We start from the raw sequence: 55268 nt of genomic DNA, 5'->3' as shown, positions 1-55268 counted from the left end.
GCATTTTGAGTTACACCCCTGATAAACTGAAGAAAGTGAGCGCAACACAGAGCACCAAAATGAAGGAAATTCACTGAACCTTTGTGCCCATTCGTTTCATATACAACACACACCATTCACTGACCATGTCAAACATATGGAAAGTTTCCATATGGAAATGTTAAGCCCATAATTCTTAAGCAGTCCGAGAACGCTGCCCTGAAGTGTAGAGAAACTAGACACGAGGCTGTTCCATTTTGCAAGTAAAGGTGTGGTCCAGATGAGGGTGATGTGCAACGGCTGACCAACATGCAAAGTGATGGTGCACGCCAGCGTCTGGGATTGGCTGGAGGGAGGGCCCCACCTTTGCACTACTTCCTAATAGCCCAGGAGGTTCACCTGAGGCTTGTGGAAGGACACCTGCTGAGCTCTCACAGGTGTGGTTCTGCAGGGGAACGAGAGGGGAACGTCTGTTTCAGCCATGCAGGAGGGACAAGACACACCTCTGGTGAGTATCTAAACTGTAGCTCGTTTCTTTTTTCTTCTTCCTTTTGTTGTCTTTTTTGTCTGAAAAGCATCATCTCACACACCTTAAGACATGTAATGATGACCACTGGATCACCATTGTGTGTCTGTGTGTGTGTGTGTTGAGCTACATTAATATACACTGGTTAATAATAAAGTAGATAATTAAGGTTTTCAAGTCAAACAATAGATCAGAGAACAAAAGGGTGAAATAGCTCAAATTTGAATCTTCACATTTTACATTTTAGTTTTTTTTTAAACAGAATATATTTATTAGCCATTCACCAAATCACTAAACTTGGTGAAATGGCAAAGTGTGAGGAAAAAAAGTTGCTCAAAATATTGCTTTTGGAACATCATTGTTATTTTAAATGACAAAAAATGCATTTAAAAGAGGCCCCACATATGAGCCCTAACAAAGTTCATATAAATGCTAGACTTCAAGCTAGAAGTGCATGTGTGTGCGTGTGCATGGAAGAGTGTGCGTGTCCTTGAGATACGCACTCCAGCACATACACACACAGCTGCTTGTCCTTTCCTCTACCTTTGCATGTAAATCGTCCTGTTTGCATGCCCAGTAGTCTTTTCCCTCCCAGACCCAGACCTGTAGTCAAATAAAAGCCTCCACAACAAGCTGCTCTCTCCCATTAAAACAGATGGCTGAACACAAATTGACTCTCCGCCTGTATATTAACCATTGCACCACAGTTGCGTTAAAATGCGTGTTCTTTACTCAGAGTAAGCGGGGAGGCTACTGCTGTCGGTCACAGGAATTTGCACTACTATTATTTTTTTTGTTTGTTTTAATCGTCTTTCACAAAGCTGCTCAAGTGCCCATGCAAATAAGGCTGGCTGATAAAAGTGTCTGTTTACTGAGGCAAATGGGTAATCTTATCAATATTAAATGAGCCTTCTTTCTGAGCTCAGTGTATTTTGGTTCCTATGAAAAGACTCATCCCGAGATAAACTGAACTGTAAAACAATAGCTCCGTATAAAGAAGGTCACGATGTCAAAAGCAGATCCCCTCCCCATTTTTCTCAAGGTTCTTTCCAGGTTAGGTTGTTCCAGGCGCCTTAGAGAATTTGCCACATTTTTTTCTGCTGATTTATGCTGTCTTAGTTGCATCTTCCTCTTCATATAATCCCAGACTGACTCCATGATGCTCAGATCAGGGCTCTGTGTCTGCCATGCCATCTGTCGCAAGACTCCTTGTTCTTCTAGTTGCTCAAAACAGTCTGTTATGAGGCTTTAAGTATGTTTGGTGCTGTTGTAATGCTGCACAATAAATGCTGGTCTGATCTGATGCATTGACTGTTGTACACAGGCCTAAATATCTAAAGCGCCTAAAATTTTGCACAGGGCTAGCAAATGTTCTCATTTCACAACTTATAAGGGAGGCTTACGTTTAGAGGTTCAGATGCATGCCTGTTTCCCTGCTTCGTGTATACCAGCAAAAAAGAGGGTTTTGTGCATTTGTAGTTCAAACATGGGGCAGGAAGCACTTTGCATATGAAGCGAGAATGAAAATTCTGCCAGCTTTGCATTGACCACATGTACTTCTAAGAAGCTTTCCGTCTGTAGAGCCAGCGGTGAGTGAGTCATAATGGATTTAGCGTTAAAGCGACCTAATATCTGGGTATTCATTTGTTTACAGGGGACACTGCAACCACAGACGCGATGCCTGCAATGTGGGGACACGCTGGAGTGGTCAGAGGAACATGGGTGTGTGTGTGTGTTTGTGTGTGCAGCACTCTGAAACAAGAGAAACTTTTTTTTTCTTCTACAGTAGAATTATCAGCTCTGACAGAAGCTTTTATTTCAAACGAGTAGTGTTCAGAAGCATTCATGACGAGGACGTCATCATCAGAGCAGCTGAAAAGGCCAACGCTTAGGAGGCCTCACAGGAAAGAGTGCCACAGGATGAAACCATTTGCACTGGACTAACAAACATTAACTAAATCCAAGTACAGTTTTCTATTTAAATTATTCATGAGAGCCGGTCCATTCCTGGCTGTGGAGAAATGAATGCTTTCTCCAATATTAAATAAGAAGAAAAGCACAGAGCTACATTTTTCATTTAGCTAATACTGGACGAAGCAGATAAACCATAAAGCATTTAAATCATCTAAATGAGTTCATTTAATGAAATAACCTCCGTATTTTTTATTCCATCTATATATCTTGATCAAATTAAAAAAAAAAAATGGTACTGCAGGAAGCTTCAACCCTGTCTGGAAATATTAGGCTTTTACTCAAGTGAAAATGAAAGTGAGAGTTGATGGAATAGCATTAATTACTGATTTCAGTTCACTTTAATAAAAGAAAAATGATATGGGAAAGAAAACAAAAAGAGTGTATGTTAGGGATATTTAAAATATCGATAATAATCAATTCAATGTACAAAAAAATAGAAATGAGTGTGGCAGAATTTCCATAATATAATATTATGTCTGATCAGAACTGGAATCATCTTTATTTGGCAAAGTTTGTGCACACAAACAAGGAATGCATACAAAAAGAAATAAATAAATAGGCAATATATAAATACGCACATATACACAAGAAAAACATAAGTTGCAGAAAGTCTTTAGAAAGTATACAAACTGCAACAAACTACAAATGGGCAGCAATGATACATATAAATAGGCTGAACACAGTGCAGCCTGGATGAATCTTAGATATAAATTTTAATCGTGTTTTAATGTAGACATTGAGGTGTTTTCGTTGAACTTTGACAAGCTTTTTTATATAAAAAAATACATAAACACACATGATAATAAGAAGCAAACCAAATCAAATCAGCAAACAGAACAGTGCAACAGCCTTGGCGGGCGAAATTAACTGTCCTTTTGTAATTGCGACAGCACAGAAAAGTGTTGCTGCATGTTTATGAGGAGCTTTGTGGGCAGGATAAAAATTGAATCTGATTCTTTTTCATACCTTTTCTGTGCTGCAGAAGACTGATGCATATAACAATTTCACGCTTTTTTGCTGTCAGTGTCCTGCTGGGCTGTTCCTGCTGCTCTACAGTAGATGAGACTCTGGAGAATGTAGCCAGGGGACTTGCCAGCAGAATGAAGAAAGAGAAGAGCCACTGGGCAGCTGGCAGAGTTGGTGACATTGACTTTCTTGGTCCAACTAAAACGAGAGGAAAGGTGAGACTGGATGTCATAACGAGTGAGGAAGGTAACATAACAAGAGTGTGCAGTTCAAGCGGTATACTGACACATCACTTTTCCCCTTGCCTTCAATCAGTTTGTGAGGGTGCGCAGCAACACAGACCCAGTGCTGATCTACCAGATGCTGACAGAAGAGTGGGGTCTTGCTCCTCCACACCTGGTGGTTGCAGTAGTGGGAGGAGATGAGCTGGCTCAGATGAGACCCTGGCTTAGGGACACACTGAGAAAGGGACTTGTGAAGGCTGCACAAAGCACAGGTTATAATCAAGGGTGCAAACTGGCCCTGGCCCTGGCTTTTGAAATCAAAGAAATGGAATCTTGTTAGGCTGCTATACTGGCAAGAGAGTGCCTTTTATTTGATATATAAAGTGTTGTTTTTTCCTGTGATATTATGTGTTTCTCATTAATAAATTATATGATTAATTTCAGAATAACTAGCTTTATGATTATATTGGCAGCTACATCAGTTTAATATGCAATCTTGGATCCAACTTTCCAGTTTGATACTCATCAGAATTACAACTTTGCAGACAGATCATGTAAAATTAGACATCAAATGTTCAAAACCTCTTATGTACATATACAACTGCATTGCTGTTCTCTAGGGGCATGGATTTTGACTAATGGCCTTCGCTTTGGCATCACCAAGCACTTAGGCCAGGCGGTACGAGATCACTCCTTGGCCAGCACCTCTTCTAAAGTTCGTGTTGTGGCCATTGGCATTGCTCCCTGGAACATGATCCACAACCGAGAGGCACTACTCACAGCCAAGGTTCCTGTTCACACAAAGGCAGCACAAGGCCAATATTAGTATCCTCCATGAACTAATATTTACATCTCTCGTGTTAATGTGTTGTCGCTGTCCTCTTTCCTGCTGAGTATCCCTTCATATTTTCTTAAGGTTGATGAACCCACAGTGTACAAGCCTCAAGACTTGCCCCATGGATCAGTGTATTCCCTGGACAGTCACCACTCTCACTTTGTTCTGGTTGAGGAAGATCCCAACAGACCCGGAGCCACCAGTGAAATGAGGGTGAAGCTGCTCAAGCATATCTCTCTTCAGCGCACAGGTTACGGAGGTAAAAATCTTTTAGGTCATTGCTGGGAACCAATCTTCGACTTAAGCAGTATGCCGTATGTTAAAGTTGCTTCATTAAAAGTTTATATCATTCCTTTACATGTACCTATGTAAAACTGAGTAAAAATGACACTGAAATGTACTTACGAGAATTCATTGTGACAAATGGTAGCTTTTATGGATTTCAATTATGGATGCATTTTGGCATTGTTTCATTGTGGTGTTGCACATAGTACATGTGGCTGTTTCATATATAAATAGCTTCTTTTTTTTAAAAGAAAAAAAGCATATTCATATTTTATGATGTTTATGAATTCTCGAATTACTTCACAAGCACAATAGCAGTGAATCTAGTTGAATCTATTTTTACCATTTTAATTGTAAATTAAAATTTTCATTGTAATTGTAAATTGTAAAGCATTTTGTGACTTTTGTTCTTGAAGAGAACTATATAAATAAGCCTTACTTAATTGCTCACTTACTACTTTTACTGCATATTCAAATGTAGCCTGTTTCCATAAATAGTATTTCAGTCAGTTGCAGGTCATTTTCCTTTTCGGGTTTCCAGAGCTGTTCAAATTTAATATCAGAGCAAAAACAAAAACAACATTTGGTTCAACTCTCCACAACTTAGAGACAAAGGGAACATATCACAGAGATATTTTTACACATAGAGCATTCACAACCAATGTAGGTAAAATCAGACACTTTAGCTAATGCTCAGCTCATAAGAACACATCCTATTAGTGAACCTCTTATATTTAACTTGCTTTAGCCTGCCCAGAGCTCCTAATGCTATCCCTGTAAGCTTCTTTGCAACCCACCAACACCCCAGTTTCTCCTTTTTATGCATTTCATTCTGTGAATATACTTCTAGGTGCAGGAAGTTTTGAGATCCCTGTTCTGTGTCTCTTGGTCCACGGGGAACCCAGGATCCTAAAAGTAAGCTTTTTTTTGTGCTACATTAGCTTCTCAAGAACTTTAAAGGGGAAACCACGAAGAGACCCTCTGAAAAGCAGATTTGTTTTGTCATTCAAATGTGCACATTCTCAGTTTGAACGCTGGCTAAGGCTTGAAAATTAGGCTCTGAGTCAAATTTTGGTGGTGCCATCTCCTGAGGCAGCAGGCCAAAGCCAGACTGAGAAACAAATTCTTTCTGTTTTCACAAAACTAATCTCTTCAACCAAAAAGCCCATCAAAGTCACCAATGCATTTGCATAAATAGAGCCATTACTGAGGAGATTATAGACTACAGCTTACACCCAGAAATATAATTCTTGTTGATGTTTAGTTGGGAAGTTATCATCTTTAAAAAAAATACAAACATATCAACTGAAAATTCATCAGAACACTGTGTCCCTTCTTGCAGAGAATGTATAAAGGCATTGCCAATTCGACACCATGGCTGATCCTGGCAGGCTCTGGAGGTGTGGCTGACATCCTTGTCACACTGATGAATAGGGGCTGCTGGGATACGGACAGTGTTCATGAGCTGCTGCTGGACACCTTTCCAAATGCCCACCACAGCACAGACATCAGTAACTGGGTCAAGCTGGTAAGAGCGATGTGCACAGCGTGGAGGCAGGCACATATACAGATATGCACATCACAAGACTTGAACATTGGCAGAAAAATAGGGCACACTGGGGAAGATTGTGAGGGAAGCTAATGTAGGATTTTCATCATTATCGTCAAAATTTGTATGTGATGACCTAATTAAGAACACAAGGAGGGAAGGCAAGACAACAATTTCGTAACATATTTTTTCCAAGCTGATACACATAGTAAAGGTACTGTGTATACAACACACTAAATACTCTGTAATAAATTGCGTCACTCAAATGATATTTCCATAATTACTGACTGTCGCCCTGACAATCAGATTCAGAAGATACTTGATCACGAGCATCTCCTCACTGTCCATGACCCGGAACAAGAGAGCTCTGAGCTGGATACAGTCATTCTCAAAGCTCTAGTCAAAGGTAAAATATTTCCTGTGAGAGATATGTTTAAGAAACTTGCAATTTCCAAAGGCTGCACAATTACAGGTTTCCTGACATGACAGTTGCAATAAGAAAGAGCCTTGACATTTTGAGCGCTTGATAGATTGTAAATCTGTTGACATTTTGTGTGTGTGTGTGTTTATCAGCTTGCAAGAGCCAAAGTCAAGAAGCCCAAGACTTTCTGGATGAGCTGAAGCTGGCAGTGGCCTGGAACAGAGTGGACATTGCAAAGAGTGACATTTTTAATGGAGATGTGGAGTGGAAGGTGAGACAAAAGGATCTGATTGAGGTTTGACAAATTCTGGTAATTAAACCTGGCGTGCCTTCTAAAGCAACATTAAAAGGGAGTAGGAACTTTTTCGAGTACAATCAGTGAGAGTATAGCCTGTATATAAAAGATGGATGCAGCTAGCATGACATTGCCCCCTGATTTGTGGACTTCGGTTTTGAAGACTGAAGCCTGACATTTTGGCAGTTGCCATGTTTTGCTGACATGAGATGTCATGACTGAAAAGTGGAGACTGAGTGAGAAGCCAATGATAACTGCACATAGACAGGCAAAGGTATTTTTGTCTAAATAAAAGCAAAATGTACAAACTGAGCACCATTCTCTGCTAGATATGATTTAAAAGTAGTGAATGATAACATGAAATCATCATTAAAATGTTCACTGAGATCATAAATAAAGTGGAAAGTGGGGTTGTTTTCTTTTATACATTTTTATACAATCTGACCTCTTTTGCAACCAGCCCTCACCCTCTATTCGCCATTAAGAAGAAGGAAAGATTTGAAAGAATTTAAGAACAAAAGAAAAAAGTTTTGACACACTTCTATGCTGGAATTCAAACCTAGAGGCTATGTCCACCTTTTTTGTAGAGGCTGTTATCAGTTTGATATATTAGCCTGCTAACATTGCCTAATTAATAGATGTTAGCAATTAACACCAACCTCAAAGCACCAGCTGTGCCAGTAGGATTCACCTTCAGAGGATCATGGATGTGTGTGCAAAATTACACAGCAGACCACCTAATAACTACTCTCTTAGACCTCTACAAAGCATGTTTTTAAAGCTGTTTAGCATGTGCAATTTGCAATATTCACATTTGCATTAAATCTGCAAGAAAGGGATTTATTGAATAGTATTATAGTAATAACAATAAGAGTACCAATCAAGACCGGTAAGGCTCTTCATAATAACAGAAAAGAATATTTTTACAGCTGTGAAGAAGAGAGGTCATGAGTGAGTCATTGTAATAAGTCTACTGATCTTTGCAGGCTTGCGATCTTGAAGAGGTGATGATGGATGCACTGATCAATGACAAGCCAGACTTTGTGCGCCTTTTCGTGGACAATGGCGTGAACCTGGGAGAGTTCCTTACCTATGGCCGTCTTCAGGAGCTTTACTGGTCTGTCTCAGAGAAAAGCCTCCTTCACAACCTGCTCCTCAAAAAGTACGAGGAGAAGCAGCTTCTGCTCGGAGCTGCGAGGACACATGGTCCACCCGGGCACCATCCTTCCGAGCAAGGAGACCGAAAACCCCGCTTCACCCTCTATGAGGTCGCCAAAGTGCTGAAAGACTTTCTCCATGACTCTTGTAAAGGCTTTTACCAGAAGACTCCCACGGTAGGTGATGTACTCTTCTTTGAAAGTTCCAAACAAACAATATGTTGTCTGTGTTAGGTTTCTCATCCCTTTTGGTCTGCCAACTTAAAATGAAGCAGTGTGTCTGTGAAACCACATAAAGGTTTGCATTTATCTATGAGTTGTGAGCAGCGAGTGAGAGAGTTTACCTCTAACCCCCTCAGACAGCTATATTCGCAACATTTAAGCGCCTGAAAGATGCAATGAACCAGAAAATATATAGACTTTGTGGTAAACTGACTTCCCGGAAGACAGTGAATCTTTAATGGCGACTTTAATGGCAACTCATCCTACACTAATAGCAGAAAAAAACATAAAATCTATCCAATAAAGCCAAAGCGCTCTTTTCAGGGCAGCCAGTCCTTTTGTTACTCCTATCACATCATCAGTTTTTTTCCCTCTAACTGCAGCAAAAAAGAGATGGATCATCGTGGAAAATCACACCTGCTGTTGCACTCTAAAAATCCCTATATTTTCTCTAATTATGCTGTCAGGTTTTGTGCCACTCACTGTTGTAAGGCTGGTGGTCTCAAAGAAAACACAGCCACAGTCAAATGTTTTCTTGGCTGAAGGTCTCCTTGGCTAAATTCATTACATATTCCAGTTGACAACCAAGCAGCTATGACTTCTTTACAGCGGAGCGAGGGAAATTGGTTTTGCGGTAAACGGACTGTCGTAGATTGACTTATGTAAGCACTGCCTGTTCTGTAAACTGTGTGCGGCTACCTCATCTACTATACATATTAAATACATTAAGCGTGCTCTCTGTGTGCTCCAGGAGAAGCCAGCAAAGGGTCGACTGTTCCACACCCAGAAGAATCTGGCTGAGTTAGAGGAGCGCTGCGAGCATCCTTGGCGAGATCTCTTCCTCTGGGCGGCCCTTCAGAACCGGCAGCAGATGGCTAACTACTTTTGGGCCATGGTCAGTCTTGTCAGCTTCTTTAGTCGGTTGAGCTACAGCTCGTACTATCTCAGCACTGTGCGGCTCAATAAATAACTAAATGTGCCTGGCTTTGGAAAATTCTACTCAAAGCAAAGTGAAGTGAGCAGAATTATGCTGTGATAGTTTGCGTTCTGCTTTGGGTGGGATGAGCGATGCGGGCCAGCTCAGTGCAGGTGTAGGTCAGTCCTGCCATATGAAAATGTCACTCGAGATAAAAAAAAAAAAAAAAAGAGCCCGGCAAACGGCGTATTTATCAAGAACTGAGGTGAACTAAAAAGCTATCTTATCTCCAAGAACATTATTCAAATGAAGGTCAGGCTGCTTGCTGAGGCAGCCAACCAGCGGTGAGCCAGCGCATGCGTGTCTAACGTCCTGATGAAGGTAATGAGAAATATAGGCCGACATGGGATTGATGTCCCACGAATAGTTTAAATGACACTCATCAATGATAATTGCTCTTTGTTTTCAACATCTTTTCAAAGCACCTTTCATTTCTTTATTGCCATTCCCTGAACTGAGGCAACCAATTATTGTAATCTCACAAGCGGTCACCATTATGTGCTCTTTTCCAGCGTCTTATATTTCAAACATTATCTGAAATTATGGTAATTGCGTTCAGTGTGTGCCCATCCCCCACCGCTAGCGCCTCAGCACTCAGACTCTTGCCTGGATATCGGCATTCGTAATTTGATTGTTTGAAGTATTTCCCACGTTGAAGGCCGGGTGACAATTATCCTTGCAGGCTAGCAAAATCTCACATATTTATCATGTGCATATACAGTATGTCGACCCAGGAGTGCGAAAAAAAATGCAGCGTAATCAACACAAATCATTGATCCTTTAAACAAAAAAGGGAAGAGCCCTCTGCTGGAGTATGCTGCTCTTCCTCACAGTCCAGCACATTACTGGTGACTTTAAACTGACCATAGATCTGCTTGTAAGTATGAATATCTCATAAATATGTCTTTTCATTAACCCTGGACTGATGTTCCATCCAGCATCTACCCAGCCTTCCACTCGTTGTCAGCCTATTATACTCCAAGCTATCAGAGCCCTAGCTGGATAAGTGGTTAAGAAAAGAGTGAGTTTGGCTGCTATCTATACGTAATACTTGCTTTCCTTGTCTTCCCAAGACCTGTAAGAAGTTAGAAAATGTCAATTTTTATATGTACAACAGGCAGGTTTATAATGTCAGCTATATAAATATGATGTAAAGAATCTTTCAGTTCATGAAACGTTCAGGGGAACTATCTAGCCACACTGTGAAAACAGTCATTCTTTATTTATACTTTACACAATCCATGCAGTTCATATACAACCTAAAGCAAGCAGCTTCCTTCTGGGTTATTCAATAGATCAAACCATAGAGACTGAAAATAAAACAACCATTCAAATATGCCTTACATTCAAGGTCAGATGGTTAAAGCCCTTCAAGAGACTGCTATCATACCCAAACTGGCTGACTAGTTATTTTGGCCGATAACAACGGTGTCGCGCGACATGTAAGGAAGTGCTTGTGAATACAGGCTTTAGAAACCACAGGGGGAAAAAAACCTACAGGCTGAAATGTATCTGTAGTAGCCCCATGCACACAGTAGAACCATTTAGATGCAAAAGATGCAGCTCTCAAAAATTCAAATCCCCCTTTCAGACCCATTTCTTGGATACAGCTCTCTTTTAATCCTTCAGGGCCCCGAGGCGGTTGCGGCAGCCCTGGCGGGTTGTAAGATTCTGAAAGAGATGGCACGACTGGAATCTGAGGCTGAGTCCGCACGTAGCATGAAGGAGGCCAAGTATGAGCAGTTTGCCCTTGGTGAGTACATAAACTGTTTGATGACAGGAGCTGATAATGCAATGGTCAAACATAGCAAGAGGTAAAACCTCTAACCTCAAGCCAGCAGTGTTTTGCTTTGCTTTTTTTTGTTATTCACAAGCACAAGCAGATTCCATTTGAGGGACTAAAATATGAATCTGGATGTAATCTAACCAAGCAGTTGACACTGTGTAACTACTGTTTTTATTGTGGCAGATGTCTTTGGAGAGTGTTACTCCAACAGTGAAGACAGGGCTTATGCTTTGTTAGTGAGGAGAACACACTGCTGGAGCAAATCTACAGTCCTTAACTTGGCAACTGAGGCAGATGCCAAATCCTTCTTTGCCCACGACGGAGTTCAGGTGACAAGAAGACACATGCGGTGCTCCGTTTTAAAATTTATAAGTTTCATCCTACAGATTAAGTATTGGGAAGCCGACAGATAAGTCTGGTTCTTTGCCGCCATCTCTGCTGATGTACTGGGTTTCCACGGCAGTTATTAAACATTTCCCTCTGCACTGTATGCCATTAGATACTTAGAAGCCACTCAGTGCACAGTTTTGTCTAAATATGCCTCCAACAGACGCCCTTGTCATTAGAAAGTCATCAGTGAGAGTTAATTGGTATTCAGTGTCAGTAGGGAAGGTTAGCACATGGGAATGATATATTTTATTCATAGCACACAGTTGGAATTACCTTTTTAATGGGATGCCGTTAATTATGATCCAGTACATGTGTAATGTTTCAAGAGAAAGTGGGTTTCCCTGGTCTCAGGCAAAGTAGTTGCTGGTTAATGAAATGGTTTGACTGGGGGAGAAACATTTTGATTTTGATTTTTTTTTCTGTCTGTCTATCTGAGATAACTCCACATATGTTTCTTCTGTGAATATGGGCTCCAGGCTGCAAAGCAGAAATTTTGTAAGGCCTCTGGTGCCCCCTTGTGGTAACCTGAATTTACACACTCTGCTAGTTTGCCAATGTTGTATGAGAAACTGATTTTGTGCTGCAGGCTCTGCTCACAAAGATTTGGTGGGGGTCTATGACAACAGACACAGCCATCTCCAAACTCGTGGTGTCTTTCTTCTGTCCACCGCTCATATGGACCAACCTCATAAAGTTCAGGTGATCAGTCTGTTGATGAACTCCACCTTTTGTCTTTGCCATGCTGATGAGCTCTGTGTCACTCAGTTGTGTGCATTATCTGGGTTTTCTGCGGGGGTTTTCAGTGATGAAGAACTTGACAATCGTAATGCTGGCAAGCAGTTTGTGGAGCTGGACAGTCTGGACACAGAAAAGGCTTTACTTCTAAGCGATGATGATGATGACCCTCTGTGAGTTTGCTCTCTTGTTTAATTTAGAGTTCATAGACTTCAGCATGAGTGCACACTGATCTGCTTTTTGCCAAAATGATTAAGCTAAAAATATAATTTCATTTGTTGTTTATATTTTCTATTCAGCAAGACTGTTTTTTGTGACAACAAATTAGTTACTTAATGTTTTCTTTCCATTTTTGATTATTTGCTTTTAATTCGATTTACTTTGAGTTAGTTTCCAGAGTGGATTTTCTTGTTTCAGTTTGTTTTTACTGTTTTAAAAATCTTTATTTCTTCAAGCGTTAGGTCTACACTTTTTAATTATTACTATATGAAGGGTAATTTGTCAGAGGCAAAATTTAAGGAAAGTCAGTACAGGTATTGCATTAAAAGCAGTTAACTATTTGAATGCTGTTGACTTACAGACTTGTAAACATCCAGAGTGTCAATACACAGATCCATCAATGCTTCACAATGTTTGGTTTTTTTCACATCTAATTGTGGTTTAGTTTTTAGTTTAGTTTTAGTTATCTATAATAACCTTGGTGCTAAAACCCTATAAACACAAATGAGCTGCAGTGTGAATAATAATGCGAATAAAAGACTTCCTGATGCCCGTCATACCATCTCAGACTTATAACATCAGTAAACATGTTTGAATTTTAGAATCCTGGCTGTTAATCTCCGTTTACATGATTATATCTATAGTTAGATATAGATTTGTCTTTACATATTAATGTGGTGTCTTTTTTTTTCCTAGGGACTCTTCACCTGGAGGTCAAGCAGATCAGAGCTGCGCCTCTGTTTGGTGGCGTTTCTTACTGCGCCGCTGGCGTCGCTTTTGGAGCGCTCCTGTAACGGTGTTCCTCGGCAATGTCATCATGTATTTTGCTTTCCTCTGCCTCTTCACTTACGTGCTCCTGCTAGACTTCCGCCCACCGCCGCCTCTTGGCCCTGGAGCGCCAGAGATAATGCTGTACTTCTGGGTCTTCACCTTGGTGCTGGAGGAACTTCGACAGGTGATCATCTAATCATGCTGGCACCTTTATAATGCCAAGAATCAGCATCTTTCTCTCTAGGCAGCGTGACACCTTTTTCGAAGCAGTGGCATTTCTATTAGACGTGTTCAGCTCTGACACATCTGAGTAGGAGGTGATGTGAATCGCTACAGTGAGCTCATTGTCTCAGGGGTTTTAAGCCTTTTGCCTCTTTTTTGACTCCCTCCTAGTGAGCCAGGTCAGACAAGCATGATCCCTTATTGCGCCGATCCCACTGAGCTCTCTTCCCTTGGGCACAAAAAGGCCCAGATAACAAAGTCCTTCACCACTCTATTTTTCAATGTGTATTTCAGACAGTGCCAGAGCTGACAGAATTATGGTAGAGATTTCCAAAATAAGAACCACACTGCTGCAGGCAACTCTGGCATGCTACCATGCCCAGCAGGGCCCCTGTGCATTCAAAAGGATGGCTCTGAGGTGCATGCCTTTTCCTAAATGACGATAATGCCACAAGGGCCTTGTTATCATACTTTTTTACAAAAAAAAACTTCAACAGCCTAGTTCTACCAGCTTTTTAATAAACGAGTAGACCCAATCTGCTCGCTCTCATAGAGTTATGCCAGTAGTGCATTTTGCTCACTTTACCATCTTTTACTGCAGATTTATTAAAATGATTAATTGCTGAGTGTAAGCCAGGTTTACCTTAAGTGTTTAAATCTACAGCTTGTACCTGGGGACAGTTGAAAGTATTTGGATGTCATGTAGACATCTGTCGAATGGCACTCAAAGCTTTCGCACAGCAGAGTGTGACTTGGTGAAAGCACACATGCTGCCCTCAGCTTATTGACAAACCAACTGCGCCATCAAGGGACCAAGCAGCGGCTCTTAAGGCACCTTCGGGTAACCTGTTCAAGTCACAGGAGAAAAGTCAACCTCACACTCTAAGTGTAAAACACATTTGACAGGACTCACCATTTGGTTGCACTGAAGGTCCCCTCTAAAGCAGCAGGGCTGTGGGGACTGCTGTGCAATACCACACATTTAGGCATCAAGCTGGTAAAAGACCACTATTAATGATACCAATACCAATGCTTTTAAACTACAAAGGCAGCCTGTGTAGGGGAGAGCAGTGTATCATGATTTATGACATGAATCATCATCAATTTGAAAATTCTGAACACATTTTAATGAGCACTAAATCACTGTGATTAGTATCTTCCACAATAATTAGCTAACACAACAAAACGCACCTTTCAGCTTTTCAGAGTGAAGTTCTGATCGTATTCAATTCAATTCAATTTTATTTATATAGCGCCAAATCACAACAAAAGTCGCCTCAAGGCGCTTCATAGGTACAGAGAAAAACCCAACAATCATATGACCCCCTATGAGCAAGCACTTTGGCGACAGTGGGAAGGAAAAACTCCCTTTTAACAGGAAGAAACCTCCGGCAGAACCAGGGTCAGGGAGGGGCGGCCATCTGCTGCGACCGGTTGGGGTGAGAGAAGGAAAACAGGATGAAAGACATGCTGTGGAAGAGAGACAGAGGTTAATAACAGATATGATATATATATATATATCGTATCATGCTAGTATCGATCTGATACCAATACCTGCGTTGGTATCAGTACTATCGATTTTTGGATCGACCTCTAGCTGTGGGCCCTGGAGGTGTGTTTGAATGTCGTTCTAGTATTTGATCTGAAAGAAGTCAAGACAGCTCAGATTTTCTGATGAACATTTTTACAAAAATATTCAGCTACAAAATATTCACATGTAAAAAAAAAAGATATATCTCTTTATTAATCTTTATGACAACAGAGCTTCTTCACTGATGAAGAGATGAGCATCTTAAAGAAGTTTAAACTCTACGTGGAGGACAACTGGAACAAGTGTGACATGGTTGCCATCTCACTCTTTGTTGTTGGGGTCTCGTGCAGGTAAATCTAAATCTAATGGAAGCACTTATGTGTCGTGGTGATGATTGTGGCTAAAGCATCAAAATAAGTAAGCAAGTGGTTAAATGAATGAATGGCTGAATGCAAAAAAAAGTGTTGCTACAGGGTGTGATTTTTTTTGTTTTTTTCTCTCAGGATGGTGAACGACACCTACGAGGCGGGAAGGACAGTTCTAGCCATTGATTTCATGGTGTTTACTCTGCGTCTCATCCATATCTTTGCCATTCATAAGCAGCTGGGACCCAAGATCATCATTGTGGAAAGAATGGTGACCAAAACAAAATCATGACTTACGTATAAATTTAAGTTGTGCTCTTGCTAATAGAAGAAGACCCCTAAAAAGAAGATTAACGCAGAGATCTTTTGCTCTCTCTTTTTTTTTTTAAACAGATGAAGGATGTCTTCTTCTTCCTGTTTTTCTTGAGTGTCTGGCTCATTGCATACGGAGTTGCCACCCAGGCTCTTCTCCACCCCAACGACCAAAGGATTGACTGGGTGTTTCGCAGAGCGCTGTACCGTCCCTACCTGCACATTTTTGGCCAGATCCCTTTGGAGGAGATAGACAGTAGGATACATCCTTTAACTGTTTATCTGTTTGTGACAAATCCAAAATACTTTGCCAAGATGTGTAATTAATGTTTTGCTTATGTGTGCCATTAGGGTTGTAATCTGTTTGCCCTAGATTTTTTTGTTCCCCCCCTTCTAATCTTATCGTATCTTGTTCTTACATTTAATGGAGCACAGCTGCTCGCATGCCTGAAATGAACTGCACCGATGACTCAGATGAGATTATCGAGGGCCTGCGGCCACCATGTCCCAACATCTATGCCAACTGGCTGGTCATCCTGCTGCTGGTTATCTACCTCCTCGTCACCAATGTCCTGCTGATGAACCTCCTCATTGCCATGTTCAGGTCAGGGGATGAGAATCCAGGAAAACGTGCATACATTTGCCCTTCTGATCACATGAGATGAGCCAGTGGCTTATTGAAATTATAAAATTAAAAAGAAAAACACAAACACACACAAACTGGTGTACTTGCTTCTTCCCCCATTTGCAGCTACACATTCCAGGTAGTGCAAGGCAACACAGACATCTTCTGGAAGTTCCAAAGATATAACCTGATCGTGGAATACCACAGCCGTCCAGCACTGGCCCCACCCTTCATCATCATCAGCCACCTCTCTCAGCTCTTCCTCAGCCTGATTAAGCAGCCTGAGTCAAAGCAGGAACGTCTTGGTATGAAGGCTCTATATGCACATTTCCATTAGGGGCTAGTAAGCCATTATTTGAAACAGACATTGAAAGAGTCCTCTGTGGCCTAGGTGGCTAAACAAAAACCAAATCAAACACAGGCAAACACACGGCGGGCTTATCTTTGTCTCTCACCCACCGCTTGGAATTTCTTTAGGTTAATTGGTTACTCGCTTCCTCGCTTTTGTGTGTTGCCAGAGAGGGAATTGCCGGCGGGGCTGGACCAGAGGCTGATAACATGGGAGACGGTGCAGAAAGAGAATTACCTGGCCAAAGTAGAGCGTCAGCACTGGGAAAGCAGCGAGGAGAGACTCAAGAGCACCTCCTCAAAGTAACGGTCACTTTATAATTCTTTTGCAAAACTTTGCACACTATTCTCAAAGCAATTAAGTTAGAAGCTCGTGTACTACCTGCACAGCACCAGCCTGCGTCTCTTAAGGTTAAAATGTTCTAAATGACTTTGTTTGGGATCAAGGGTTCAAAGCTTGCTGAAGATTGTCGGTGGATTTAAGGACCAAGAGAGACGACTGGCATCCATGGAAAGTCAGGTAAACGGTATACTGAGCTCAATAGCACCATCCAGGGATGCATTTTCCCAAATCTATTTCAAGTTTAAAGTCTAGTGCAGAAGTAGTTTGAGTAGTTAAAAACAGTGACCTCTGACTTTTTTTTTTCTCCAGGTCAGATATTGCGGAGAGGTGCTGTCTTGGATGGCTGAGTGCTTTGCTCAGAGCACACTCAAATGTGGGAAGGACGCGCCGAGAGTTCCGAGTGAGTCAAAAATCAGCAAGAGGAATGACAGTAATTATGCAAAAAGATTCAAACACAGTGCTTTGTGCCTTTTCGATGTAGTCCAAGCAATAATATGTCATTCTCCAGCGTCTCTCGCAGGCGACAAGACAGATGGCGCCGCTGCAGATGCATCTCAAAGTCAAACAGCTAAAGAAGCGAAGCAAGAAGAAGAAACAAGACCGGGTCATCCAGGATACGGGGCCAACAAAAAATTTCCTTACATTGATGAATGAAAGTGATAATGGTAATTGGCTGCATACAGACAGCTGAAGACTATTTTTTAAATCCAATAAGGGGAAAATGGACTTTAAATGAGTGAAATGGTGTTTTATTTATAAAAATATTGGGTCCTTTAGAAGAAAACATTAAATGTTCCACTGTGGTAACTGTGTTTAGGAGGACAGCTTTCATTAGGAATGAATCATTAGCTAAAACCATTAACCCAATCAATTATTAGCATTTCATGGAGTGTGGCAATGTTGCATTCACATTTACACTTCAATTATTTAAGGTTACATTAGTTAGGAGCTTGAGTAAAAGGCACTTTGAATAATTCGTCCATCATTTTTGCTGTTTGTGCCACAGTGATGCCTCAAAAATCAGTACGGGTAGAAGCAGTGACGCTTGAAATGCAGCATTTGGAATGGACAATACGTTTTTGCTCATTCTGTTCCACACGATGACCTTTCTCACAAGATACCCCCGTGGAGCTTTTGTGTTACTGCTGTGTTTCTCATCAAAATTCTCTGTGTGAGATCCTGACGTGCCACAAATGTGGCAAATACATCACTTTCTTCGTAAAACATCAGAAAGGGAATTTTGAATGTTACCACCCCCAAGTGCCCTTTGTCCTACAGTGGAACAGAGAGATTGTTCCTGATTAAAAAGAAAAATGGCCAGGGTTAGTTCACTGCTTGGAATTCTGTTTCACCTTTTCAGGTTTACTTGTTCATTTGCATCTATTCTAAGATAAATAGCACCTCCAGTGTTTCCAATATATGCTGTTTACCGAGAATATACAAGGAAGGAGGAAGGGGGGGCTCAAGGCTTCCATTGGTTTGGCCTGCCAGGGTGAGTCAGTAGACTAAGCACACATAAGGGGAATGAAAATAACTTTTACAAAGATTGTGTCTATACTATTAATTATAAGTGTTTGACTTTCCATTGTTACCCAGTGACCCTTTTTGTTTTGGTTCATGACTCAATAATAGATAATATATGATCAACTGTGGGTACAACAAATTCCCACAACTGATTCTAGGGATTTAAGTCTGTCCACTTAGGTTTTTATACAATGCTCAATTGTCATTTTCATCCTCTGCTGTCAAGAATATGCAATACATTATCCACACACCCTGTACACACTTGTAGATGACAAGGGAAAAAACCCCCAAATAAAAACCAAAAAAAAAACCCCAAAGTCATCTGCTCTTTAAACAATGATTGAAAAATGACACTAGAGTAAAAAAAAAAACAAAAAAACCCAAAAGTCCTCATGCTGTGTTCTACAACAATAGCAAGAGAGCCTGTGGTGCTGAGCTGATTAGATACAGTTCACATGGTCTTAACAGCATGGTTTAAAGTATATATCTCTCATAATGATCTCAATGAATTCTGCTGTACATCTATTACAACAAACACTGAGATCTTGGAAAAAAAAAATAAATACTAGCTATTTTAAAAAGTTGTTAATGTCAATTTTTCTTCCACTTGACCACATCAATTAAAAATGAACTTTATTGAATTACTAAAGCACTGGTAGAGGTACCATAAATGTCAGCTTGTGGAAGATCCCACACAAAGGAGTGCGGCTTTAGTCTCTTGAAGCAAATGCCTCAGGTCCTCTTGGCTGTACAGCTGGTCCCTCACGATGAAGGATATTGTCAAAACGTGGCGTCACCTCGCAGCGGATGAGCAGAGTGTCATCTTTAACATAAGCTCTCTGACTCAGCTGAGACAGGTGCATGAAGGTGACATAGCCAAATCCTTTGGGATTGCGCTGAATTGTCGGCTTCTGGAAGGCCTGTAGATCTGGTTTAGTCTCCATTGCCTCCATGTGATGCTGACCCTCAGGGCCCTGGTCTAGGATGGCGAGCCGGATGGTTCCTTGAAATGGCCAGGTAAGCTGCCCATCAAAAGCTCCTTGCATGGTGTGCACAAATAGGGAGATGTAGCTGGAGCAGCGAGGGGCACTGGGGGTCTGCAGGTGTAAGCGCAGGCATAGCTTGTAGCCTGGGCGGCCTGTGTAAAAGCCGGGGCTGTGCTCAACCACTGGCTGGCCCGCTTCTTGGTTCCGCAGGTGGACTGAAAAACCTTTGAGGCGCCAGATGAAGATACCATTGCAATGTTGGGCCTCCAGCTCTTTCACTGTATCCTCCAGCATGGACACTCTACGCCTGAGCTCTGCCAGCTGGCCTGCCTGTGAAAATGAAATGGGAAAATATTTGAGAAAAAAAAAGAAAAGAGGATTTTGGACTAATTTCAAAGTTCTATCCAGAACAAAAACAAAACAAAAAAAACAAAAAAAAAACAAAACAAAACAAACCAAAACCCCAAAAAACACTTGGACATCACTTACTTGTGTGTCTTTTAAGATGATGAGTTCACGCAGCTGGTGATCCTGCTTCACCAATCGTCCATCCATCTCACGGAGCCTCTGCTGCATCTCTTCACTAGACGGACCTGGAGCACAACTGCTATTGCAGCTCAGAGCTGCAGCCCCTCTGGACCCACTACAGGCCGGTACTGATGCTGCAGCTCCTTGATCCTCAGAGGAAAGTGAAGGTCCTAAAGTCCTCAGGGGTTTGGGTGTGGTACCGTTGAGGCTAAGGCCACGCAGAAATTCAGCCATGTAGCGCATATGCATCTGTGTGAACTCCTGCATGTGCTGAGCCAGGTTGTGGCGCTGCATCTGCAGAATCAACCCAGCTTTAAAACATCTGCTTGTGTTGCAAACTACAAAACCTATTAACAATATGCTGTATGAGAGTTGAAAGAATTGAAATGTAGAAAGTGATCACCTACCCTTTCCTTACATCCAAAGATGCTAAAGTTACAGGCAATAGGTGCTTTTGGGCAATCTGTGTCACAGTGAGACTCCATCTGGGGAAATTAGTCATCAGTAAATTAGCTTCAGTCATATTCAGATTGTTGGTTTTTTTTAAGCATTTCAGAGAGATCGCTTATTGCTGAAATTGACAAAGGTAACAAGGCAACAGGAATAACAGACAACAATTAAAACAGAAGTGGTTCCACTTTCTACTGCAGAAATGGTGACTGCCTTTCTGCACTGTAACATGTGACGTGACTGAGTTTGGAATGGTTCCCCATTGCTTAAACAACAGAGTAGTTCCTGTTTTGATCACCACTTCCTAACCGTTCATTCACCTGAGGCTTCTTCTTCATGGCAGACTCTTAAGAGACTCACCTGGTCTCTGACGAGCTCCAGCTCACAGTACTGACACTTCACACTGGCAAAGGGACACTGTTGCTGATGAAGCTGAATGAGCAAATGAAAGGAGACTATTAGGAAAATTTCCTCACAGACACACAAAACATCACTATAACTCTGCCATGAGATCTGTTCTTGAAAAGTGATTCAATGGTACCTCTCTCTCTTCATAAAGAAAGCATGCCACACAGTCTGGACATGACATGGGTCTTTTTTGGCACTGAACAGTTATGTGCTCTTCTAGGTGGCTCTTTTTCACAGACTGCTGGCACTGTGGACAAGGCACGGTGGCAAACTCACAATGCACCAAATGATCCTGGAAGTTAAAACAATAAGATGAAAAAAAAAAATAAATACAAAAAACATTTCATTTGCCTCTGTAGCAGGAAAGTCAAGTCAAGTCATCTTTATTTATATAGCACATTTAAAAGACATCAAGTGTCGGCCAAAGGGCTGAACACAGGGATAATATAATCAAATAAAAAGAATTAAAGTAGATAAGATGAAAACATTATAGAAAACATTGTGAGACATCCATATATGTTTGTAAAAATATTTGTACATGCAAATATGCACATACATATACAAAAATGTACACATTCACACATAAGCACACATTCATGAACATAAGAAACATGTATACGTATACACATGCAAACATCATCCAATGAGATAAAAGACCAGAATAGCTAAAACAGAATAAAAGTGGTGTCAGGAAAGCTGTAACAATTCCTCTGTCCACACCACAGAAAGACACAAACTGCAACTACGGATGAACTGATTGTAAAAAACTAGCCTGGTACTGTTGCTTCATCTAACACTTTCGATGACGGCCAAGATTTTTTTTTTCAGTTGTTATTTATGTGCCAAGAAAAATGTGCCAAGACAAAAAAGTGTAGTTGTGGTGGTGTTCTCTGAAGTCATTTTATTGTGTTGACAAACTTGTTCTACAGCAATCTCAAAAATGTCTACAAGCCGCTGACACCTGTCTGTTCATTTTATGAAGTTGGCAGTCAGCAGTAGTGAGACGTTTATAATCAAACTGACAAACAGTTTTTAAAAGCAAAAAGCTTTAAAAAAACAAAACAAAACACAACAACAACAAAGTGATCACAATCATAAATATGTCTTGCAATCCAACTGCATCTTGAAACACCAGCCTGTTAACATCCCTGACTTTGTGTTCTGTGTTGAGTTGTGTTCGGATCAAACATGTCTGTCACAGTTTTTTTTTTACCTCCAAATGCCGGAGCTCCATCTTCTCGGCACAGCCCGAGTTTGGACAGCGCACAGTTAGCGACAGAATCTCCCTTTTGGCAAAGTTATCAGGGAACAGTTGGTCTTCTGACAACATTTCGTTGTCCACTGGGCACCTCTGTCCCGTATCACTGATTTGCAAGAAGAAGAACAGAAATCGTTGGTCCCTTTTGTCTACTTCACTATTAAAACTAGTACCAGTGAATTTTTGGATCATTCAGAAGCCTTTCATTTCTAAATCATTACTCAGTAATTTGCCAGATTGCTCTAATGCTAATAAAGAACTAACAGGGCTTCAAAACTGGCCTGTGAAACTTGTGATGATAAATGAATTAGAAACCTAAGTGTTCATTGCTGATTAAAAAGATGCACAATAGCATACCGGATGGATTTCTCAATGCAGCTCTTGCAGAAGCGGTGACCACAGCGTGTTTGAATGGCGTTCCTCAAAGCCATGAGACAAATGGGGCACTCGTATTTACTCTCCAGCGGTGGATCAAACTCCACATCGTAGCCCTGCAGGGGGGCAGCCTGAAGGCTGCTGCTGCTCATGAAGGCACTAGGGTTCTCTGACGGGCTAAGAATGGACTCCTGTTCTTTTTCCAGCATTGCCAGAGCACAGCCAGACAGCACTCCACCGACAGCTCCATCATAGCTGTCCTCCTCCAAACTCCCCTTATTGCTTTCACAGCAGGCCATTTGTAGCAAGTGGCAAAGTCTGAAAGAGGTAAGGAAGTGTGAAATAAATTCTAACTGTATTAACTTTAAAATAGACATATGCATTTTTCTGCTTTTAAAATGGGGATATTTGTACTTCAGCAGCACAAAAGACATTTTCTTTTTGTATGACAAGCTAAAAAGGTTTTGTAAAGTTACACAATGATATGATGTTCAAGAAATATCCTCCTACAACCATCTTTATAACTTCCTCCAATCAACTTCCTCCCTTCTATTAGAAAAAAACCCCAAAGCAAATCAGCTCATTTATCATGACAACAGGATCCCTATAGGAAGGTTTTAGGGTTATTTCTAATTATCTTTTTCCTTAATGAGCAATCAGACGATTTATTTTTCACATAACCACATTACCAATTCATTATTTGGCCTTCCCTTACTCTTCCACACCTAGTCTGTGGGTTTCTAAGCAAATCCTATACCAGAAGAGTTAACACACCGCTCCAAAGACACACACACAAGTGGGAATTCACTTCAGAGAAGATTCTTGGATTCTTGCATTCTTGCAACAAACCAAAATAAATAGAGAAATCTTCACAAATCCGAGTATGAACTAATGAAATATGCAGTGTAGTCTTTGGTTGGTTATTAAACTATAATACTGAACAACACATTTTGTAACAACTGGAATCAATCTTAAAGACCTAGTCTTGAACTTAGATTGTAAGATTAGTACCATTTATCGTTACTCTTTATATCCCACCCTAGCTTAACAAACCAAACAAGCTGATCATCCTTGACTATATGCAGCTCTGTACATAAAAACATGCCAACCAGACTGTCAACCTGTACAGTGAGTCATGTACAAGCTATGGGCGTCGTAACCTCCTCCTTGAAGCTACTATAACCCTACATGGGACGTAACTTTTACTTTTCATTACTCAGCATTAGTCAGTCGATAAGGTTCTGCCTAAACACCAACATTAGGTATCAAATCTTTTTATATCAAACACATTACAGCTAGCTAACGGTCTGCATACAACGACTGGAAGTGTTAGCACTTGACGAACCAGCCATGCCCCTGGATACGGAACTGCAAATGCGAATCTGGTTGCAGTCAAAAGTAGTAAAAAGAAACCAGACCAAAACAGCGGGCAGCGAAATCACGTCCCCCACATCGGAAAGAAAAACGTTATAAACTCCGAATGTGTCCGTGAACGCAGGTTTTTATTCTCGTAGCACACCCACCTTTGCCTTGAAAACGTCTAGAACTTTTGGTATCTACAGAATTTCCTGTTTTTTTTCTTTTTCCAAACGTCATCAACGATTACATTTTTTGGCGCCTTGCAGACGCGAGCGCCATCGCCTGGTGGGAGTCTATTGTTGCCGCAGGAAAAAAAAAAGAAAAAGAAAAAGGGAGACAGAAAAATGGCGGACCTCAGGAAAATCTGCCCGGAGTCTTTGCCCTGCCGTGTCAACTATTCGCGGAAAACGTCGCTACATGGAAAGCTTTTCATCCTCCTGTGTATACTTGCAGTGGACTCCGGAGGGGCTACGACCCACTGGGTTGTCACAGAGGACGGAAAAATTCAGCAGCAAGTATGACAGCTCTTTGACGTGCTAACGCTTACGTTTGGCGGCTAGCTTATGAAGCTAACTATTTTTCATAGCACCGACTCTAACGTAACTGTAGTACCTATAATAATTTAACTCGGTGCGACTCATTTGTCAGCTTGAGCAACTGTGGATTTAGAGAGAAAGTTCCCTGGATATTAAAATCCCGCTTGTTTGACCAAGTGGTTTAGCTTTATCAGACTAGTTCCTTTATCTTTTGGTTAACCGGGTCAAGATAAACACTTATATTTTTATGGTACTGTGTATGCCTCCCTTGGAAGGCGCTTGCAGATATCCCAGAACGTCAGTGGTGTTTGGTGCCGACTATAGACAGGGACATTACGTATTTATGTTTATGTGTTTTAGGAGCGTCTGACAAGACAAGTGTGCGTGTGTGAAATTAACAATCGGGCGCACTAGTTAAATCCATGACTCCACACTATCGGAATGTTGTCATATCACTTATCAGAGATTAATCGACTGCCCGAGTCTTTTTCGGCCTAATTTAGCGAAGCTAAGCACGTCGGTAACGATCGCGCTGTTTGCTTTTCAGGTGGACTCCCCTTTAAATCTGAAACACCCGCACGATGTTGTAATCTTCATGAGGCAAGAAACTCGTGTTAACTACCTCAAGAAGCTGGAGGTGTGTTTCCCCATTTATTCATTCATTCGTGCTGGTCATTTGCTGTCTTTGCATTTTTTTGAATGGCCTGTTTTGACAAACACTTTGTTAAAACAGGCTGTAGTTTGTGTCACTACATTATTAAATCAAATTCAGTCGTTTAATTGAAGATCCAATTCCAGTTTCTCATGCCTCACTGTTGCCTTCTTTTCTAATTGTTGAGCAGAAGCAGCTAGTGGCACAGAAGATTCATATTGAGGAGAATGAGGACCGAGATACGGGTTTGGAGCAGAGGCATTACAAGGAGGATGCAGACTGTGTAATGGCTAAGGTACCCCTGGGAGACCTGGATCTGTATGATGGCACTTATATCTCATTGGAAAGCAAAGACATCAGGTCTGTGCCATTATTTTGCTTTTAAATATGTATTTATGGTTTCTTCTCCTAAATAACCTCACTGTCTCTGTGTGATTATGATAAAATTGTCATCTTTTATTCTCCTCTCTTCTTTCTAGACCCGAAGACTACATTGATTCCAGGTCTGCTCTACCCCCAGATCTAGAGAAGCCAGACTGTGGAAAAGTGTTTGAACTACCTTATAGTATCCATGCTTTCCAGCACCTCAGGGTGAGTAGACGCCAAGCTCATCATCTGTTGTGAAGATATAGGGCCGCTTGATGACGAGTATTATCTGCATGGCTTTTTTATTACCCAGCAAATATTTTGAAATGTTATCCTGAACCAAACCTCTGGAACTGAATTGTAGAGTTGCATTGAATTCCGTGGCAGTTCTTGTTTAATTAGGCTTTAAGCCAATTTTACACTTAATTACTAGAAATGGACCAACTGACCAGCCAGGGACTGGAATCTGTTGTTTTCCGCCATGCTCAGCCCAGACCTGCGATCAGCCAGTCTGTCTCATGTGGGTCTGATTATGAGCCGGTCTGTTACATAGATGCGTAACGTGAGCAAGTAGTCATGCCTACACTTGCAGCCTCGTGCTAACATGTCCTTAACTAGAATTTATTTACTGTGAGTGCAGACGCAGAGTTTGCTAAAATAAACAACAGACCTTATTAGACACTTAAAGCACCCCCACCCAGCTGTACTTTAACATTTTAAAGAAGCTAACAGAGGCAAAGAGGCTAAAGTTAAAGGCATCGAGAGCTCAGAGCCAGCCAGCCTCAGTATGAGCAAAAGATCACAGGAGCTATAAGGGAAACTATGCCGACGAGTAAAAAAGATCAAGGTCCTATTACCTGGTGATTTTCTAAGCACAGTAGAAAACAATGTAAGTAAATGGCATTAGATTTGTTATATATATTTATTGCAGCTGCTTTTGTTTGGCTAGGTCAAGCATGCCAGGTAAAAGTGGGTGTATAGCAGCTCATTTAAGTTAATCATTTATGCCTCTTTACAGTAACGGAGCAACTTTCATTCGTGTCAGTGAGAGACGATCCTGTAACTTGGTCTGGGGAAAATTGTAAAGTTTAATCATGTCTTTTATGATAATAACATTTTTCTGAAGAAGAATTGATTTTTGCTCGTATATGCGGCCACTTTTAGTTCTTAGAAAGAAAATCTAAATCAGCAACAATCGTTTTCGGCAGGCCACGCTTAGAATAAAATTGGTATTGGCCAAGAAAATTGAATCCAGTGCATTTCTGTTAATTACCACTGTGCCATCTAATACCCTTCAGTATAACATAACGTACCTACAGTTTTGGATTTTGCTAATATGAAAACAGTGATTATTTATCTTTATGTTATAGGAGGTGCTGATGCCACTGTTGTTTTTGTTTTAAACCAACCCTTTGTTGCAGTTTATCTACAAACTTACTTGTATGATGTTTGAATTTAAATTTCTCCTTGAATCCAATATCAAGACGTTTATCATTTTTTCTAGTTCTAGTTTATCACAGTTTTTCTAGTTCCAATACTATTCCCATACCTTGGAAAAGAGGGTTTGTACTGATACCAGTGTTAAATTAATAACCTGCACACTGCAAAGAGGAGACTAGGAGTCCTTTTTCATGCGTAAGGAGACAGTAGTAAATTAACAAGAAACAACAGGACCAATTTAAATGACATGGGAAACATGTATTTATATTCCATCTGTCTATTTTCTTAACTACTTTTCCAATTCATTGTCGTGGAGTGGATGTAGGTTATCCCATTTGTGAGAGAGCAAAAGACAGGGTACAGCTTGGCCAGTCCATCACGGGGAGACCGATAATCATTCACATCACATTAATCACCACTGTCCTGTTCAGAGTACCCGAATATGCAAACTTCACACAGAAAGGCCTCACCCGGCCAGTGGATTCGAGTCCGCTTGCTGTAATGTGAAGGTCATAACCAATGCACTGTGTCAAGTTTGTATTTATGTTATTCGCTTTATTTGTTTTTACTAGTGTCATTTTAGCTCATTGTGAGAGTCTTTACTGCAGACTGCTCCCAAATGGGGTTGCAATAGTTTCTACTTTATCTGCTCCGTCTCAGTTTGAGTGCATGGGACGGAGCAGAGGCAGATGCAGCAAAATAATATTAATCAGGAAGTGTGATAAAAGCTTCCGTCAAAATGTCAGGTCAGTGCATCCTTGCCAAATATGCAACAGCTGTAATCTGTGTCTGGGGATCTCAGGGACACCTTTTTATTCCAGAAATAATTGTTGTTTTTGCTGTTAATTATAATAATTTATTATTAATTTATAAATTATATGTGAAATTTGAAAAGCCAAGATACATTCACCAATTTTGTTTGTTTTGTTTTCCAGGCACACATATTAGTGAGTGAGCGTGTACTTTGAAAGTTGGCAGTCTCTCTGTCTAGCTGTAAAATCACTTGGTTAGCCCTGCTATCACATGAGATGATTGGTGTGCGACACCAAGGAGAGTTCAGCCTTTGTGCTTGTTTGATCACCTGCTAAAATATGATCTAATTGTCTTCCCCTTCCCCTTCCCTCTCCTCTAGGGTATACAGGAGAGGGCAAACCTGACCTCCCCACTTCTTTCTAAGGAGGATCCTATTTTTAGTTCATTGTCTCCTAAACTGGGTCGGAGTGCTGACGAGGTGGGTCATCGCATCCATCAAGGCTTACTGAGGGTAAGGGTCTCTATGTAAAACATTTACTCAGTATACTTAAAAACAAAAAAAAGTGACTGTTTTTGTTTTTTCCTTTGGAGTTGGTGTAGGAGTATGATATAAGTACTGGTAAATGGTCCAAATATCCTTTTTGCATGTCTGCTCATCTAAATTTGTTCTGTTCAGATGATTGGTTTATGACACCCAAATATTGAAGCAATAGTCATTCTGAGTACAAGGCCAGACACATTCTGAAGCACAGATTATCAGTGAGTCTTATTAAGGCTACTGAGCTCTGCTGTCCAACGCAACAATATGAAGGAGGAAAAGCTAAAATTCTGCAGAACCTTAAAAGTTGGCAGTTTGTGTATTTCGTAAGGCATAAAAAAGACGCATAACTTTAGGATTGTGTGTTTCAGAATTCATCGTCCTGGGTGCTGTACAACATGGCGTCATTTTATTGGCGTATGAAGAATGAGCCTCAGAAGGCCGTGGACTGCGTTGTGCGCGCTCTGCATTTCTCCCCAAGGTACTGTGAGGCTCGTCAGACGAGTTTTGCGGTAATATTCAGTTTATTGCGTGCGAGTGGTCACAGGTGTATCTGTGTGTTTGTTGTTCCTGTAGGCAGCACAAGGATATAGCCCTGGTTAACATGGCCAACATCCTACATCGTGCCCATTTTTCAGCGGATGCTGCTATCCTCGCCCATGCTGCCCTCGACCTTACCTCAGACCTCTTCACCAGTCACTACACTTTAGGCAACATTTATGCTGTAAGTTAAAGGGAAACCTTCAAGCCACAGTGAATGCTTAAGTCTTTAAATCTTGTTTTATCACAGCATTTCCTGAATTTGACTGCAGTTAGGTTTCAGAGAGAATCAAAATCCAGCTATCAAAATCCTGTTTTCTTACGGACTAGTATTTTAGAAAATTTCTGACTATCAGTGGATTTACAACCAAGGCCTGTAAAACAGTTTTCATATTTACAGGGAGTACCAGTATTTTACAAAACGTATTTTTATATAACACTTCTCTTTGTGTCCACCACACTTTCTATCAGTGTACTAGTCCATACATATTTTTAGTCTGTTTATCGTTCTGTTGTGCTCGCAAAGAGTCACTACATGAAACAGGTAAGTCTGACCTCTGCTGTATCTGTCATGCTTTATGTGTCCTCTTCTGTTGCTGTCTGACTAGATGCTTGGGGAATACAACCACTCGGTGCTGTGTTACGAGCAGGCACTGCAGGCCCAGCCAGGCTTTGAACAGGCCCTAAGGAGGAAGCATGCTGTGTTGTGTCAGCAAAAACTGGAGCAACGCCTGGAAGCCCAGCACAGGTACACAAGCATTTTAACACACTCTCTAAGTGTTTTTGGTTGTGTTTTTGTTTTTACTGACATTTCTGTTACTGATAATGCCAAAGAAAAGCCTTGCAATGAAAATATATTGTAATTTGCTGTATGTCGAGGTTGTTCAGCGATTACAAGAAATGCGCATAGACCTATCTGTAGGGAAGTCAGAATATGTGATTAAAATAAATGCAGAGCTGGCAGCCAATGGACTATTTTTACACTTATCCATGTCTACCAACTGTCCTGTTTTTCCCCTCTTTGTTTTCCATATTTGTAGGTCCCTACAGCGGACACTGAATGAGCTGAAGGAGTACCAAAAGCAGCATGACCACTACCTTCGCCAGCAGGAGGCGCTGGACAAACACAAGCTGCTGCAGGAAGAACAAATCCTGCACAACATTATCCATGAAACCCAGATGGCCAAAGAAGCCCAACTTGGTGAGATGCCACATACAGGAATTAAACAAGAACAGAACAGGAAAGAGAACGTTTAGAATAGTCATGAGATTATTGCAAAGTATTGTAATCACACAGTTCAGTTAATGAGTTTTGCAGCAAATTACGTTCTACTTTGGAGAAAGCTAATTGCTTTACCAGGTCAAAAGATAATATGAGGAGCCTGTGCTGGCTGTGGTTTAGCTTGTTACATACTAAATTAATGTGCATTTTTGTAATTGTGAAAAAGAAGCGACTTGTTCAGCTAGTTGTTTTACTGCAAACTGATGTGTATCAGTTCTGAGGAGGACAAAGTGTATTACCTGGTTTCACATAACAGAAGTGGTAAAGCTGTCAAGGTGCAGTAGAGATGATTGTAAAGTTGTGAAACTCATAAATGAACTCATGCATGAATAAGCAACTTCACAATATGAGCAACTCAACAAGATGTCAAGTCACATTATTCTGGTTTACACATGGTCCCTTTAAAAAAACAAAAGTAGGGTTTAGTTGGGGTTAGGTGCAAAAACAGGTTTGGCTGTAACGTAGACTACGAGGAAACAAATTAAAAAAAACTTTATCTCGATCACAATTTTGGCTCCACACAATTATTTGAATACGATCGAACGACATTAAAAGTGTGTTCTCCGTCAGTAGAACACCAAGAAAAAGCAAATTAAGCACTTGCTAAATTGTCTTGATGCATTCTCCATCATCCAGGTAAGTAAATCTCCAAAGGTTGATTCTAGTCATCTGGACGTAGCGTTTTCAGTGGGAGAAACGTTTCGTCACTCATCCAAGTGACTACGTCCAGATGAACAGAATCAACCTTTGGACACTTGCTAAATCAGTGTCTTACTATTTACCTGCATGTGCCACAGCTGTTTACTGCAGCTGACAGCTTGAAGTTTCCTAGACTATTCAGGAGAATATTAAACAACATTAAAATACAGATTTAAAGCACCATGGAAATATCTGACACTGCAGAAGCTGAAGAGCTTGTTCCTTAAAGCTGATCATCATCCAACTGCTCGGAAATACTTTGGATTTGGTGCCAGTCTGAACAAACGATTTGCCAAGAGAGCACTGGGGTTGTCTATGAACCACAAAGCAACATAGTCATTTGCTGTATGTCGAGTTATCCGGCCACCTGCAGTATAATGAATGCATGTAGACCCAAAAAAATTGTGCAATTGTGAATCTTCCAAAATCAACTCAGATGTCCATAAAAGCGAGCCTTGCAGCGCATCAGCGTATCCAACCAGATCATAAAGACATTTGGTCAAAAAGTATATTTCCAATAAACACGGTGATTAATAAAGGCAGACAGATGTTTTTCTACAATGACAAAACCTGTGTTCTATGTAGAATGTCGCAGAGGAATCTCACAGCTGTCGATTTTACTTGAGTTTTACTAGAGTTATTTTACGTGTTATTCACACCCACCACACAATATGAATATGAAAATAAGATTTTGTTTACATGACAGCAAAAAAAGATTTCTGTCACTAAAATCAATGAATAATCATGACAAATAATTGTGATCTCAATTTTTAACAGCATTTTGGTCATAGTCATACAGCCCTAAAACAGTCCTTAGGCTCCTCTGAGCTGTGACTTCAAATAAATAGTTTTCTGATAAGTTCATATTCTAAATTGCTAGTTACAAGTCATTTATTGACATTGTTGGGTTCAACACACAAAAATGCTTAGCTTTAGGTTCTAAGATGGGACTACGCTAACTCACTTCCCAGTGGCTCAGTCCCTCTTTTATAATCTCTGAGTGTTTAGAATAGCATCTGAGAATTTTCCATCATGTGTGTTTCAGGGAACCATCAGATGTGTCGGCTGGGTCAGCAGCAGCGCAGCCTCTACTGCCCGTTTGACCTGCCTGTGCGCTACCACCGGGGTGATCTGTTTGAACATGTTCAGTATGTCCAAGTGAGTCTTTGGAAAAACTGTTTATAAGAAAAAGTAGACATCAAAATGATAAACGCTGATTGCCTTCTTGGCAGATGTGCACACTATTGAAAGTATGTTTAACAAGTTCATCACGAGAGGTTATTCTAGTCTAAAAGCAATGGCATAATCTCTTCTTTTCTGAATGACTTTAGGGATATCACTTTTTTGCTATGAAAAATCAATTCTAGTGTACACAAATTGTTCTATTCAGTTGCAGTTAGTGTCCTTGCCAAAGTGACTGTTAGATGTGACAAAGAGAAAAGATAGTCTGTTAATATGTTAAGAACTGGTGGATCAGTCAGTCTGCCTTTTTTTAACAGTTTTTTTTTTTTTTTTCAAGTTAGGTCACAAAAACCATCAAACAGTAATGAAACTGGCTCTCAGGTTCTCATTTCCTCTGAAAGGAAAGACTAAGAATTACCTCTGCTGTACAGGAGACGTTCTCAGTCTCAGAAATTAACGGCACACTGTAATGGCTGCACACGACTACATCCCCCCGATGATAAATTTACATCAGTCACTCTGTAGAGAGCTCTTGCATACGGGTAGATGTGAACACTCTAACACTGGCGAATGCATGTAAAATTCACAACATAATTTGCATTTAAAATATTTTTTCACTTACTACATAAAATATGTCAGAGTTTGAATGTCATCAGTATTTTTTTTACAGTGTAGAGAATATCAAAACCAATGAACAATCCACGAATGAGCAGGTGTGTTCAAACAGAAGGACAATGTTTCTTAGCCCAGGGTTTTTGTTTGTGACAAACAATTTAAATGCAACGACACTGCTGTGTTTTTTCTACAAGAATAAAACAAACATTTATTTATTGAGTCATTATTTATGAAGGACCTTGTTTTACTTTGTGTTTCTGTCTTTGTTCGTAGTTTGGAGAAGAGGTGTCAGTGGCATCCAGTGTGGCACTTGTGTCAGAACGCAACTCAAACCAGACGGAAGCCAGCCCCCAGCTCCACCCCACTGTGTCTGGGGGCCAGGATCCCGCTGCCGCCCTCTGGGGCAGCCATCAGGATTACACAAAGGCAGGCTAAACCAATTACATGTTTTCTTTTTCTTTTTTCTTTTTTTTTTCTTTTTTTTTTTTTTCTACAGGTGAAGTCTGTGACTATAAATAAAATAAAACTAAATAAATAAAACTAAATAAAACTCTTGCAGTGCTTAAACAAACTTTAAACAAATTGCTCGAAATGAACTTAAACAAACTCACCATAGTACTTACAGCAATGTGTGGGAACTGGTGGTTTACATTTGGCAGAAAAATTTAAATGCTGAAGAGAAAATATTAGACTTGTAAAATAGTCACGTATAGCCTTGATAAACTGGATAACTAGAGCGTAATCGTGTTTTGAGTTATTAGAGTTACAGGAAGTGTGTTTGTGCTGTAGGACTTGCAGAGGATGTTGTGGCCTCAGAGGTCTGACTGTGCCCATGAGTATCCAAGTGTCCCCCCTGCTCACCTGCTGCCAACCTACTACCTTTCACCTGAATCACAGGGCATCAGGTCAGTACAGATTCCTGGATGGACACATTTCCAGTGGTAGCAGCATAGATGGATTAGTTTCACATTCCTCAGAAGGATCCACAGGAATGCAAAAGAAACACATGTGTTCAAAGAGCTTTGCAAAAAAAAAAGAATAATGAGTGAAATATGTCTGCATATGTTTATTCAGCCCAGTGGCAACTCTTCTTTATGGGACCAGCAGTCTTTCTGGGACAGTAGGTCTGCCAGACTGTGGTCCTGTCCCCCAACCATACCCAGCCCTTCTGCCTGCCTCACTAGAGTGGCCCCTGGAAGAAAAGGAGCTGCCAGATCCTTTTGCCTCTGAGGTATCTGTCTGTCTATTTGTACACGTGCAAGACATCTTGTGTGTGTGTGTGTGTGTGTGTGTGTGTGAGAGAGAGAGTATTTTTGTGGCAAAGACTATCCCTATACACATATTTCTGTCTATGTATACAGATACTGCAGTTACGTAGTGGAGGATGGACGCTGGACCAAATTGGCCATAGAATTGCTCAAGCCATGAAACAAGTAAGGGAGCTCCTCACACCCACACAAGTTCTGATCGTTACCACCTGGTGTATAAGCCTAAATCTGTATAGAGTGCTACAGAATATGTTTATTTTTCTTTAAATATAGTTTAGATGAACCCTTTACTGACTCAGTGCTCCTGCAGTCCAACTTAAGTTGTTGAGTTCACAAGAAGTTTCCATTATATCTGAAGTCTGATTATGAATCACTCTAGTCACTCCAAATAGCTCCCAGCTCAAATTGTCTGAGGCCACCTTAAGCTAACCTAAGTTTGTTTTGTATGTATAGGCCACTATACCCCGCTGGCAGGTCCACAATGAGGCAGCTCTATTTTGGCGAGCCAAAGGCAATGGCAGCCGTGCCCTGCAGTGCCTGCGCCAAGCCTTGAGCTCAACTCCGCCTTCCCATCGCCACCTGCCTCTCGCCAATGCTGCAAACCTGCTGCTACACCACGGCCTAAGCACCCACGCACAAACACTGCTGGAGTATGCATTGGCGCTTAATGCGTCAGAGGTAAATAACCTGCTGGGTTATGCTATTTCAGTATGCTGTACAAGTAGTTTGTTTAGGTGTGCTTTATATTTTGGTTCGTGTTGGAGAAACGCATTTGTTAACACAAACGGTATTCATCACATCGCCTTGCGTCAAAGGAAACAAAAGTACGCCTGTTATCGTCTTTACAGCACGCTGCATTGTACTAGACTGAAAATCCCAAATCAGCAGTAGTGTATTTCTTATTGACTGTGCTGAATGCGACTTCACGAACAAACTTCTGATTAACTGCATCTTTGATGGCTTCACAGAGCACCACTTTTCAATTACTGGGATCAGTAGTGTTATTGTGCCATGTCCGAGCACTCATCTCAAGGTGGTTCTAGGAACAAATGTCCCGACCATTTCAACATGGCAGAGGAACCTAGGAAAATTTAAAACCTGGGTGTTTGCCTTAAAAATGCGCAGCATCTAGATGTTAGACTAATTTTACATTGTGGGCCACATATAGCACGCTTTGATCTTAAGTGGGCCGGACCAGCAAAACTCGCCTTTCTGATAGTCTAAAGAAGTTTAATCACACATTTAATCCTTTAATATATAAGAAGAAAATGCAGTTTCAAAAATAAATCTCGGGTTTTATATATGATAAATAAATGCTGCTTTAAATTTCTTACATTGTAAGAAATCAGTATGAAAAAACAGAAAAAGTAGTTGTTTAGTTGTTTTAGTGTAGTATGAATGGTTACAGTGGAGGTGTTTATTAGAAGGAAAAGCTGCAAAAATTTGAAAATACAGTTAAGTCAGATATTTTGTGCCCTTATTCCCATTTTCCAAAGCTGCCAGTGGGCCAGAATGGAGTCTTTGTCTTTGGCAGAGCTTATTTTAGCCCCTGAGCGTTATGTTTTGACACACCCGATCGAGAAAATGCTATAGAGAAACCACAGACTAAATTCGATAAGGAAAATTTCCAATATCATTCTAAATCAAGCTTTGCGGGTAAAAACTGGTTTATGCGTGCAGAGAATTCTCATGCTATTCTCATAATTCAGGAACCGCAGGTTAATTGTGTTATATGCAAGCTGGAAACTGCAGAAGTGCTGTTTTACATGCATGATTTTAAAAAAAAAAAAAAAAAGCAGATACATCCTCCACAGATAACAGAAACAACGTTCATTATCACGCACATCATCCACCATCTAATTTCACCCGTCTTGTCTTGTTTTTGTTTTTTTCCTCCCCCAGCCTCACACTCTGCTCAGCCTGGTGAGTGTGCACTTGGCCCAGGGCAATGTGACAGGTGCCCTGGCCCTGTTCCGCCACATCCTGGTCACAGCCCTTTCCTCCTCGTCCTTCACGTCCTTTTCTGGCTGTGAGCAGTGCCGCAACAGTCTACCTCTGCTGCGTTGTCTTCAGTTCTACCCCTCCCTTTACAGTCTCTCAAACCGACAGTCCTGCTCAAGTGAGTAACTTGGGGGGTGGGGAAAAAATACCGCCTAGTTTTGTTGTTTTTTTTTTGTGGGTGGTTCTTTTTGTTTGGTTGGTTCTGGGGTTTTTGTAAAAAAAAAAAAAAAATTTTTAGTAGAATTTTCTGTTTTACTTTTTAGTTACGGAGTGTGTCTAAAATGATGAATTACAGTACAGATTCAGATGATCAGCAGTGACCTAGTTGAAAGTTTTGCATGACAAAATTCAAGAGGGACTATTTTAAAGAAATCTTTGCATACTAAAAACAAGATAAATATTTATTCAAAGCTAATAGTTGCAAAATGATAATGTTCTTAAGTTGCTGAAACCCTGAAATATCTAAAGTTTTGTAAAATGAAGAACTGTTGGGTAATCTCTTTTAAAAGCAGAGCTTTATTGGGCGACCGGAAAAACTCATTTTCTGCCCACTGGCTGTGTTGTTTGTTTTTTTTTTGTTGTTGTTTTTTTTTCCTATGTTGGTTCACAGCACGCTGAAATGCTGTAACAGCCACTTGAGCAGAATCTGTCACATCTAACTTAAGGGTTTTAGTTTTATTCGGTTGAATACAGGATTAAACATTCCCAGTAGTGTTTAATGCGGGAATGTTTAATCAGCAAATATAATAGCATTTATGAAGAGCTGGTGAGTCTAAATGCATTTATTAGAGCTTTACAAATATTTATTTTTCTGTATCTATGAGCTGAGGTGAAATTTAACCTCGGACTCCTCTGCTTTGGGCCTAACACTCACAAACCACCTCGTGTTGCTCTGCCTGAAGCTGCAAGAGTCGCTGTGGAAAAACTGCTTGTATGTTGGGTTTCTCTCCTGTATTCATATCAGTGGGAGTGGAGAGAACAGTGCTTTGAAGTGGAGAAATTCTTCCACTCAATAATTTAAGCTGCAGAAAATAGCTGATGCCAGATTTAGAAGGGACTATATTTTGCGCTCTGAAGTTGAAGGTTGCGTCCATAAAGCGCACACCAAATGTCTGAGGTTGCTTGAGCCGTTACAAAGCACATATATCTACCATTTAGATTTTTCAATAAAAATCAAATATACTAAAAAAAAATAGACTTACGGTAAAAGTTTGGTGATGACTGCTGTCCTGACTGTTTCAGATCTTGTCAGGGGAAGAACTACAGTGAGCTAGAAAATAGTGGTGCAGAAACAGCTGAGGTCTCAAACTGGTGTCCCTGATAGATAAGATCCATCAGTTCTTCTGGCTCCCTGTTCTGGCTGTTGTCCATGCAAGGCCAGCCCAATGTGTACATGTTTCGCCATGTACGCACTAAAACACCTAATGAAAAAATAACATTTGAATTATGTGAAAGATTTGAGGTAAAATTCATAGCCAAACATTACATTAGTCAGTTTACAGTAGTTAACGAACGGTTGCCAAAGACCTGCTAGTACAAGAAAGAGAACCGAATAACATGCGGGAAAACATGTAGGCTTCTTCAGAGGACAGTGAGACAGTAAATGGAGTCGGCATATGTAGATTTTGAACTGACTGATTTGTTTAAAACCCAAAAACAAACACAGTAGCTGTGTTTTCACTGTTTGAAGTAAGTATAACAGAAAATTGTTTCCAGTGAGCTGCAGTGCAAAATCTGTAAGGCTGTGTGCTAAGGTTGAACAATTATCACATGATATTCTGGATAAATGTTAAAAGAATAGCAAAAAATACCCAAAATGATTTCATAGTTCTCCACCTAAGTGGGGGAAAATACTTTTAAAAAAGTAGTATTAGCTAAAATTACTGAAGCATAATGTCTAAATTGATAAAAAAAAATTGCAAATATGCGAAACCCTTACATAATAATCCGTTCATCATTGTTTAATTAGTCTTTTTTTGTGTGTGTGCATTTGTGTCAGTTTGTGTCAGTCAACCATATCAGAATAATTTTGTAGTTTCATTTTAACTGCATGCTTTTTGTGGTGGTGTTTGAAGTAATAAGTGAACCTCCCATTTATAGTTGATCCGGAGGGCACTGCCTGCATGGCTGAGGACGACCTCGGCCTGCAGCTGGAAGACTGGGAGGGCAGTGAAGAGAAGCAGGACGCAGCGACCATTTCTGCCATGGAAGACACTCTGCTCTTTGAGAGTAAGAATTTGATATGTGGCGTTTTCACTGGCACAATGAAGCGGTAAAGAGATTATGTCTGTGGCACTTCAGCAAGGATGTCTAAATAATTCAGAACTTGAGATTCCGTCTAGTGCAGTTTGGCATGTGGCAAAAATGTGTAGTGTAAGTGTCACAGACAAGTGAGATTTAACAGCAGTGGAATACTTTACTACATTTTACTGGCTTTCAGGTTCCCATAGTCTACGTTGGGGTGTCCTATCGTTTTTTTCTTGTTTGTTTGTTTTGGGGTTTACATGCTCTTTCTTTCCTGTTGAGCTAATTTTTCTTAATCCTATTCATTCCTTTCTCCACACCATGCAGAGGTCATAGTGGACAGTAACGGTTCAGATGAGGCAGCCGGACAGCAGCAGGCTTCTCCTTCTGCATCGGCAGCGGCAAAAATGAGCGCTTCTTTTGGAGATGGAGGAGAAAAGGAGGAGGAGGACTGGCAGCTGAAGGAGGATCTGATGGGAGCCTTTGAGGGTGCACTGGATGTCGGTGGGAAGCGAGGTGACCTGCGAGGTATCCGGGTGCTAAAGAACGACCGCGTCATGGGTGCTCGTCCTGGTAGTGGGCCCTGTTTTGGAAACTGTGAGGATGATGAGGGAGCAGAGTGGGTAAGTGTGGAAGTTCACTGGTTTTTAAATGGCAGAATTGAGTCTGAGTAATCCTTGCCAACATCTGTCAGATATTTGTGAGTACCTTAATTGAATATTACTACTACTTATTGGTCTTCAGATCACTTTCCAAGTAAAGCGGGTCAGAAAGGCTAAAGTGGATGGGTCAGAAAGTGTTTCCACCTCTGATGACAGCCAGAATGGGGACTCACTGCCTGGGGGTCACTCTGTTTTGGAGATCAGCGGTCCAACTATCCCATCGCCCGGTCCTTCAGGTAACACATAAACCTTTAGTATTAACTGACAACATCACGCACAGAGAAAAAGCCTCTCAGAGAGGTGTCACTGTATTTTTCTTTTTCTTTATTCTTTGGACAGGTCGTTGGAGAGACTACACAAGTCTTGGCTGGCCAGGGCCAGAGGAGTGCCAGCGGATACGGAGGGTGGACCTCACCACTGTAGCTAGCACTTGGTTGGCTGTTTCTGCCAAGAACATTGAGTAAGGCTTTCACTGTCCTGAATATGTTGTTATCCTGTATTTATGAAGTTCTAAACAGATTCAAAGAGGATTTATTTTATTGCCATATGGCTGTGAAAGCAGGTGGCAATTTCATTTTTAACAGAACTTAGAAATGCGTTTATAAGAAATAGACAGCTGGATAATTTATTTTTATTTTCTCTCAACTCCCTCCCGTCAGCATCACAGAGCACATAGACTTTGCCACTCCACTCCAGGAGCCAGCTGTTGAACCTTTATGCAACGCCAACCTAGCTGCTAGTATGCACACCCTTGACCACCTGGCAGGGGTAGCCAATCGTGCCGCCATCCATTACACTGGGGAGAGCCAACTGCGTGAGGTATGCTGAGGCAGAAGCTGCAGATAACAAGAGCCAACATATAAAATAAATGCAAACAGCACAAGACTGGAAAAAAGTTCCATGCTAAGGTTTCCTTTACAGAAGGATTTTTCTAAGAGCAAATAAGATGAACTTAATCACATCAAAACTAATGTCACTACATTCTAGTCTTCTCATCCAAATTGTTGACAAGCTTGTATATCACTCTTAATAAACTTAAAAGTTTCAAATTACCCTTAGGTGGGGGAAAACACACAACATTTAATAACAATCTCAGAACCTTCTTAAGAAATAAAAAACACAATTTTGTTGTGTTTAACTTGATTGACAGAATTTGTTTAAACCCATCTTTCTTACAGTAGCTAATGGTGTGATTTATGTCTCTTCTTTTCCAAACCCAAAGGTCCTGCAGAACCTCGGCAAAGATAAGTTTTCCCCACAGTCCTTTGAGCAGGTGGGCACCCGCATCGCTAAAGTCCTGGAGAAGGTAAGGACTCCCTGATGGTCCAAGGCAATTTAAAAAGAAGTTTTTGCTTTAGAATAATAGATTTTTCTACCTACTATGACTTGAATGTACAGCAAGTCATGTTCATATATAAGGAGAATACTCTTTTACTGTGATTAATATTAGACTAGTATTTTAATAAAGGAAAAATGTCTAAAAATATATTCAGCTGTATAAACATCTGATCACTGGTCGTCTCCTTGGCGCTACAGCATGTTATTCAGAATATCCTTCGCTTTAAGTCAAAACTGAATCTAGCAAATATAAACACCCCACTGTGAAAGTCAGTACTGTGGTTTATTCACTTCTGGTGGTTTGTTTGTCCAGTCGGGCTTTATGATTAAACTCTCCAAAGTTTTTCTCTGAATATTATTGTATTTCTTTTGATAGCTGTACCATGCAACTCCAGTGCAACGGTTTCATTGAGTTTTTCTCTTCTCTAATCCCTAAAACGGCAGAATCAGACTTCCTGGGTTTTATCCAGCATGGCTGCACTATACTGGAGAGTGAAAGGTCAAGGCAAGAGAGCCATCGACTGTCTACGACAAGCACTCAACTATGCTCCCCATCATATGAAGGCAAGTTAGGCAAAAGTTGTTCCTAACAGTGGTTTTCTTGTGAACATGAAAAATAAATCTCTTTATATGTTGTTGTTTTTGTTTTTTGTTTTTCTCCCTCTCGTGACTTTTAAACCAGGATGTGCCACTTATCAGCCTGGCCAACATCTTCCAGAACGCCCGGCTATGGGAGGACGCGCTTACAGTGGCTCGCATGGCAGTAGAAATTGCTCCGCACTTCGTCGTGAACCACTTTACCCTTGCCAATGTCTATATAGCAATGGTAACAGCCACAGTCACATTTTTTTTCTAATAATCCATCAATATTTACTGAGAGCTGCTCACCAGTATCATAGGTTGAAGCAGTGCTACAACACAATGTCAGGACATTTATCAAGCAGTGAACCACATCAAGTGTCTTTGCTTTCCTCGTCACCAGGAGGAGTTTGAGAAAGCCATGCGCTGGTACGAGTCTACTTTGAAGCTGCAGCCAGAGTTCGCTCCTGCCAAAGATCGACTGAGAACCATTCAGTGTTACCTGCTCACCAAGAGGGAACGTCGTCAGCCCTAAACCACTCAGCCAGTTTAATCCCAGTAGTACCCACTGGCCATGCACACATCAGATAAACACTCACACACATACACGCAGACAGAATACACATCAGAAGATCGCAACAAACTTGGACAAAGTAAAAGTGTAAGAAATATGAACTAAGTCAAACATGAGGTGTCGAGCTTTATATTCGGCTGAATCTAAGTCCTTGTTTGTTTTTGGTTTTTTGGGGTTTTTTTGTGGGGGTGGGGATTGTTTTATTTTTTTTTTTTAAAAAAGGTCTAACCAATACCGCGAATTAAGTTTGAACTGTCATACAGTAAAACTGTAGATAATCTTGGCCCACTACTTGCAGGATTCAAAATCAAAAGGCTCAGACTCATTTTTGCAAATCAATTTTCGCTTGATTTGCAATAAAGGTTGGACAAAACTAACTAATGACCACAGAATCCACCTAATTCTCTTACATTATTTTATTTAAATTGAAGAAAAGCTTAAACTGTCTTTCTTGAAGACATTTTACTGCTGTTTAATATCAGGAAGTGGGATCTATAACAAAAACAAAAAGTATATTGCTCTATTACGCTGAAGGATAATGAGATACTACTGCCTGAAGATGGTACATTTTAATCTAAAGTAATTGGAGATGATACAGTATTTGCTTTTGCTGAGACGGTATGGAATGTGCTTTTCAACTTGAGTTTAAATGAGGTTGACTCGATTAATATATTCCCTCACTATTTCTGCTTCTTAAAATGGATGGGGACATTCAGTTCTTTTGCACTTTTTTTTTTTTCTTATAGCATTCCTATTTATATGGGACCTAAACAATTAGATTTTCGCGCCAAGCTACAAAAGACAGAAAATAAACTATGCTATTACATTTGCTTCTTAACTTATGGAAATCATCTGGCAGAAAAATTATATCTCATTGCCCATCTATAAAAATAAAAAATAATGATTAAAAAAAACTGGAATCTGTATTAAATGTACAGTATTAAAGGCAGTGTGTGGATTTCACTTTGTTTCTCTGTGTCATTTCTTTGTTTCACTGGAAAATAAAAGCATAGGGGAGATTTCATGATTGAAAACTATGATCATAAAGACAACCTCAGCATTCTTTTTTTCCACTCATGTAATCTTAAAAAATTGCCAAGTGGTGGCACTGTTTGACTTTTTTTTTAACCAACTTTATTTCCCAACAGTGTCTCTCTCTTTGCAAATCCCATTAGGACAAAGTTAAAGGTGTATCTTGCAGTCAAAAAGAAGTTGTATTAGCAGTCATTCATTCTATATTGCCAGATCCACTGCTCAAATACCCAAACCTGTTCCTTGGTTATCGTACCAAAACATGAAAATACATGAAAAATAATAAATTAAAGTTAAATACCTCTTGTATTCCAAAGGCTGTTATCAGCAGAGACTGACAAATACTTCCGACCCACCCTTAGCTTTTTCAGATGATGTGGTTATTATGCAACATTCACCTGTTTTACTACTACTATGAAGAATGAACCTCTTTCAAAGGACGTATTGGCATTGTGTCAGTTGAAGGTAATAACAGATTTCCACGTGTTAGGACAGCAGAGCTGTACAATAAGTGTGTTATAGCAAAAATAAAAATAAGATTGCCACAACATCACATCAATATTACCAAACACAAGTTATTTTTTAAACAATATATCTGTGTTTTAATTGTTCTGTGTGTGTATAAAAAGTGCCTATCATTGAAAAACAAGTGCAAAAACAAAACTGTTGACTTTGCTCCCACTGAAAAGCACCAATTGTTTATGTGATGTGAATACGAGCTTTAACAGTATTTAAATGAATAAAGCTGCCAGCAGTGATAAGGACGCCAAGCAGGTCAGCAGAGCACAGCTGTCACATTAGAAGCATGGTTGTATGTACTGTATGCACTGACAGGAAAACCCTGCTTCTGCTTACAGCACCCCTGTGGTCAAGCAACAGATTTTCAGCCTGACCCAGTGGAGTCCATACACCACATTTGGTGCAAATACAATCAAGGATTGCTGGTGTACGGTGCTTAGCAAATTCATTAGACCACATGTCATGAAAACAGAAATAGTCTGGACAGAAATCTGTCCATAAATAAATTCATCTGGACTTTTCTGAGAAGTCAGTAATGAATCAAGCATAGGATATATAAACTGATTTTTCTGCAGAGCAAATAACTATTCTGTCACCTTAATCAAAAACAAAGTGTTTGAATATTATTTTCTGCTTTTTTTGTAAAACAATACATTTGAACATTCATGGCTAACAACAATAATATTATTTTAGCATTAAAAATATAAAGAGCTTGCACATACTGACAGATTAACCATTACAGAAACCTAAAAAAAAAAATAATTCTGGTAATTACCAATACTGTTAATTTAGGTCAGCTGCGGCAGAAACCTTATATTGGGTGATGCTCTAATACATTTGTTAAGCATCGTAGCTATGATCTCACTTCCTGTTTGGTGGCTTTGCTATCTGATAACATGAGACTAGGTCTGACAATCATCTGTCCCAATTCTAATTGAGACTGAGAGGAAAAAAGGTGACCTGTGAAAATGCTTAAACTTTTTCAGAGCAGCAGCAGACATCACAGTTCACTTTGAATGTGTCTTAATCCAAGAAGCCAAATGTCCTGCATGTGGTTTAAAAGTTTTTTGTGCAAAAACGCAGCTCTAGCTTGACCCATGGTGGCGCTAGAACGCTCTGGGCACAGACGTGACACTGGATGCAGTTTTCTTCTTCTCCAGTGAAAGAAGAAACAGATGATGCACTGTAAGAAACGCTAGAAAATAACGGGATTTATAAAGCTTTACATGTGTGAAACAATTCATATAGGCCTCATGAATTGAAACCTGGCTGTGTTAAGCATTGTTTACTTGTACACAATGTTGCCAGTGCAGCATGGAGTGCCTTAGAACAAATTTGGAACAGTATGTTCATTCACATAAACAACAGTATCTTTTTCTGCCACCTTATTCTTTTTTTTTCCATTTCAATTCCAGGATCTAAAAATGGCACACACACACACACACACACACACAATGCAGCCTGCTATTTTTAGAACCCTGTAAAGGAACAAGATGGTTGCAGAGGAGCTGAAGTGTATGCACAGACTCCTATAAATACAAACACAACACATGGGAGGGGAAATTTGCAGCTGCACATTTGCTGCCCTTTGGATTCAGCACCACTGAGGACAAATGAGCTGCTGCATTGCTAATGGATGTTGTTTATTGTTAGCCCCCCCCCCAGCCTGTGCAGACGAACTCATTCTCCTCTGTGTTTTGGAATGTTTCTCAATGAATAATTGACTGGAGTGGTATTTTTGACCATTCCTGTCTTGGGTGCTGTATATAAATAGTTCATGTGCAGCAAAGCGTGCGTGTATTTGTCAGGGGCGTCAGGCCTGGGAGTAGGAGCCCTGTTATGTAATAGGCATGTGAGTTGGCACACCACAGAGACACTGCATTGAATGGGTGTGTGTGATGCTCTGTTCCCATTGAGTGTTTTCAGAGTGATAGTATACTCACTGGGAGTCCTTTGTCAAGTTTGCTGCAGCTGAGGCAGCTAATTTTGTTACTGCGATTGGTAAACATGAACTCGCATGCACCATGGCGTTTAAATAATGCACTTTGTTTGATGCATACGTTTATGCATTATAAATCAACTCTAGCTCACTTATCCGTGTTAGGTATTGATTTGGCCTTTTCACAGTATCCACACTGACCTTGTAAGTATAATAACATGCAGCTGCTGTTGTTTTTTTAATAGTGGGGATGGAGATATATATTTTGTGCAACACTGTGTTGCATTTCTACTGATGCAAATTTGAAAATTAACATTCAGAATAATTTTTGCAACTCTCTGTTTAGATTCTGCCAAAATTGTCTGCTATATAGATGCAAAAAGGCACTTGAGGTTGAGAAACAGTGGAACAAGTGGCCAATGTTCTAAGATTCTAATTTGTTCTCATGCAAAACTTTTTGATGCCACGCTGAAATTTGTTATCACAGCTGATGGTATGTAGTTATATTTAGCTCGCCACTGCTGAACATAGTAACAGTGAATGGATGTTGCTGTAAGATATTACATAATAATAGTGAGGTTCCTACATGGACATGAAAGGAGATGACTGTTTTAAAGGCACAGAGATGACGAGGGGATGGAGATTTCAACATGCGAGGAAGAATGCTGTTTTATTTGAACGTCCTTTCTGTAGCTGTTGTCCAGTGTGTGCACTGATTTCCAACAGAGCCTGTAGATACAGTCATTTTTATTTCATATATTGATTCAACATTTAAAATTGTTTAAAAAAAAATACAATAGAACCACACAACTGGATTATAAAAATACCAATAAATATGTGCATTACATTCACATAAAAGTGAATGGGCAATGTTTGCTTTGGTACACTATGCACATAGAGTCCACACATCATAGTACACACCACTGACCTTTTATTTAACAAAAAACTCCAAACATCAGTTGTGAGTCTGCTTACAGACAGAGGAATAGTTTATTTGAAGAGTTTCAGCCAGGATTTAGAGTGCATCATGACACTTCTTATGGCCTCTTGATGATGGACTCATCTTTGTGCTTGTCCTTCTAGACCTCAGTGCAGGATTTAATACGGGGAATAGCAGAATTTTTCTCCAGAGACTGCAAAGACTATTAAACTGTATTAAAATGTCCTTCATTGGTTTGAGTTGTATTTATCTGATATATTCCAATTTGTCCTTGAAAATGAGGAGTGTCTCTAATACAATTGGAGGTAAAGTATCTAAATTTCAGGAGCGGGACCCCACCTCCAAACACGTTACTTCCGGTTCTTATCTATATGTGTTCCCTCAGTTCTACAAGCTGTTCGTTCTCGTTTACGTCCCCCACCCTCCCTCCCCTTTTCAATTTTTCACTTCTATTTAGTACATGGGGATCTGCCAGGCCCGGGAGCTGCTGCCAGTCCCCTTCGAGGCCTTCCCCAAACCGCAGCTCAATTCATTTCTAATCCATTCACCTTTATCTACTAAAACGTTGTCAAACCTAAACTTTTCAGGGGGTGAAAAGTTAGTTAGAGAGAGTCCAATACTTTCTGGGGGACTCTTTTTTAGTCTTTATTATGACAAAACAGCAGACAGTGGACAGGAAAGCTGTGAGAGAGCAGTGGAAGACACACAGTAAAACGCACAGGTTGGCCTCTGGATAGCCACATAGTACCCTGGGGCAATGCTTTTTATACATGCTTCCCTCAGGCAATACGCATACATTTCCATTATCCCTTTTATTGGAATGGCCATTACTCCAGGCTGTACCATGCCCTTCACCCAGTGATACCTGAGATAGGTTCCAGCCCTCGCCATGAACCTGAAGTGAATAAGTAGTTAATAAAATGCATGGATGGATGCATACATTTCCTTTGCTATGCAGATGATAAACAGCTATATTTATCCATGAACCAGATGACCCTGGATAGGTCGCCAGTCTCTCGCAGGGTTAACACATAGACAGAGACAACCAGTCGCACTCACATCCACAGGCAATTTAGTGTTTCCAATTAACCTATCCCCACTAACTGCATGTCTTTGGACTGTGGGAGGAAGCCAGAGTACCCAGGGAGAACCCACGCAAACACGGGGAGAACATGCAAACTCCACACAGAAAGACCCCGGCCTGTTGCTGTGAGGCAACAGTGCTAACCACCATGCCACCATGCTGCCCTACTTAAAGGCTAGACTATTGTAATTCGCTAGCATTAATGAAAAGCATTAATCTAAAATGCGGCAGCAAGAGTCCTGACAATGACTAGAAGAAGAGCTAATATTTCCTGTATTAGCTTCTCTTCACGGGCTCCCTGTAAAATCCTAATTGATTGTAAAATCCTTCTTTCCACATACAAATTCCTGAAATATCAGGCCACATCATATATAAAAACTTCATAGAATCATATTATCCCAGTAGAGCACTTTGCTCTCAGACTGCAAGCTTACTCGAGGTTTTCAGAGTTTTTGAAAGTAGAATGCGGGGACAGGACATCCATCTATCGGGCCCCTCTCTTGTGCAACCAACTCTCAATTTGGTTTCAAGATGAGAAAACCTCCTCTATTTTTAAGGTTGAGCTTAAATGTTTCCTTCTTAATAAAGGTTATAATTAGGGCTAGATCAGGTAGTCCTGTGTGCACTCTCAACTGGTCGCAGCAGATGGCTGCCCCTCCATGAACCTGGTTCTGCTGGAGGTTTCTTCTTGTTAAAAGGGAGTTTTTTCCCATTGTTGCCAGAGCACTTTGGGAGGGGTTGTCATATGATAGTTGGGGCTTTCCTTGTTTTCTTTGTATAGTTGTATGGTCTTTACTTTACAAAATAAAGCACCTTGAGGCAATTGTTCTGGTGATTTGGCGTTATACAAATAAAACTGAATTGAATTAAATTGGATCATAGGGCACTTTCCATGATGAACTGAGCATTTCTTCTCCATTTGTTTACATAATATAACCAAAAGCATTTTCTCATATGCCCTCACATGAATATGAACTTCAGTGACATCCCATTCTTAGTCTATAAGGTTTAATATGATGTCAGTCATCCTTTGCAGCCTTTACACAAGGTTTAGGAGTGCATTTATGGGAATTTGTGACCATTTGTTACGTTCCGCTAAAAGGGTCCAGACGAAGAGGGAAAGTAACAAAAAGTGTCTGGGTCGGAAAAAGGAGACAGGGAGGCAAAAGGGTTAAATTAAGGAGTTTTATTAAAGTTTCTATTAATAACTCAACTAAAAGAGACGGACAAGCTGCTATCACCATTTAAAGACAAACAAAAACTCAGGCATCGGTCAGTAAACTGAAAAGTAAGTAAAAAAAAGAAAAGTTTAGTCACCAAACACTCCTCTCCGCAGAGCAGGATTAAACAATCACCGAACACAGCTCACTAGCTGCACCCACCAAACACACACACAGCTCACTAGCTGCACCCAGCAACATGTCTCTCTGGCACCAGAGCTCACCTTTCTCTGGCCTTAAATACCTTTAATTGCCGATGGGAGTCAGCTGTACAAAAGAAAAAGGTGACACCTAAGGCAGGAGAGATGGTAGGACACGCCCACACAGGCAACTTCAGGAGGAGGCCCTGCTAGGGTCGTAACACCCTCTCCCATAAATACAAACCTGTGGTTTGTCAAATGGTTCTACCTGTTGCGATAACCAAAACAATTAATCAAGTCTGTAATCGTTGCATAACCAAATTGGAGGCTTTCCACCTACCAAACCCCTTAGCAACGGTTAGGCATCGCCTGCAGAAGCTGCCATCCCCATCTCAATGGGTTCACAGCACTGACTGAGGTTGGCCCCAGACCCTTGAAACAGTGTCCCATGTGATAGCCCGGAATTTTTTTAGCCATCACATGTGGAGAACCAGCGGGCAGCCAGAAGACCTTACTGGAGCAGTTTTCAGATGATTCCTCAGGTCAGGGCTACAGGCATGTTTGTTAGCCAGGGGTGCGGGTCTGAGTGGTGGTGTATACAGAATCTGTCCCCCTGCAGGTCATTTTGAAGACCTGAGAAATGGTCAACCAGCGGCAGCTAAGGGTTAGTTGACCTCTGACCACAGGACCCCATTAGGCAACCTTGTCGGTTTGAGAACTACAGCTTATTGTTTTCAAATCAGGCCTTCTTCCCTTTGGATGCGCTTTCTGCTTGAGTGCCAGTTTCATACAATTAGCAACCACATGGCCAGGCTTGTGGCAGAACAAACACAGTTTGGCCCTAGATCTTAAAACCACAACTGCATTAAGTCCTCCACCAGCACTAGTTCACGTAACAACCCCAAATTGTTAACCTGGCTTGCAGAGCACCACCTATCAAAGAGGTTTGCCTTCTCCCTAGCGAAGTCAAGGTAGGACTGACCCTGTGCCAACTTCAATCCCCTAAAATGCTGCGTATAGGCTTCAGGTACGAGTTCATAGGCTTTGAGGACAGCACCTTTAATCTTTTCATAAGCTACGCAGTCCTCCCTAGACAGACCAGAACAAGCTTCCTGAGCCTTACCCATCAATTTACACAGCAACACCACCCCCCACACGTCTTGAGGCCACTGCAATGCAGTTGCTATGCTTTCATACAAACTGAAGAAGCTTTGAACACTGGATTCACAGAAAACTATAACCAGGTGGATGTTATTACTTACAAACAAGCCTCTGGACACCTGTGCACTAATAGCTGTAGGCCCAGTGCTTGTCAGCTACAGCTGATGCTGCTCGATAGCCGTTTCAGTTTCAAGTTCCATTTTAGGGGCGGAGAAGGGTTAGCAAATACAACTTAAGTAGGACACCACCACAACCCTCTGCCAGCTCAGTCAGAGGTTACCTAACAATTAATGGTAACTAAACAACTTACTCTTGTTGACCAACGTATCTCTTGCAATATATACATTAACAAATAAATACAACTTACCCAGTTCTTAAGCACACCAAACTTTACCTACCTATCTTCTGGAGCGTGCTGGGCTTGAGGTGACTTGAAAGGCAGAACTTCAGTGACTGGAGCACTGAATTGCCTACCCCCAACAGGGAAGTAATCCCCACCCAGGATTACTCCAAAAACAAGAAAGGCAAAATAATAAACGAGTGCCTGAAGGAAAAACTTAAAAAGCTCAGCTGGACACTCATCTAACTTAACTGGGAAGGTGTATTTCCTTTCTTCTTAAAAGGCAACACAACAGCGCTACATAAAAGCAAAACAACAAAAACAAAACAAAACAAAAAAAACGCCAAACGCCACTAATTCCAAACTCCATTCTCAACAATCCCGGACGAGCCCCCACTTGTTACGGGTCCAGGTGATGAGGGAAAGTAACAAAAAGTGTCTGGGTCGGAAAAAGGAGACAGGGACGCAAAAGGGTTAAATTAAAGGGTTTTATTAAAGTTTCTATTAATAACTCAACTAAAAGAGATGGACAAGCCGCTATCACCATTTAAAGAAATAAACAAAAACTAAGGCATCGGTCAGTAAACTGAAAAGTAAGTAAAAAAAAAAAAAGTTTAGTCACCAAACACTCCTCTCCGTAGAGCAGGATTAAACAATCATCGAACACACACACAGCTCACTAGCTGCACCCACCAAACACACACACAGCTCACGGTCATAGCTGGACTGGCCATCGGGCATACCGGGCATTTACCCGGTGGGCCGACTGTGATTTTTCGTTTTTATGGGCCAATGTTTTTTTTTTTGTTTTTTTTGGTAACGGTATAAACAGTGAAAGGTGGTGGTGTAAAAATAACTCAGTTTTTTGGTGGTGGCTATGGCGGAGCTGCCACAGAGGCCCGCAGGTGGATGAGGGAAAGGGAGGCAGGAGGAGAGACCTGAGGCGGCCGCCAGTCCGAGTGTCAGGTGAACTGAACTTCAGATAAGAAATTATGACCTGCAGTCTATCTGGGTCAGATATAAACCAAGTTTAGGTGTAGTTTATTTTTTCGTTGTGCTGACTTTTTACAGTCAGTTACAATAGCTCGTACTGCGTGCTAGCTAGCATGACAGAGTTTCTATACAGCTGGGTGGGTGCTATGATGTTACTGATAGTGAACTTTATTTTATTCATAAGGTTAGTTAGTAGAGTTGCCAACCGTCCCGTAAAAACGGAATCGTCCCATATTCAAAGAAAATATTACGTGTTTTGTATTGAGCTGAAAAGGAACACAGTTTGCCCCAGACTTCAGCTAGAATGGAAAAAGACACAAAGCTGGAGTTATTCTGTCTTTACGCTGCAGAGCTGCCTCTTCTTCTCTCATTCTCACCCCTCCCTCTCCTGTTGCTACTTCAATCATGAAACTGATCAATGATCAGCTGATCGGATTTTCTCTCTTGTTTGTTTATCGCCCACTTTACGCCAGAAAGAGGAAACCAGCGGATGTCGCGCTAAACAACAGCAGCACATTTAAGCTTGATCAGCTGTTGTTAGAATTTATTTAATACTAATTTCTAGTATCAGCTGATGTTTGCTGGAGCCACAGCTGTAAAAGCTGCTGGTCATGATATCGGTTTGGTTATCTGGTGAGAGGGAAACATGAAGATGAAACCAGGAGATGTCCTTACTGAATCATCAGAGCTAAACAAGTGATGGAGAAACAGGTTTACCTTTTAGGTGACATAAATGAGCTGAAGGGAAGTTATGAACTGTTTCTGAGAGACAAATAACACCAGGATCCTTTTCTGTGTTGCTGACAGCTGGTAACTGTGCAGGGGCGGGTCTAGCAAAGTTTTGCCAGGGGCCAGGTAGGGCATTAACAGGGAAAGGGGGGGACAAGGAAATACTTTTCTTACTTATTCTCATTTAAAATGTCTAGCTTTTGATAAATAATTATCTGAATCTTACAAAGTTTTTATCTGACGTAAAATGTATAGAAATCATACATATACCAACAAGACAGTGTACATCACTGTCACAACAGCGTCTGTTTTCATTTAAAGGCTTTATCGCTTTTCCTGTAATACCTGGTGGGCCGGTCTCTAGTCAAAATGCCCGGGCCGATTTTTTGTCCCAGTCCAGCCCTGGCGGGAATAAACAATCACTGAACTGAACACAGCTCACTAGCTGGACCCACCAACATGGCTTGCTGATGGGAGTCAGCTGTACAAAAGAAAAAGGTGGAACCTAAGGCAGGAGAGATGGTAGGACACGCCCACACAGGCAACTTCAGGAGGAGGCCCTGTTAGGGCCGTAACACCATTACTCCAGAAACGTATTTGTGAGGTCACACACAGATGTTGGATGGAGAAGGCTTGGCTCAGAGTCTCTGCTAGTCTCTGATCGGGTTGAAGTCAGGCCAGTGAAGTTCTTTGGCACGAAACTCGCTCATCCATGTCTTTATGGACCTTGTTTTGTGCACTGGTGCGCAGTCTTGTTGGAACTAGAAGGGGCCATCCCAAAATTGTTACCACAAAGTTGGGAGCATAAAATTGTCCAAAATGTCCTGGCATGTTGAAGCATTACAAATACCAAGACATCCTTCATGGGCGCTGGTTTAGCTCAGTGTGTTGAGTGGGCGACCACATGCAATACGGCTGAGAGCGGCCAGCCCGGGTTTGAGTCGCACCCGCGGCCCTTTGCCTCATGTTTTCCCTCTCTCTCTGTCCCCACTTTCCTGTCCTCTCTGCACTGTGACTATCGAATAAAGTTGAAAAAGTATGAAAAAAATTTCTTTTTTGAAAAGACATCATTTCACTGGAACAGAGAGGCTGAGCCCAACTCCTAAAAAAACAACCTGACATCACTAGAAACTGTAAGCTGAACCTCCCACCCCTGTTTGTTTTAATACCATGGACAGCTCCTGAGAAACCTTGTCACGGTCTTTCCTTGGTATGCTGCTGTTCCCCTACAGATCTATTCGTCGTAGTCAAAAAAGGAGCAGAAAACAAGTGTTTTATTCAAATCACAATTAAAGAAGAATAATTTACACTGAGCTATTTTCTGTCTTCTCTCTCAGAAGAGCTTTCTGGAACTGTTTTTCAGATTATACTTTAGGTTCTGGATTCAACATCCTGAACTTTTTGTCTGTTCTGCTACACTAATAGCTTAGTCCCATTGCCACGTTGTCAGAGCTAGCTCTGTGTATTTTGTGATGTGAGAACTGAATATTACTGGATTTGGACTGTGTTAAGCAACTTTATTGTGTTCCTTTTTTTTTTTTTAAACAAAACTATATCTAGGTTGGGTAACTATCTGGAAAAGTATGAGACTGAATTTCATCTTTTCCTAGTTGAAAGTCTTTTTTTCTTATCTTGATATTCCAATAAATGCGACCCATCTGTCCATCAATATACTGTAATGCTGCTGTATGATCCAACTTGTGATATTGCAATTAACATTTTAGACGATGCCAGACTTAAGTGTTGTCAAAGTCTTCTCATGTATGTTAGACTTTAACCTGCATCAGAAGCTTAGATTCATATTTGGAGACTAACACGAGATTTGTCTGTGAGCTCAGCTATCATTTGAAGGTATCCGCATTCAAATTTGATGAAGTGTTTAGGAGTTCACGCTTCTTAACGTGTGCCACCTTCTTTTTAAAGGGAGCCAAAGTAATTGGACAGTTGACTCAAAGGCTATTTTATGGGCAGGTGTGAGCAATTCCTTCGTTATGTCATTATCAGTTAAGCAGTAAAAGGCCTGGAGTTTATCTGAGGTGTGGTGAACTCAGCAATGCAAAAAGACCTGAATTTCCATGGAAGACAACAGTGGTGGATAATTGTAGAATCATTTCCATGGTGAAGAGAACCCCCTTCACAACAGCCAACCAAGTGAACAACACTCTCCAGGAGGTAGGCCCATAAATATCCAAGTCTACCATAAAGAGAAGACTGGCTGAGTTCAATGCAAGGTACAAACCACTCATAAGCCTCAAGAATAGAAAGTCTAGTCTAGACTATCCAAAAAAAAAAAAAGATGTGACACAGGACAGAAGCAGCCGAATGAATTCTGAGGTGTTCAGAGACATCCAGCTAAATGCAGTCAAATTGTTTGGGTGGTGTTTCATAATACAGATGGACAATGATCCAGAACATACAGTCAAAGTAACCCAGGAGTTTATTAAAGCAAAGAAGTTGAATATTCTTTACTGGCCACCTGGTCTTAGCAGCAGATTTGCATTTTACTTGGTGAAGACTAAACTTCGGACAGCAAGGCCCACAAACAAACAGCAACTGAAAGTCGCTGCAGTAAAGGTCTGGCAGAGCATTGAAAAGAAGGAAACCCACCATCTGGTGATGTCCATGACTTAAGGACTTCAGGCTCTCATTGGCAGCAAAGGGTTTTCAACTAAGTATTAGAAATGAACATTTTATTTTCACTTATTTAATTTGTCCAATTACTTTTGAGCCTCTGAAATGAAGATGGTGTTTAAAAAATGCTTCAGTTCCTCACATTTTTATGCAATCTTTTTGTTCAAGCCACTGAATTAAAGCTGAAAGTCTGCATGTCAACTGCATCTGAGTTGTTGCATTTAAAATTCAATGTGGTAATGTACAGAACCAAAATTAGAAAAAAAAGTTGTCTCTGTCCAAATATTTGTGGACATAACTGTAGATGCCTTAGTTATGCAAAAAAGAAAAGCATTTTTGTTTTGACGCATCAAGTTTGCATATAATGAAATCCTACAGGTTGCAGCTTTAATGAATAACAAGGTGCTTCATTCATAAAGGGATAAATTGATAATCCGAAAAAAACCTATAATTTGCTTAGGAGTCCCCCCCCCAAAGAAACCAACCACATCTCGCCCGCTTTCCTTTCCCGTGTTTATATTTTGCCTCTCATACAGTATAGTAAGTTACCTTGAGCAGAGAAACCCGCAGCGCCAGGCATGTTGAGTATGGGAGTTAAAAATAGCATCATCGGTCGGCCAAGCGCCGCTCCGTTACTACGCGTTTCAGCATTCTGCCCTGTGCAGTGGGAATCTGCAGGACTCAGACCGCGGCAGCAGGCTTGCACCGTGTGTGTGTGTGTGTCTGTGTGTAGTCCAGCTCCGCATCATCACACTGAGGGCCACTTGTAGTTCTGCTGAAAGCGTAAAACCAACCCACCGTCGTTTTAAGGACCTTTACCACCTTCACGGGCCTTGTGCTGTAAAATGAGAGCCGCCGAGACACATCTGACGGCTGGTGTTGTCTCAAGTTGACCAACCGAGCTCATGTTTTAGGCAACTCACCGTTTTTATTCTCGTGCAGCTGGCTTTTACTCCCAGTGACACGACACAGAGCTCTGACATCACATTAGACCGTGGCCTTTCCGTATCACCCGCTGGTATTTTACATTTGCAGAGCTTCGCTGGTTTTTAGGCTCAACGCAGGCAATGGAGGCTCCTGCTTCCACCTTCAAAGTGGGAGATTCTCCACCTGACGTCAATGCCGAGTGACTGACGCAGCCCACAGGAGAAGGAAGTCTGCTATATAACTCAATTTGTTATTGGCAATAAACATAAAGCGGGCTGCATAAAAAATGACCTCTTGTGCTAAAACTAAAGCCTGGTTAGCGCGTTTTTAACCACATTTGATAGGCTGCGGGGCGTCCGCGCGCGCGTGTTGTGGATGGCGGGGCGCGAGGGGGGTTACA

At 40.9% G+C, this 55268-nt stretch overlaps 3 protein-coding genes across 5 annotated transcripts; 2 read left to right on the top strand and 1 right to left on the bottom strand.

The window, feature by feature from the left end:
• Positions 1-361: 361 nt before the first annotated feature.
• Positions 362-18689, top strand: trpm5 (transient receptor potential cation channel, subfamily M, member 5). Its single transcript, XM_005455729.4, has 26 exons — positions 362-487; positions 2160-2227; positions 3504-3660; positions 3761-3941; positions 4290-4456; positions 4586-4763; positions 5640-5704; positions 6132-6317; positions 6645-6744; positions 6912-7030; positions 8041-8388; positions 9185-9328; positions 11039-11162; positions 11379-11524; positions 12172-12284; positions 12389-12493; positions 13236-13494; positions 15295-15413; positions 15567-15699; positions 15822-15996; positions 16176-16344; positions 16492-16670; positions 16884-17016; positions 17161-17233; positions 17366-17456; positions 17565-18689. The coding sequence occupies exons 1-26, from the start codon at positions 461-463 to the stop codon at positions 17708-17710; spliced, it is 3705 nt and encodes a 1234-aa protein (XP_005455786.1). The 5' UTR covers positions 362-460; the 3' UTR covers positions 17711-18689.
• traf6 (TNF receptor-associated factor 6) lies at positions 18447-24237 on the bottom strand. Of its 3 annotated transcripts, none has more exons than XM_003450798.5 (8): positions 24109-24237; positions 22568-22903; positions 22166-22316; positions 21086-21244; positions 20905-20976; positions 20502-20579; positions 20056-20388; positions 18447-19896 (listed from the first exon to the last, which is right to left on the bottom strand). In XM_003450798.5, the coding sequence occupies exons 2-8, from the start codon at positions 22882-22884 to the stop codon at positions 19291-19293; spliced, it is 1716 nt and encodes a 571-aa protein (XP_003450846.1). In that variant the 5' UTR covers positions 22885-22903; positions 24109-24237; the 3' UTR covers positions 18447-19290. The 3 variants fall into 3 exon arrangements, with proteins under 3 accessions (XP_003450846.1, XP_005455784.1, XP_005455785.1); XM_005455727.3 differs by having other exon boundaries at positions 24004-24138; XM_005455728.4 differs by lacking the exon at positions 24109-24237 and adding an exon at positions 23931-24078 and having other exon boundaries at positions 18448-19896.
• On the top strand, positions 24220-42176 carry ttc17 (tetratricopeptide repeat domain 17). Its single transcript, XM_003450777.5, has 25 exons — positions 24220-24459; positions 25028-25117; positions 25323-25492; positions 25612-25723; positions 28071-28202; positions 28601-28710; positions 28806-28953; positions 29378-29517; positions 29810-29970; positions 31796-31908; positions 32821-32973; positions 33337-33452; positions 33622-33778; positions 33909-33980; positions 34269-34493; positions 35718-35934; positions 37917-38045; positions 38388-38683; positions 38805-38958; positions 39062-39182; positions 39382-39541; positions 39945-40028; positions 40505-40624; positions 40743-40886; positions 41043-42176. The coding sequence occupies exons 1-25, from the start codon at positions 24289-24291 to the stop codon at positions 41172-41174; spliced, it is 3627 nt and encodes a 1208-aa protein (XP_003450825.1). The 5' UTR covers positions 24220-24288; the 3' UTR covers positions 41175-42176.
• Positions 42177-55268: the final 13092 nt, after the last annotated feature.

Source organism: Oreochromis niloticus, linkage group LG1, assembly GCF_001858045.2.
Source record: "Oreochromis niloticus isolate F11D_XX linkage group LG1, O_niloticus_UMD_NMBU, whole genome shotgun sequence".
In the NCBI taxonomy this organism is placed as follows: Eukaryota; Metazoa; Chordata; class Actinopteri; order Cichliformes; family Cichlidae; genus Oreochromis; species Oreochromis niloticus.
Note: the sequence above shows the minus strand (reverse complement) of the source record. Positions and strands in the feature narration are given on the sequence as shown.

Bases quoted from the DNA above. Each gene is read 5' to 3' on its own strand.
- trpm5 (XM_005455729.4), top strand. From the start codon at position 461: ATGCAGGAGGGACAAGACACACCTCTG. The intron at 3,661-3,760 runs GTGAGACTGGAT...GCCTTCAATCAG, and splicing joins CAACTAAAACGAGAGGAAAG to TTTGTGAGGGTGCGCAGCAA. The intron at 12,494-13,235 runs GTGAGTTTGCTC...TTTTTTTCCTAG, and splicing joins GATGATGATGATGACCCTCT to GGACTCTTCACCTGGAGGTC.
- traf6 (XM_003450798.5), bottom strand. From the start codon at position 22,884: ATGGCCTGCTGTGAAAGCAATAAGGGGAGTTTGGAGGAGGACAGCTAT. The intron at 21,245-22,165 runs GTAAAAAAAAAA...TTTAACTTCCAG, and splicing joins TGGAGCTCCGGCATTTGGAG to GATCATTTGGTGCATTGTGA. The intron at 19,897-20,055 runs GTAAGTGATGTC...TCATTTTCACAG, and splicing joins TCATCTTAAAAGACACACAA to GCAGGCCAGCTGGCAGAGCT.
- ttc17 (XM_003450777.5), top strand. From the start codon at position 24,289: ATGGCGGACCTCAGGAAAATCTGCCCGGAGTCTTTGCCCTGCCGTGTC. The intron at 33,981-34,268 runs GTAAGGGAGCTC...TTGTATGTATAG, and splicing joins TTGCTCAAGCCATGAAACAA to GCCACTATACCCCGCTGGCA. The intron at 40,029-40,504 runs GTAAGGACTCCC...CTAAAACGGCAG, and splicing joins TCGCTAAAGTCCTGGAGAAG to AATCAGACTTCCTGGGTTTT.